Genomic DNA, 72,089 nt, shown 5'->3' with positions numbered 1-72,089 from the left:
GCATATATATATTCACATATATATATATATATATATATATATATGCATATATGCACGCATATATATATGCATATATGCACGCATATATATATGCATATATTACGGCGGACCGGCTATTTGGAGTGGAACGAAGCCCATCCACGGCAGACAGGCCAAACAGTATTCGAATGCGCCACTTCCGACTGATTTCGGGGAGCCCCCCCCCCCTCTCCAGCAATAGATTGATCTGATTGGCAGATTCAAATCTGCGTTGCTGCCTCTGTCTGTTGATTCTGTCGCTGAGTGTCTGTCAAAGAGAAAGCATTCATCAGGTGCTTCGAAACGGAAAATTAAAAAGAAACGAGAGGAAAATACAGCACCGGAGTCAGGTATGTGTGTGAGCATTTAAAACTATTTTAAATTGAAATAATTCTGCATGTACACTACAAGTAGTCTAGTTGCTTAATCCGTATGTCCCGTCTCTCGGCACTACACCAGCTACTTTAGCTAACGTTAGTTAAATTAGCTATGTTAGTTCCCTCGTGTATGAGTGTATAACCGGTCCGCAGCTTTGTGAACATTCAATTTCGAAGATTTTCGATGTTACAGTCAACTGAAGTCGACCCAAAACAGCCAAAAATAGCGGACCTTTAGATCGCTAACATTTTAGCATAAGTCAATGGAGTTTAACATAGCGAAAACTAGCCCCACGGCTAACGGACATTTTCTGACTGGTGACGATGATGAGCTAGTTAAGTAATGTAACCACAGTTAGTCTATGTGTTGTAAATTCCCCTTGTTCTCCTTGATCTGCATTATATCGTTCGTGTTTTAGTCAGGCACATTTAGGGACAGCTAAAGTAGTGGAGCTACGGGTCCTCGAGCTGGTTACACATGTGTGTTCATGACAGGACATTATTGCGGTGGCATCATCACATGCATAATTACCATCGTCACAGAGAGAATGCGTTCGTGAAGAATGTGAGCATATATGCAGATCTTTAGTGTTGGTAATGTTATAAGATTGTATGCATAGTGTCCTGCTGAGTCAGTGTGTTAATGAGTCTTGATGTCCCGTTTTTAGTTGCTATGTTGTTCAGGAATTGAGCTAATGCTAGCTAGTTAGCTAAGTTAAGCTATTCAGTGATAGTGTGAATGAGATGCTAACTTAGCTTTTATTAGCCGTGTGTTTGCAACGTGTCTAATGTGTTTTAGCAACAATTAGTATTGCTGTTGCTTATTATTAATAACCATAGTCTGGTTAGTTATTGTAATTTGAACCTTATTTCTATTTCTGTGTATTTTGCAGAAACCATTCATTCATTCTCTACTCTACGTTATCATTATCATCATACTCATCAACCCATTCAACATCCTGTATGTGATTCCACATCAAGCATGATGTATTCTGTGTTGATGATCAGAACCAAGCTAATATAAAGTCCAAAGACTGTACTTCCTGTCTCCGTGTCAACTCTCTAACCGGAGTGCTGTTTTGAATAAAACGGCTCCAGCACAAACATCACAAAACACATAAGATTCCCCAATACTATGTGTTCTGATGTTAGTAACTATGTAGGCTAACATTAGTTAGGCTATGTGTTGTGGACTAATGCATTCAAGTTAGTTCACATTTTAGTTGTTATTGCCCCTGCTGACAATTGTGTGGATAATATGTAGCCTACAGTCAATGGCATTTCACATTTTGCTCTCCAGTGTATGTTATTTTAATGTTGACCCATAATACTATATATCTATATATTTTACAGGAGCATTGTTGAAATTCATAGGTCGAACTAAGCCTGCAGAACCACAAGTCAAGAGGACAGAGGAGCCAGATAGCAGTGGTGACTGAGACAGAATAAATAAGGAGAGAGGGCCCATGCAGAGGCAGACATCAGTAGTGAGGAATCAGACCCAAAAGACACGAGGACAGAGGAGCCAGATCGCAGTGGTGAGGAACGCACTGTCATTTAATTTCACTGTAATTTTACTTTTCACATATCACTTTATTCACTATTCAGCTTAGTTATCCTTGCCATGAAGGAATGAATGATTGAATGGATGAATGTTCTATATTATTTTAATGACAGATTGAACCACAGCAATATTGTTTTAGAGATTGTATATGTTTAACTGCTATGCCTGTCATCTCTGCTCTGTGTCATTGTGTTGTCTCCTGGGTTCTGTAGTGCCCGGAGTCTGTCTTTTTATTTTTTTCCTCCCAAACCCCATCCCCTCAGGACGCCTTTTGCCTCCTGTCAGGTCATCATTGTAATAAGAAGTTGTTCTTAATTGATTTTCCTGGCTAAATAAAGGTTCTACTACTATTTATTCAGTTATTTTATTACTGTTACTGCTAATTGCATTATGCGTATTGTTGTATATTGTATATACGTATGTATTTACTACTACTACTTACAAAATCGAGGGTTGTAGCTTTGTGTCAGTACATATTTCAGGGTTTTTCTATGCCTTTGTTAATCTAAATTCTAATACTCATAGGCGACTACCACTCCTGCCGATGCCGATGCCGAGGCCCAGTTCTCCCTTCACACCACCCCAGGCTCATTGTGCTAGGTAAAACTCTCATTCAATAAAAGTAGTCTTTTAAAGGTGGGGTAGGTCATTTTGGAGAAACCAGCTCGAGTGCGCTAGAATTTGAAAATACGCACATGACCAATGAGGGCACGAGATAAGTTTGTGCACAGATGGAAGGCTGACAGGCAGGTAGGCCATCCAGTTATTTTAGCCGGGCCGGCTCAGATGATTGGTCGTGCTTTTTACAGTACTACGGCTTCCACAGATGATATTTTTTTATGGATTTTTTGTCAAAGCACTTCAGATATTCATTGCTATCGGGATGTTAAGAGCATTCCATGGAATATAACAAAAAGTGTATCTCGAGCCGGTTTCTCAAACTTACCTACCCCACCTTTAAAGATGAATGCAATTACATTTAAAAAAGTTTTAAACAGAACTGTTACAGATGCAGATGCTTGGTCCAAATTCCATAAAATATACCAACCAGTAGCGCCACACTCAGACGAAAATGTACAAAGCCTATTCTTCCACTATTTGTATTCCCACATTATTCACCAAGCCAGCCCATGCTTTAATATAGATATTATGGATATTGTTATAATTCCTGCTGTCTTTTGTGAACTTCTAATTATTTGTAATTGTTCTGTTCCACAGATGCTGTAGTAAACCACCATCCAGGGACCAAGACATCAGATATAAGAACATCCATTAACACAAGAATTTGTGAGTAAAGGCACGAAAAAAACAAGATTGACGATCAAATAGGGTACAAGACTGTTTTTTTGGCCCTGTTCCGGACCTTATTTAATGAGTGATCAGCTCATGTTTAAAGTTGTCACCAGGTGAAACAAAAAACAAGATTGTTAAATAGGATAACAGACTGCTCTTTTTGGCCCTGTATGAAATAACAATGCATCATTTATTAACTATACCTATACAAAATGTAATACATTTTCCCTTCATTATGTAATAACACCTCCTTTTGTAATAATTTGCCCATTATGTAGTAAACAAGTTCAATGCAAATATGTAATACATGTCGCCACATTTTGAAATATATTATTACATATTGCTGTGGTTATTACAAAATGAGTTGCAAACAATAACATTACAACTGTTTATTTATTTATTCAACCATGAATCATCCTTACTCATAATTTAAAAATACTTCAGTAGAATATCTTTCATTGGCCAAAACTAGATCAAGTGTTACCATATTCATTAGCCAACATGTATATCAACATCAATTTTGGGATATATTTACAGTTTGGTTATGGTTACATAATGAATATTACAGTTTTTTAAAAGGGCAACTCACGCATTTTGTAATAACCATTGCAAAATGTAATAATTTATTACAAAATGCAGGGACATTTATTTTATATTGCGTTCAGGCTGTTACAGAATGCAGCAGATTATTACAAAATGTGGGTTTTATTACATAATTACATAAAAATGTTCTTGAGTCATTACATAATGTGTTGTTTAGGCCTTTTCTTTTATTCTTTCCTTGTCCTTCTTTTAATGAGTATTTTGATAACTGTTACACATTGATAGAAAAAACAAATTAAGCTTCTCATTATTCAGACTCAGCTCTCAGCGCTTAAGCTTCTTTTAAATGTTGATAATTTCTCACTTGAGGCCAGAAAAAGGCTAGTCACTGTGACCTTTTGACCTGTGCTGGACTATGGTGATCTGATCTATATGAATGCACCTGCCAATTGCCTGGTCAAGTTAGATGCCGCCTATCACAGTGCACTGAGATTTGTGACAAACTGTAAAGTATTAACCCATCACTGTACCCTGTATGCAAGGGCAGGTTTGCCTTCACTCCCTTACGCAAAGAAAATATATTTCCCCATATATTAACTGTCAATATATTGCATTATTTTGTTTTCTGATTTACTGGTTAATTGAAAAGATTTAATAAAGGAAATCTTGCTGTTGGCTACACCAAGTGATACTGATTAATAATCAACATGAAAAACATATTTATTCATATCTACAAAATATATTGAAAATATATTGAAGATATATAGAATAATATATTGTGTTAATATATTACAATATATATATATTGAATAATATATTGTGATAATATATTGTAATATATGGGATAATACATCAGTAATTGCCGCTTTCCATATATTGAGTAATATATGTAAATATATATAATATATTGGTTGTGTATATATGTGAACATACATTTACTATATATTAACATTTATATGGGGACATGTACTATATATATTCACAAATATATGGGGACATGTATGCGCTATATATTCAGATTTATATGGGGACATGTATGTAGAATATATTCACAATTATATGGGGACATGTACTATATATATTCACAAATATATGGGGACATGTATGCGCTATATATTCAGATTTATATGGGGACATGTATGCAGAATATATTCACAATTATATGGGGACATGTATGCGCTATATATTCACAATTATATGGGGACATGTATGCACTATATATATATTCAGATTTATAAAAGACCATGTACGTACCATATATTCTGAACATGAGTGCAATATATGTTCACAATGAGGAGAAATGCATGTTCTGATAAAAAAAATCTTTCATTTAATTTCAAACCTTTATTTATGCAGGTGAATCCCATTGAGATCATTGATCTCTTTTTCAAGGGTGACCTGCTGCAAGTAGGTTCCACATGAATACATATAAACATAACAGAAAAAACAAAAAAGGACATCATACAGCATATTTACAGTGACTACAGTTTACATAGCTAGTAACATTTACAGGTTCCAACAGTTTCCGATTGGATAGCATCTATCCTTGCTTTAAAAACATTTAGTGGAACCAAATTGCTCAGACTGTTCCAAGTTAGCGGAGCTGCGCATCTAAATGCTATCTTCCCTAAGACAGTCCTAGCAGTTGGCACATTTAATAAAACCACAGCATTCGATCTCAGGCAGTAGCCACTTACAATTCGCCGTGAGATCAGGGAGCAGATGTAGGAAGGAAGTTTCCCTAACATGGCTTTGTATATAAAAATGTACCAGTGACTGAGCCTCCGTACAGTTAGTGAAGGCAAACCTGCCCTTGCATACAGGGTACAGTGATGGGTTAATACTTTACAGTTTGTCACAAATCTCAGTGCACTGTGATAGGCGGCATCTAACTTGACCAGGCAATTGGCAGGTGCATTCATATAGATCAGATCACCATAGTCCAGCACAGGTCAAAAGGTCACAGTGACTAGCCTTTTTCTGGCCTCAAGTGAGAAACAGGACTTGTTCCTGGAAAAGAAACCTAGTCTAACCCTCAGTTTTTTAAGCAGGTTATTGACATGAAGTTTAAAAGTGAGACAATCATCAAGCCAGATACCAAGGTATTTGTAACAGGCAACCACTTCAAGTTTTATTCCTTGCGTAGTTAAAATATCTAAAACAGGCTCTGGTGTCTTTTTTAGTTTTTGAAAAGAGCATTACCTTGGTTTTATCAACATTTAAAAGAAGCTTAAGCGCTGAGAGCTGAGTCTGAATAATGAGAAGCTTAATTTGTTTTTTTCTATCAATGTGTAACAGTTATCAAAATACTCATTAAAAGAAGGACAAGGAAAGAATAAAAGAAAAGGCCTAAACAACACATTATGTAATGACTCAAGAACATTTTTATGTAATTATGTAATAAAACCCACATTTTGTAATAATCTGCTGCATTCTGTAACAGCCTGAACGCAATATAAAATAAATGTCCCTGCATTTTGTAATAAATTATTACATTTTGCAATGGTTATTACAAAATGCGTGAGTTGCCCTTTTAAAAAACTGTAATATTCATTATGTAACCATAACCAAACTGTAAATATATCCCAAAATGTATGTTGATATACATGTTGGCTAATGAATATGGTAACACTTGATCTAGTTTTGGCCAATGAAAGATATTCTACTGAAATATTTTTAAATTATGATTAAGGATGATTCATGGTTGAATAAATAAATAAACAGTTGTAATGTTATTGTTTGCAACTCATTTTGTAATAACCACAGCAATATGTAATAATATATTTCAAAATGTGGCGACATGTATTACATATTTGCATTGAACTTGTTTACTACATAATGGGCAAATTATTACAAAAGGAGGTGTTATTACATAATGAAGGGAAAATGTATTACATTTTGTATAGGTATAGTTAATAAATGATGCATTGTTATTTCATACAGGGCCAAAAAGAGCAGTCTGTTATCCTATTTAACAATCTTGTTTTTTGTTTCACCTGGTGACAACTTTAAACATGAGCTGATCACTCATTAAAACAAGGTCCGGAACAGGGCCAAAAAAACAGTCTTGTACCCTATTTAATCGTCCATCTTGTTTTTTTCGTGCCTTTACTCACAAATTCTTGTGTTAATGGATGTTCTTATATCTGATGTCTTGGTCCCTGGATGGTGGTTTACTACAGCATCTGTGGAACAGAACAATTACAAATAATTAGAAGTTCACAAAAGACAGCAGGAATTATAACAATATCCATAATATCTATATTAAAGCATGGGCTGGCTTGGTGAATAATGTGGGAATACAAATAGTGGAAGAATAGGCTTTGTACATTTTCGTCTGAGTGTGGCGCTACTGGTTGGAATATTTTATGGAATTTGGACCAAGCATCTGCATCTGTGACGGTTCTGTTTAAAACTTTTTTAAATGTAATTGCATTCATCTTTAAAGGTGGGGTAGGTAAGTTTGAGAAACCGGCTCGAGATACACTTTTTGTTATATTCCATGGAATGCTCTTAACATCCTGATAGCAATGAATATCTGAAGTGCTTTGACAAAAAATCCATAAAAAAATATCATCTGTGGAAGCCGTGGTACTGTAAAAAGCACAACCAATCATTTTAGCCGGCCCGGTTGAAATGACTGGATGGCCTACCTGCCTGTCAGCCTTCCATCTGTGCACAAACTTATCTCGTGCCCTCATTGGTCATGTGCGCGTTCGTGTGTGTTGGAGGAGGGGCTCTGTAAGGAAGTGGCACATTTTTTCCGGCTGTGTATTTTCAAATTCTAGCGATCTCGAGCTGGTTTCTCCAAAATTACCTACCCCACCTTTAAAAGACTACTTTTATTGAATGAGAGTTTTACCTAGCACAATGAGCCTGGGGTGGTGGGAAGGGAGAACTGGGCCTCGGCATCGGCAGGAGTGGTAGTCGCCTATGAGTATTAGAATTTAGATGAACAAAGGCATAGAAAAACCCTGAAATATGTACTGACACAAAGCTACAACCCTTGATTTTGTAAGTAGTAGTAGTAAATACATACGTATATACAATATACAACAATACGCATAATGCAATTAGCAGTACCAGTAATAAAATAACTGAATAAATAGTAGTAGAACCTTTATTTAGCCAGGAAAATCAATTAAGAACAAATTCTTATTACAATGATGACCTGACAGGAGGCAAAAGGCATCCTGAGGGGATGGGGTTTGGGAGGAAAAAAATAAAAAGACAGACTCCAGGCACTACAGAACCCAGGAGACAACACAATGACACAGAGCAGAGATGACAGGCATAGCAGTTAAACATATAAAATCTCTAAAACAATATTGCTGTGGTTCAATCTGTCATTAAAATAATATAGAACATTCATCCATTCAATCCTTCATGGCAAGGATAACTAAGCTGAATAGTGAATAAAGTGATATGTGAAAAGTAAAATAACAGTGAAATTAAATGACAGTGCGTTCCTTACCACTGCGATCTGGCTCCTCTGTCCTCGTATCTTTTGGGTCTGATTCCTCACTACTGATGTCTGCCAGCCTTGCCATAACCTGATGTGCCTCATATCGGGAGAACTCAGGGTGGTCATGTGTTACATGAGGGTCCAGTCTCTTCCTAGCATACGAACAGCCTGCAATGGGACAGGGTTTGGTCCGAACATTTATCCTGCCACTGGCCATTTTCAGGAGGATTCCCCTCTCCTCCAAGTTCCGCACTGCATGTTTGTGCTTAAGGTGTTTGTTCAACGCCAGATAGAAGACTCTGCACACCGGGCATTCGGACGACATCCTTACTGAAACAGACATAATGAATTTGATCAAAATGCTGTTCTATTTCTCCGTTAACATGCGTTAGCGTGACCGGTGATTTCAACACTGGGTCCGATGCATCAATTCATGGTGCACAGACCAAGGGAGGGCTTGGGTTACCACCGGGTTGGATGGTCCCACCTCCGCACCAACGCGGGGCTGGTGATGGCAACATTGGGTCCGATGCATCAATTCATTGTGCCCCGACCATGAGAGGGTTTGGGGTGCCCCGGAACCAGGCACCACTCCAGCAGGAAACGGGTTGTATGGTCAAAGGAGGAAAGAGTGATAGAACCGGGGTAAAGCAAAGAAAGTGTCCGACAATAGTGACTTGTGAGGCGGCCAGAGAGTCTGTCATCTCTCGGTCCTATCCTCCAGGCAATGCGGTGGCAAGAACTGGGTGAAACAGACCAAAAAGTAAAAAAATGACTTCAAATTCATCCATGAAAAAATGCATGAAAATAGTGCCTCATGACCCTGCAAGAGTCCCCTGTCGACTCCCCTTACATTCCTCCAGATGCACATTTGTCAGACTCAACTTTTGTGAGAACCGGCCAAAAGGGGTGAAAAAGTAAAAAAAGTATCCGAAAATAGTGCCTCATGACCCCGCAAGAGTCCCCTGTCGACTCCCCTGTCATTCCTCCAGTGGCAAAATAATCAGAGTGAACTTTTTTGAGAACCAGGCAAAAGGGGGGGAAATGAGAAAAATGTATCCCAAAATAGTGTCTCATGAGCCCGCAAGAGAGTCTGTCATCTCTCTGTCCTATCCTCCAGGGTTACATATTTATTAGAACCAGGGTGTGGGGTCCGAGCCATCTCCAGTCCGTGTTTAAATTGAAAAGTATGGATGAATCTTTTTGACGGATGAGGGAATGCTCTGGTTTTTGGACAAAATTAACATGGGATCACTCCCGTCACCGAACGTACTTCGTCTCACTGGAATATTAACGGCCATAGTGAATATAAAATCGTCCCCATGTATCCGGCCAATGGCGGGAGAGTTTTGAAAGAGACAAAACACTGTTCCATACATTTAAAAACACTTAAACAATTAAACAATGTTTACCCCAGGATTCAGGCACCTTCCCTGGCTTGTAAAGTGCAGTTATGCGCCCTGGAGGTATTGCACTATTTACAAAATGTATACCCAGGATTGAGGCACCTTCCCTGGCTTGTAAAGTGCAGTTATGCGCCATGGAGGTATTCTGCTATTTACAAAATGTAGCACTCTGTTTATTTCACACCTCCAGGGCGGAGACCGGGAAAATCACCTCTCTTTGCCCGCTCACAGAGCCCCGAAGGACGGACTAGAGACCTCCAGCATGGCCCCTTAACAGTGGGACTCTGTTTATTTCACAGCTCCAGGAGAGACCAGGGGAAAATCACCTCTCTTTGCCCGCTCACAGAGCCCCGAAGGACGGACTAGAGACCTCCAGCATGGCCCCTTAACAGTGGGACTCTATTTATTTCACAGCTCCAGGAGAGACCAGGGGAAAATCACCTCTCTTTGCCCGCACACAGACCCCCAAAGTACGGACTAATGACTTCCAGCATGGCCCCCTAACAGTGGGACTCTGTTTATTTCACAGCTCCAGGAGAGACCAGGGGAAAATCACCTCTCTTTGCCCGCTCACAGACCCCAAAGTACGGAGTAATGACTTCCAGCATGGCCCCCTAACAGTGGGACTCTGGTTATTTCACAGCTCCAGGAGAGACCAGGGGAAAATCACCTCTCTTTGCCCACTCACAGACCCCCAAAGTACGGACTAATGACTTCCAGCATGGCCCCCTAACAGTGGGACTCTGTTTATTTCACAGCTCCAGGAGAGACCAGGGGAAAATCACCTCTCTTTGACCGCTCACAGATCCCCAAAGTACGGACTAATGACTTCCAGCATGGCCCCCTAACAGTGGGACTCTGTTTATTTCACAGCTCCAGGAGAGACCAGGGGAAAATCACCTCTCTTTGCCCGCTCACAGACCCCCAAAGTACGGACTAATGACTTCCAGCATGGCCCCCTAACAGTGGGACTCTGTTTATTTCACAGCTCCAGGAGAGACCAGGGGAAAATCACCTCTCTTTGCCCACTCACAGACCCCCAAAGTACGGACTAATGACTTCCAGCATGGCCCCCTAACAGTGGGACTCTGTTTATTTCACAGCTCCAGGAGAGACCAGGGGAAAATCACCTCTCTTTGCCCGCTCACAGACCCCAAAGTACGGACTAATGACTTCCAGCATGGCCCCTTAACAGTGGGACTCTGTTTATTTCACAGCTCCAGGAGAGACCAGGGGAAAATCACCTCTCTTTGCCCGCTCACAGACCCCCAAAGTACGGACTAATGACTTCCAGCATGGCCCCCTAACAGTGGGACTCTGTTTATTTCACAGCTCCAGGAGAGACCAGGGGAAAATCACCTCTCTTTGCCCGCTCACAGACCCCCAAAGTACGGACTAATGACTTCCAGCATGGCCCCCTAACAGTGGGACTCTGTTTATTTCACAGCTCCAGGAGAGACCAGGGGAAAATCACCTCTCTTTGCCCGCTCACAGACCCCCAAAGTACGGACTAATGACTTCCAGCATGGCCCCCTAACAGTGGGACTCTGTTTATTTCACAGCTCCAGGAGAGACCAGGGGAAAATCACCTCTCTTTGCCCGCTCACAGACCCCCAAAGTACGGACTAATGACTTGCAGCATGGCCCCCTAACAGTGGGACTCTGTTTATTTCACAGCTCCAGGAGAGACCAGGGGAAAATCACCTCTCTTTGACCGCTCCCAGACCCCCGAAGGACGGACTCATGACCACCAGCATGTCCCCATAACAGTGGCACCTCCATAACCTTGCACACCGTGAGTCCCCGGGCCCCCGCAGTTAAGCACTCCCCCCACGGACTAAACACAGGTATTCACACCCACCAGAACCTCGTGCCCCTGGTGACCCTACAAGGGGGGTGGTTTTTATGGTGCTTCTATGTCCGCCCATCAGCATCCATATTCGTCCTTCTTTACGGCACCACCACCCCCCTTCTGGGCTGGAGGTTCAAACACTTTAACTTTTTTTCACCCTCCTCTGGCTTACACCTCCTCCGCCAACACTTGAGCGCTCATCACAGGGTTCAGCACCAAGGAGAGTGCCTCCCCGGTGCTGATGGTAAGTGGCACTTTATCTGCCCCTGGGAACCGTCAAGGTTATTGTTTTTTATTTTTAATTATTTTATTTGAACAAAAACCACAGTACACACAGCCTAAAACATCAACTATTTACACGTTGCAGTAACAAAAACCACAGTACACACAGCCTAAAACATCAACTATTTACACGTTGCACTACTGCTGCTACTACTACAACAACAGTACTACTAAATGTTTTAACCTACGTTGTGTTTCACTTTTTCAAACTTTCTGTTTGTTTTTATTTTCTGTTTGTTTTTATTTTCTGTTTTTATGTGTAACTAATGTACCGCAGGTCTCCCTTGAAAAAGAGATCATTGATCTCAATGGGATTTTTTAACCTGGTTAAATAAAGGCTACAAACAAACAAACAAACTCTGTTTATTTCACACCTCCAGGAGAGACGAGGGGAAAATCACCTCTCTTTGCCCGCTCACAGACCCCAAAAGTACGGACTAATGACTTCCAGCATGGCCCCCCTAACAGTGGGACTCTGTTTATTTATAGTTTATTATGCCCACGGAGGTCATGGAGCAACTGCAGTGCCACACTATGCTTCAGCCTTGCCATGACCTGATGTGCCTCATGTCGGGACAACTCAGGGTGGTCATGTTTTACATGACGGTCCAGTCTCTTCCCAGCGTACGAACACCCAGCGATGGGACAGGGTTTGGTCCGAACATTTATCCTTCCACTGGCTATTTTCAGGAGGATTCCCCTCTCCTCCAAGTTCCGCACTGCATGCTTGTGCTTAAGGTGTTTGTACAATGCCAGATAGAAGAGTCTGCACACCGGGCATTCAGACGACATCCTTACTGAAACACACACAATGAATTTGATCAAAATGATGTTATAGTTCTCCGTTTATATGCGTTAGCGTGATCGGTGGTTGCGACACTGGGTCCGATGCATCAATTGGATGCATGGACCAAGGGAGGTATTGGGTTACCACCGGGTCAGATGGTCCCACCTCCGCACCAACGCGGGGCTGGTGATGGCAACATTGGGTCCGATGCATCAATTCATGGTGCACAGACCAAGGGAGGGCTTGGGTTACCACCGGGTTGGATGGTCCCACCTCCGCACCAATGCGGTGCTGGTGATGGCAACATTGGGTCCGATGCATCAATACATGGTGCCCCGACCATGAGAGGGTTTGGGGTACCCCGGAACCAGGCACCACCCCAGCAGGAAACGGGTTGTATGGTCAAAGGAGGAAAGAGTGATAGAACCGGGGTAAAGCAAAGAAAGTGTCCGACAATAGTGACTTGTGAGGCGGCCAGAGAGTCTGTCATATCTCGGTCCTATCCTCCAGGCAACGCTGTGGCCAAAACTGGGCTAAAAACAAAAAAAATATATATATATTTCATCCAGGGAAATTTGGGTGAAAATGAAAAAAAGTACCCCGGAAATAGTGCCTCATGACCCCGCAGGAGTCCCCTGTCGACTCCCATGGCTTTCCTCCATGGGCAAAATGATCAAACTCAACTTTTGTGAGAACCAGGAAAAGGGGTCAAAATGGGAAAATTGTACCCCAAAATAGTGCTTCAAAATCGGGTAGAGTCCCCTGTCGACTGCCCTTGCATTCCTCCAGGGTCACAATAATCCAACTCAACTTTTGTGAGAACCAGGCAAAGGGGTCAAAATGTAAAAATGATGCCCCAAAATAGTGCTTCAAAATCGGGTAGAGTCCCCTGTCGACTGCCCTTGCATTCCTCCAGGGTCACAATAATCCAACTCAACTTTTGTGAGAACCAGGCAAAGGGGTCAAAATGTAAAAATTATGCCCCAAAATAGTGCTTCAAAATCGGGTAGAGTCCCCTGTCGACTGCCCTTGCATTCCTCCAGGGTCACAATAATCCAACTCAACTTTTGTGAGAACCAGGCAAAGGGGTCAAAATGTAAAAATTATGCCCCAAAATAGTGCTTCAAAATCGGGTAGAGTCACCTGCAAAGTGCCTTTGCATTCCTCCATGGCTCAAAATGTCAAACTTAAAGTATTTGGAGAACCAGGGAATAGGGTGAAAATGTAAAAATTGTACCCCAAAATAGTGCCTCATGACCCAGCAAGAGAGTCTGTCATCTCTCGGTCATATTCTCCAGGGTCACTAGAAGGGTCCAAGCCATCACCAGTCCGTGTTTAAATTGAGAAAATGTATCCCAAAATAGTGCCTCAAATGCGGGTAGAGTCCCCTGTCGACTGCCCTTGCATTCCTCCAGGGTCACAATAATCCAACTCAACTTTTGTGAGAACCAGGCAAAGGGGTCAAAATGAAAAAAGGGTGTCCCAAAATAGTGCCTCAAATGCGGGTAGAGTCCCCTGTCGACTGCCCTTGCATTCCTCCAGGGTCACAATAATCCAACTCAACTTTTGTGAGAACCAGGCAAAGGGGTCAAAATGTAAAAATTATGCCCCAAAATAGTGCTTCAAAATCGGGTAGAGTCCCCTGTCGACTGCCCTTGCATTCCTCCAGGGTCAAAATGTCGAACTTAAAGTATTTGGAGAACCAGGCAAAAGGGGTCAAAATGAAAAAATTGTGTCCCAAAATAGTGCCTTAAATGCGGGTAGAGTCCCCTGTCGACTGCCCTTGCATTCCTCCAGGGTCACAATAATCCAACTCAACTTTTGTGAGAACCAGGCAAAGGGGTCAAAATGTAAAAATGATGCCCCAAAATAGTGCCTCAAATGCGGGTAGAGTCCCCTGTCGACTGCCCTTGCATTCCTCCAGGGTCAAAATGTCGAACTTAAAGTATTTGGAGAACCAGGCAAAAGGGGTCAAAATGAAAAAATTGTGTCCCAAAATAGTGCCTCAAATGCGGGTAGAGTCCCCTGTCGACTGCCCTTGCATTCCTCCATGGCTCAAAATGTCCAACTTAAAGTATTTGGAGAACCAGGAAAATGTAAAAATTATGCCCCAAAATAGTCCTTCAAAATCGGGTAGAGTCACCTGCAAAGTGCCCTCGCATTCCTCCATGTCGAACTTAAAGTATTTGGAGAACCAGGCTGGGGGGTCTTGAGGCACAAAATTAGGCCCACTCAGAGTGCTTGGTGAGCGGATACATTCTTCCATGATTTGCAACAGCCTTTTTTTTTCTGAGTGCACCCGAAAACTGGGTTTCCGATTTCGTGCAGACGGTAGTCTGAAAAGTATGGATGAATCTTTTTCACAGGGTAGGGGAAATGAAGCCCAAGGACCTTTTCCCCTTCTCCGTTGCACCAACCATCGGATAAGGGAATGCTCTGGTTTTTGGACAAAATTAACATGGGATCACTCCCGTCACCGGACGTACTTCGTCTCACTGGAATAGTAACGGTCATAGTGAATATAAAATCGTCCCCATGTATCCGGCCAATGACGGGAGAGTTTTGAAAGAGACAAAACACTGTTCCATACATTTAAAAACACTTAAACAATTAAACAATGTTTACCTGCCAACAAGCAGCAGTGTGCTGTCATTTCAAACATGTTACCCCACTGTTTAACACAGTTTTACCTGTGTTTTGAAGACTCTTTCCTGGGTCATTCTGTGCTCCAATGTGTCCTCTTTCTCCCCCCCTGGGTGTGTGTGAGACAAGTCAAGTGAGTCAGGCTGCCAACAAGCAGCAGTGTGCTGTCATTTCAAACATGTTACCCCACTGTTTAACACAGTTTTACCTGTGTTTTGAAGACTCTTTCCTGGGTCAATGTGTCCTCTTTCTCCCCCCCTGGGTGTGTGTGAGACAAGTCAAGTGAGTCAGGCCTGCCAACAAGCAGCAGTGTGCTGTCATTTCAAACATGTTACCCCACTGTTTAACACAGTTTTACCTGTGTTTTGAAGACTCTTTCCTGGGTCATTGTGTGCTCACCAGGGGCACGAGAATACCCTCCACAGAAGGGGTCGTGGTTCCGTGAAGAAGGCCGAATTTGGGTGCTCATAGGCAGCCTGCTGCAGAGTCATTTTCAGGCTCCTCTCCACAATTGTCCCCCTAAAATGATTTAAAATCATTATTTTTGCATTTAAATGCATTTATTCTATCATTTATATGGTTCCCCAACACAATGCACATAGTCTGGAGCTCACTGGGGTCCTGCATATAATTTAATCAGGCGTTTTAACACTTTTTCCCATGAAAATGATTTTTAATCACTATCATGGGGCTATGAAAATAAAATTCCGGGTAATGCAGAGCACAAGTGCACCTTTTACTATTTAAATGTATTTGTATTATATATATTTGGGCTAGAAAGGTGACCTCTCTGGGTGATTTAGTCAGTTTATGGAGCTTAGCCCACAAATCCTGGATGATCCAGGCCGAATTTGGGTGCTCATAGGCGGCCTGCCAGGCGCCCCCACCCGTGGAAAGCAAAAAAAATTGAAGAAAACGCTTAATTATAACTTAAAATAATCAAAAATGAAGTTTTGAAAAATTGTCAAAAAAATGACAGAGTGCCAACGGGAGAAGGGGCCAGACTATTGGCGCTTCAGGCCGATTTTTCCCCTTCTCCGATGGTTGGTACAACGGAGAAGGGGAAAAAGTCCCTGGGCTTCATTTCCACTTCTCTGTTAAAAAGATTCATCCATACTTTTCAAACTACCGTCTGCACGAAATCGGAAACCCAGTTTTTGGGTGCACTCAGAAAAATAACGGCTGTTGCAAATCATGGAAGAATGTATCCGCTCACCAAGCACTTTGAGTGGGCCTAATTTTGTGGCGCAAGGACCCCCCAGCCTGGTTCTCTCAATACTTAAAGTTTGACATGGAGGAATGCGAGGGCACTTTGCAGGTGACTCTACCCGATTATGAGACACTATTTTGGGACGTATTTTTTACATTTCTCTGGTTCTCCAAATAGTTTAAGTTCGACATTTTGAGCCATGGAGGAATGCGAGGGCACTTTGCAGGTGACTCTACCCGATTTTGAGACACTATTTTGGGGCGTATTTTTTACATTTCTCTGGTTCTCCAAATAGTTTAAGTTCGACATTTTGAGCCATGGAGGAATGCGAGGGCACTTTCCAGGTGACTCTACCCGATTTTGAGGCACTATTTTGGGGTATAATTTTTACATTTTGACCCCTTTGCCCGGTTATCACCAAAGTTGAGTTGGATGATTTCGACCATGGAGGAATGTCAGGGGAGTCCGCGGGGGACTCCTGCGGGGTCATGAGGCACTATTTTGGGGTACAATTTTTACATTTTGACCCCTTTTCCCGGTTCTCACCAAAGTTGAGTTGGATGATTTCGACCATGGAGGAATGTCAGGGGAGTCCGCGGGGGACTCCTGCGGGGTCATGAGGCACTATTTTCGGACACTTTTTTCCCATTTTCCCCCCTTTTGCCTGGTTCTTTTTATTTTTATTTTTTTTCCTGTTTTGGCCCGTTTGACCCGGTTCCTTCTGCCGGGGGCACTGCCCGGTCCCGGGTGCCCCCCCCAGGGCTCGCGTACAGCCGTTTCACCCCCCACATTGACGGATTTTGACCCCTTTGCCCGGTTCTCACCAAAGTTGAGTGTGATGATTGCTGAGTCATGATGCACTATTTTGGGGTACATTTCCCCCATTATCAACACGGACTAGAGATGTCTCGGAGATGGCTCGGAGCCCACACCCTGGTTCTATGTAACCCTGGAGGAATGTCACATGAGTCGACAGGGGACTGCTGCTGGCTAATGAAGGACTATTTTGGGGTACATTTCCCCCATTATCAACACGGACTAGAGATGTCTCGGAGATGGCTTGGAGCCCACACCCTGGTTCTATGTAACCCTGGAGGAATGTCACATGAGTCGACAGGGGACTGCTGCTGGCTAATGAAGGACTATTTTGGGGTACATTTCCCCCATTATCAACACGGACTAGAGATGTCTCGGAGATGGCTCGGAGCCCACACCCTGGTTCTATGTAACCCTGGAGGAATGTCACATGAGTCGACAGGGGACTGCTGCTGGCTAATGAAGGACTATTTTGGGGTACATTTCCCCCATTATCAACACGGACTAGAGATGTCTCGGAGATGGCTCGGAGCCCACACCCTGGTTCTATGTAACCCTGGAGGAATGTCACATGAGTCGACAGGGGACTGCTGCTGGCTAATGAAGGACTATTTTGGGGTACATTTCCCCCATTATCAACACGGACTAGAGATGTCTCGGAGATGGCTCGGAGCCCACACCCTGGTTCTATGTAACCCTGGAGGAATGTCACATGAGTCGACAGGGGACTGCTGCTGGCTAATGAAGGACTATTTTGGGGTACATTTCCCCCATTATCAACACGGACTAGAGATGTCTCGGAGATGGCTCGGAGCCCACACCCTGGTTCTATGTAACCCTGGAGGAATGTCACATGAGTCGACAGGGGACTGCTGCTGGCTAATGAAGGACTATTTTGGGGTACTTTTTTTTCATTTTCACCCAAATTTCCCTGGATGAAATATTTTTTAGTTTTTTTAGTTTTTAGCCCAGTTTTGGCCACAGCGTTGCCTGGAGGATAGGACCGAGATATGACAGACTCTCTGGCCGCCTCACAAGTCACTATTGTCGGACACTTTCTTTGCTTTACCCCGGTTCTATCACTCTTTCCTCCTTTGACCATACAACCCGTTTCCTGCTGGGGTGGTGCCTGGTTCCGGGGTACCCCAAACCCTCTCATGGTCGGGGCACCATGTATTGATGCATCGGACCCAATGTTGCCATCACCAGCCCCGCGTTGGTGCGGAAGTGGGACCATCTGACCCGGTGGTAACCCAATACTTCCCTTCGTCCATGCACCATGAATTGATGCATCGGACCCAGTGTCGCAACCACCGCTCACGCTAACGCATATAAACGGAGAACTATAACATAATTTTGATCAAAATCATTATGTGTGTTTCAGGAAGGATGTCATCTGAATGCCCGGTGTGCAGACTCTTCTATCTGGCATTGAACAAACACCTTAAGCACAAGCATGCAGTGCGGAACTTGGAGGAGAGGGGAATCCTCCTGAAAATAGCCAGTGGAAGGATAAATGTTCGGACCAAACCCTGTCCCATCGCTGGGTGTTCGTACGCTGGGAAGAGACTGGACCGTCATGTAAAACATGACCACCCTGAGTTGTCCCGACATAAGGCACATCAGGTCATGGCAAGGCTGAAGCATAGTGTGGCACTGCAGTTGCTCCATGACCTCCGTGAGACTAACCCCATCATTGGAATGGCTACATCATTGGATATAGACAATGAGGAGGAATACCCCGGGCACCCTCCACCCTTCTCCCCACATACCGAGTGTGACAACGAGGACTGCAGGCAGGTGATGCTGGAAAATGTGGCATTGAGGGCTCAGAAGGATGCCCTCAATGATGAGGTGAAGACCCTGCGCTCCAGGCTGAAAAAGGAGCTAAAACCCAGGAAGCAGAGTGCTGCTGTTCTTGAGGAAGAGGACGAATGTATACGATTTAAGGGCCTGGCAATCCCAAATACCTCCGGCATAAACACAGTAGCCTCAGGCAGCAATACCCCTGTGAAGAGCCCGGTGAAGACTGTCATGCAGTCCCCAGTAACCTCCGGTAGCGAGACCCCTGTGAGGAGCCCGGTGAAGACTGTCATGCTTGCAGTAGCCTCCGGTGGGAAGAGACCGGTCAAGAACCCTGTGAAGAGCCCAATGAAGACTGTCATGCTTGCAGTAGCCTCCGGTGGAAAGAGACCGGTCAAGAACCCTGTGAAGAGCCCAGTGAAGACTGTCATATTACCAGTTTCCTCCGGTAGCGAGACCCCTGAGAAGAGCCCGGTGAAGACTGTCATGTTTGCAGTAGCCTCCAGTAGCGAGACCCCTGTGAAGACCCCGGTGAAGACTGTCATGTTTGCAGTAGCCTCCGGTAGCGAGACCCCTGTGAAGACCCCGGTGGAAACTGTCATGTTTGCAGTAGCCTCCGGTAGCGAGACCCCTGTGAAGACCCCGGTGGAAACTGTCATGTTTGCAGTAGCCTCCGGTAGCGAGACCCCTGTGAAGACCCCGGTGGAAACTGTCATGTTTGCAGTAGCCTCCGGTAGCGAGACCCCTGTGAAGACCCCGGTGGAAACTGTCATGTTTGCAGTAGCCTCCGGTAGCGAGACCCCTGTGAAGACCCCGGTGGAAACTGTCATGTTTGCAGTAGCCTCCGGTAGCGAGACCCCTGTGAAGACCCCGGTGGAAACTGTCATGTTTGCAGTAGCCTCCGGTAGCGAGACCCCTGTATGCCGGAAGACCCGTGCCTCTAAGCTGGCTAATGACTTGCCCTCTCCCTCAAATTACTGGTCCACTGGGTGTGGACGGGGGAATACCATGCGTGAAATCACGTTGCCTAGAAGCATGGAGGCGTACCTTCAGACATACTTGGATCACTGTTTGGGTGTCGCTCCGACAGTAAAACAGAAAGACAATGTTGTGTCGAAGATCAGCCGGATAAAGAACTTCATAGTATACATGGCCCATGGTGTTAACCGCCTGTCAGACTGGCTGTTCCTAAGAAACATGAAGATGATCCGTGGCTGGAGCGAGTATATTGTAAAGCCGGGCCGGGCAGTCACAACATCAGAGTTCTTCCTGAAGAATGTGCACCAGTTCATGGGGTACATGTCTGAGTCAAAGCCCCGGGGGTGCAAGCTCACCCAGTCTGATATGACCCACATAATGAGAGAGGTGAAAGCCAACATGAAACACTTGAATAAGGCAGTCACTCTACATCAGTTTAAGGTGAAGAGGAACAAACTGGATCGTCTGCCGAGCCAGGCGGAGCTTCTCGCCGCCATGGCGGCCGCTGAGAAGCGCATCCCGGAGCTCCTCGACCTGATGGCCGGCACGCCGACCTCAACCACCCAGAAGCTTCTCTATGGCTATCTCACCCTCCATTGGAGCCTCCTGTATGGCCACCGTACGGGCGTGTACGCAAACATGAAAAACAGTGAGGTCTTAGAGGCAGCCATAAGGGGAACTGCTGAGGGCTACATCATCCATGTGCAGGATCACAAGACGGCCAAGACATATGGCGAAGCACAGCTGGCGCTTACAGTAGAGGAGTTTAGCTGGGTCATGCGGTGGATGGGGATTAAAGAGGCATTGCTGGGTCCTCAGAATGAATTCTTCCTTTTCACAAGGGGGAATCGGGCCTCCAAGAACCTGAACGCTCACTTGAAGAGGGCATGGGCTGATGCTGGGCTAGAAACAGCCGTCACCTTCACAATCCTGCGCACTGCCCTGGCTGACAATATCAAGCATCACCAAGATCCAGAAAGCCGGTCGATTCTCGCCAGGTTTATGTGTCACGACGTAACCACGGCGGACCGGTTCTACGCGAATGCGCCAGGTATAAAGGAGGCATTGAGAATCCGCTCCATGTTCAGGGCGTCATCAGATGCGGCAGCAGCTGCATCATCATCAGAAGGATGTCTACCGCTGTCAGATGGGGAGACCTCCGAAGAGGGCTGCTATAACAGTACAGCTCTATCATCTTCACCTGATGGGTCATTGGAGCGGCAGCAGCAGCGGAAGCGGAAGCGGGAGGGAAAGAGGCCAATGAAGTCGGGACCGGGGCTGGTTGACACTCCTGATGATGGGGCAGGGGCCGTGGACTCAACCTGTTTGCCCTGGTGCACCGTAAGAATTAGACGCCTAATTTGGTCCCCTGAATCCCGCTAAACATTGTGAATATGTATACCGTGTATATAATTATTATTATAATCCTGTGTATACATTTTGTAAATAGTACAATATCTCCAGGGCGCATAACTGCACTTTACAAGCCAGGAAAGGTGCCAGAATCCTGGGCATACATTTTGTTAATAGTGCAACACCTCCAGGGCGCATAACTGCACTTTAAAACGTAGGTTAAGAAATTTAGTAGTACTGTTATAGTAGCAGTAGTACGTGTAAATAGTTTATGTTTTAGCCTCTCTGTACTGTCAACTGTGTTTTTTGTTCAAATAAAATAAAAAAAAAAAAAAAAACAATAACCTTGATGGTTACCAGGGGCAGAAAAAGTGCCACTTTCCATCAGCACCGGGGAGGCACTCTCCTTGGTGCTGAACCCTGTGATGAGCGCTCAAGTGTTGGCGGAGGAGGTGTAAGCCAGAGGAGGGTGAACAAAAGTTAAAGTGTTTGAACCTCCAGCCCAGAAGGGGGGGTGATGCCGTGAAGAAAGCCGAATATGGATGCTGATGGGCGGACACAGAAGCACCATAAAACCACCCCCTTGTAAGGTCACCAGGGGCACGAGAATACCCTCCAGCCCAGAAGGGGGGGTGATGCCGTGAAGAAGGCCGAATATGGATGCTGATGGGCGGACACAGAAGCACCATAAAACCACCCCCTTGTAAGGTCACCAGGGGCACGAGAATACCCTCCACAGAAGGGGGGGTGATGCCGTGAAGAAGGCCGAATATGGATGCTGATGGGCGGACACAGAAGCACCATAAAACCACCCCCTTGTAAGGTCACCAGGGGCACGAGGTTCTGGTGGGTGTGAATACCTGTGTTTAGTCCGTGGGGGAGTGCTTAACTGTGGGGGCCCGGGGACTCAGGGTGTGCAAGGTTATGGAGGTCCCACTGTTAGGGGCCCATGCTGGAGGTAATTAGTCCGTCCTTGGGGCTCTGTGAGCGGGCAAAAAGAGGTGATTTCCCCCTGGTCTCTGCTGGAGGTGCAGAGTCCCACTGTTAGGGGCCCATGCTGGAGGTAATTAGTCCGTCCTTCGGGGCTCTGTGAGCGGGCAATGAGAGGTGATTTTCCCGGTCTCCGCCCTGGAGGTGTGAAATAAACAGAGTCCCCCTGTTAGGGACTGGTGCTGGAGGTCTCTAGTCCGTCCTTCGGTGCTCTGTGAGCGGGCAAAAAGAGGTGATTTCCCCCTGGTCTCTGCTGGAGGTGCAGAGTCCCACTGTTAGGGGCCCATGCTGGAGGTAATTAGTCCGTCCTTGGGGCTCTGTGAGCGGGCAGAGAGAGGTGATTTCCCCCTGGTCTCTGCTGGAGCTGTGAAAGAAACAGAGTCCCACTGTTATGGGGACATGCTGGAGGTAATTAGTCCGTCCTTGGGGCTCTGTGAGGGGGCAGAGAGAGGTGATTTTCCCCTGGTCTCTGCTGGAGCTGTGAAAGAAACAGAGTCCCACTGTTATGGGGACATGCTGGAGGTAATTAGTCCGTCCTTGGGGCTCTGTGAGGGGGCAGAGAGAGGTGATTTCCCCCTGGTCTCTGCTGGAGGTGCAGAGTCCCACTGTTAGGGGCCCATGCTGGAGGTAATTAGTCCGTCCTTGGGGCTCTGTGAGCGGGCAGAGAGAGGTGATTTTCCCGGTCTCCGCCCTGGAGGTGTGAAATAAACAGAGTCCCCCTGTTAGGGACTGGTGCTGGAGGTCTCTAGTCCGTCCTTCGGTGCTCTGTGAGCGGGCAAAAAGAGGTGATTTCCCCCTGGTCTCTGCTGGAGGTGCAGAGTCCCACTGTTAGGGGCCCATGCTGGAGGTAATTAGTCCGTCCTTGGGGCTCTGTGAGCGGGCAGAGAGAGGTGATTTCCCCCTGGTCTCTGCTGGAGCTGTGAAAGAAACAGAGTCCCACTGTTATGGGGACATGCTGGAGGTAATTAGTCCGTCCTTGGGGCTCTGTGAGGGGGCAGAGAGAGGTGATTTCCCCCTGGTCTCTCCTGGAGGTGTGAAATAAACAGAGTGCTACATTTTGTAAATAGTGCAATATCTCCAGGGCGCATAACTGCACTTTACAAGCCAGAAATAATGTTTAAATGGTCGGGGAAAGTATTTTTAAATGTCTGGAAGAGAGTTTTAGACAGTCATTTTGCACGAAATCATTTAACATAGACGCTCTCCTGAAAATGCACAGAATATGTGCTTTTTCAGGAGACCGTCAATGTTAAATGATTTCGTGCAAAATGACTGGCTAAAACCTCGGAATAAGTGTTTGAAAAGCGGGGAAAAGTTGTTTAAAATAGTCTGATACCTCCAGGGCGCATCACCAAAAATGTACAAGCCAGGGAAGATGCCTGAATCCCGGATACTTTAGGTCTGTCACTTAGGGTGACCGCACCACTCCGACGCTCCCGAGAGTGGACGTCCATTGTTTGTAAGGCACCTAAGAGGGAGAAGGGGAAAAATCGGCCCGAAGCGCCAAACACCTGGCCCCTTCTCCCGTTGGCACTCTGTCATTTTTTTGACAATTTTTCAAAACTTCATTTTTGATTATTTTAAGATATAATTAAGCGTTTTCTTCACTTTTTTTTGCTTTCCACGGGTGGGGGCGCCTGGCAGGCCGCCTATGAGCACCCAAATTTGGCCTGGATCATCCAGGATTTGTGGGTTAAGCTCCATAAACTGACTAAATCACCCAGAGAGGTCACCTTTCTAGCCCAAATATATATAATACAAATACATTTAAATAGTAAAATGTGCACTTGTGCTTTGCATTACCCGGAATTTGATTTTCATAGCCCCATGATAGTGATTAAAAATCATTTTCATGGGAAAAAGTGTTAAAACGCCTGATTAAATTATATGCAGGACCCCAGTGAGCTCCAGACTATGTGCATTGTGTTGGGGAACCATATAAATGATAGAATACATGCATTTAAATGCAAAAATAATGATTTAAAATCATTTTAGGGGGACAATTGTGGAGAGGAGCCTGAAAATGACTCTGCAGCACCCCGGATAACTACCAGTTCATCTGGTTTAAATGTGGTGGTGATAGTGGCATTAACTAGTACCCAGTACTGGGAGAGAACCAGGCTACAGCATATGTCTTTTCAACCCAGGAAAGAGTGCTCAAAACGTGGGTAAAGGTGTGTTAAACAGTGGGGTAACATGTTTCAAATGACAGCAGAATGATGCTTGTTGGCAGGCTGACTCAGTTCACTTGTCTCACACACACCCAGGGGGGGGCGAAAGAGGACACATTGACCCAGCAGTAAGTGCTCAAAACGTGGGTAAAGGTGTGTTAAACAGTGGGGTAACATGTTTCAAATGACAGCACACTGCTGCTTGTTGGCAGGCTGACTCAGTTCACTTGTCTCACACACACCCAGGGGGGGGCGAAAGAGGACACATTGACCCAGCAGTAAGTGCTCAAAACGTGGGTAAAGGTGTGTTAAACAGTGGGGTAACATGTTTCAAATGACAGCATGGTGCTGCTTGTTGGCAGGCTGACTCACTTCACTTGTCTCACACACACCCAGGGGGGGGGGGGGCGAAAGAGGACACATTGACCCAGCAGTAAGTGCTCAAAACGTGGGTAAAGGTGTGTCGAACAGTGGGGTAACATGTTTCAAATGACAGCAGAATGATGCTTGTTGGCAGGCTGACTCAGTTCACTTGTCTCACACACACCCAGGGGGGGGCGAAAGAGGACACATTGACCCAGCAGTAAGTGCTCAAAACGTGGGTAAAGGTGTGTCGAACAGTGGGGTAACATGTTTCAAATGACAGCAGAATGATGCTTGTTGGCAGACTGACTCAGTTCACTTGTCTCACACACACCCAGGGGGGCGAAAGAGGACACATTGACCCAGCAGTAAGTGCTCAAAACGTGGGTAAAGGTGTGTTAAACAGTGGGGTAACATGTTTCAAATGACAGCATGGTGCTGCTTGTTGGCAGGCTGACTCAGTTCACTTGTCTCACACACACCCAGGGGGGGAAAGATAACACTTGTACCAAGGAATAAGTGTTTGAAAGGCGGGGAAAAGTAGTTTGAAATAGTATAATACCTCCAGGGCGCATAACTGCACTTTACAAGCCAGAAATAATGTTTAAATGGTCGGGGAAAGTATTTTTAAATGTCTGGAAGAGAGTTTTAGCCAGTCATTTTGCACGATATCATTTAACATTGACGCTCTCCTGAAAATGCACAGAATATGTGCATTTTCAGGAGAGCGTCAATGTTAAATGATATCGTGCAAAATGACTGACTAAAACCCCGGAATAAGTGTTTGAAAGGCGGGGAAAAGTTGTTTAAAATAGTCTGATACCTCCAGGGCGCATCACCAAAAATGTACAAGCCAGGGAAGGTGCCTCAATCCCAGATACTTTAGGTCTGTCACTTAGGGTGACCGCACCACTCCGACGCTCCCGAGAGTGGACGTCCATTATTTGTAAGGCACCTAAGACAGAGAAGGGGAAAAAACGGCCCAAAGCCCCGAACAGTTGAGCTTTTCAGAGCCCCTAACCCGTTGGCACTCAGTCGTTTTTTCGACAATTTTTCAAAACTTCATTTTTGATTATTTTAAGATATAATTAACCGTTTTCTTCACTTTTTCTTTCTTTCCACGGGTGGGGGCGCATGGAAGGCCGCCTATGAGCACCCAAATTTGGCCTGGGACCTCCAGGATTTGTGGGCTAAGCTCCATAAACTGACAAAATCCCCCAGAAATGTCACTTTTCTAGCCCAAAGATATATAATACAAATACATTTAAATAGTAAAAAGTACAATTGTGCTCCGCATTACCCGAAATTTGATTTTCATAGCCCCATGATAGTGATTAAAAATCCTTTTCATGGAAAAAAGTGTTAAAACGCCTGATTAAAGCATATGCAGGGCCCCAGTGAGCTGAAGACTATGTGCATTGTGTTAGGGAACCATATTAATGATAAGATAAATCATTTAAATGCAAAAAATAATGATTTAAAATCCTTTTAGGGGAAAATGTGTGGAGAGAACCTCACTTTCCAAGGCAGAAATAGTGATTACAATGCGGCAAAACTGTCTTAAATTTGGACTGAGAGTACCCAGAGAACCAGCCTGCTGCATATAACATTTTACCCAGGAATAAGTGTTGCAAACGTGGGTAGAGAGATCCATGCAGCACCTCACTTTCCACCCAGGAATAAGTGTTGCAAACGTGAGCAAAAGTGGTGTAGATAGAGACAGAGTGTACCGAGAGAGCAGGCTGTGCAACACCTGACTTTTTAAGGCAGGAATAAGTGTTTGAAAGGCGGGGAAAAGTTGTTTGAAATAGTCTAATACCTCCAGGGCACATAACTGCACTTTACAAGCCAGAAATAATGTTTAAATGGTCGGGAAAAGTATTTTTAAACGTCTGGAGGAGAGTTTTAGCCTGTCATTTTGCATGATATCATTTAACATTGAACCTCTCCTGGAAATGCAGAGAATATGTACATTTTCAGGAGAGCGTCAATGTTAAATGATATCGTGCAAAATGACGGGCTAAAACCCAGGAATAAGTGTTTGAAAGGCGGGGAAAAGTTATTTAAAATAGTCTGATACCTCCAGGGTGCATCACCGCACTTTACAAGCCAGGGAAGGTGCCTGAATCCTGGGTAAACATTGTTTAATTGTTTAAGTGTTTTTAAATGTATGGAACAGTGTTTTGTCTCTTTCAAAACTCTCCCGTCATTGGCCAGAGAAATGGGGTCGATTTTATATTCAATCTGACCGTTAATATTCCAGTGAGACGAAGTACGTCCAATGACCGGAGGGATCCCATGTTAATTTTGTCCGAAAACCGGAGCATTCCCTTACTTTCAGAAGAACGTTCTGGGAACCAAAAGAAAACTTCCCGCTGAAAACATTCCTAGAAAAATGAATGTAACATTCTCAGAATGTTTTTAGAACCAAACATTTCTAGCTGGGGAGGAGGAGGTCGTTTGTGATTTTCAGAAGAGTTGTTTCGATGCTGTGTTTTGATCGGAAACCGGATTGAAATGGCTCATGGCTCATGGCTCATGGCTATGACCCATGTGAGATTGACCTTTGGCAGGAACACTTTCAGATGATCAATCTCACTGAGATTATGTGTCAGAAGGATGATGTTGCCTTTGCAGATATGTTGAACCGGATCCGTGTGAAAGTGAAATCAGCAGCAGACAGAGCTTTGCTGTCACAGACTGTCACTGAACCTGCACTTTGTCCATCTGATATCCTGCTCATTTGTGCAACTAATAAACAAGTTGATTCCCACAACTCCGCAACATTAGCTTGTCTCTATTCCCACATCACCAAGATTGATGCAGATGACTTCAGAAAGTATCGACAAACTGGAACAATGGCAATACAGGCCAAACCATTTAAAGGAGGCAGAAGTGAGTTACCAGATTCAACCACCGTTGCTGAGGTTGCTCATGTCATGCTTACCAGAAACACAGACGTGTCTCAAGGATTGGTGAATGGTTTGTTCGCTACACTGGCCAGGGTACTTACCTCTGAAGAACGTGGTTCTGCACATGTCACTATGCTTGGGCTCAAGATGGATGATGAAACAGCTGGAAGGAATTACCGCAATCGAGCGCCGGGAGAACCTGATGATCTTGTGTACATTGAGAGAGCAGAGGAGAATCTGCAACAGAGAGGAGTGGTACGCAGACAGTTTCCACTTAAACTGGCCTTTGCTTGTACAATTCACAAGGTTCAATGTATGCCAAGGACATCAGCTGTAGTCTCATTAAAAAACATCTTTGAACCTGGCATGGCTTATGTAGCTCTCAGTAGAGTGACCTCTCTCAGTGGACTGCACCTGCTGGATATGGATGTGAGTCAAATGTATGCTAACCCAGAGATCACTGGAGCCATAGAGACCATGAGACAAGTGAACCTGGACAATATGATGCCTCTTCTTCACATCAAACAAACATTGAGCAGACCTGACACTCTGACCATTGTTCACCATAATACAGAGGGATTGCCATCTCATGTGAATGACATCAAGAGCCATCATGAACTGTGTTTTGCTGATGTTTTGTATCTTACAGAAGCTCACCTGCAAGGCTCCTTTGTTGCAGACAGTCTTCATTTGGTAGGTTACAATATGTTTAAACGCAACAGACACCTGTCCTACACAAATTCTCCACAAATTGCTAACAGAGGTGTTGGTGGAGTTGCTGTATATGTGATGAACCACATTCAAGTGTGTGAAAAACAGTATGTGCATAATGTGACGGACCTTGAGTTTCTGGCTCTGAAGGTACAAGGTGAGCGCACTGATTGCAGCTGTTTACAGACCTCCAGACTACAGCGTGAGATTGCTCCTCTCAAACCTGGGCAGCCTTTTGGACTCCTTGGAGATCATGGATTGTCACCCCATCATTGTCTGTGGCGATTTCAATGAGAACCTCTTATCCAGCGCAGGTAAGCCAATTCTTGAGATGTTTCAGTCCAGGGGATATGCACAGCTCATCACTGCTGCCACCACAGAGAAGAACACACTGCTTGACCCTCATCTTCATCTCTCAACCACAGCGCTGTCTCCACTCAGTTGTGATAAATACAGTTATCACAATCCTGTGTTCTGTGTCGTGTCCTCTAAAGGCCCTGACACACCAGGCCGATATCGGCCGTCTTCGGTTGTCTGGCGACAACGCGTTCCTTATCGCCCAAAGTCAATTTGGTGTGTCCCGAACCCTCGGCCGTGACACGCCTTATTTGGCCTTTCACGGTCGACACATGGCCGATTCAACATGTTGAATCGGCCATTTGTCGGACACAAGCTATCGGGCCAAGAAACCACTCTGATCAGCTGTTCAGCTAGCAAATGAGAAGCGAAACGGAAATGAGGGATGTAAACAAACGATTTAAGAAGGCACAGGACAGCAGCTAAACCCCAGCAGGTGATACTTAAAAGACATCAAACATAGCCCTTAAATGTCCTCTCTTACCTCCCACACATAGCAGGGACATCTCTGATATCGGCGGGAGCGTCCCCGGCTGTCCTCTGCTGAGAGCTCCGTGATTTGTTTGGTCAAGTCCGGTTTTTCATCTCATCGGTTTATTTGTCAGTATAAAGTTGCAGGATTAGTCTCAAGTACCTCAACATTGTCCTTAAGTACAGTGTCTAAGTAAATGAGATACTGTCTACTGCTGTTCATTTACCTATTGTGAGTCGCCTCGGATAAAAGTATGTAAGGTAAACATGTTTTATAAGCTATATTTCCAGCATAACTTTGCCTGTGCATTTATCAGGGTGGGTTGGGCTCAGGGTTGATAAATGCACGGGCCAAAATGGTGTCAGCAGCTATAAACATCATGCTGACACAAATAGCTGGTGACACAATTTTGCTCAAATGTATTTACATAAAAAGTATATGTTCCATGTAAGCCATATGATGTGTGTTATTGAGTTGGGTCACACAGAGTTAGAGAGACAATGGTCGTTTTGAATTATCAATAGATGTATTCATTTTAAGTGAGCTGATGCCGAGGTCATAGGAAGAGCGAGAGGCTACTCAGAGATAATACACTTAAGTCTTTGTTAGTTAATTACTCCTAAAGACGTCATGAGATCATGACTTTTCAACATATACAAGTATAACTTTCAAAAAGAAAAACATTCAACGTTCGTGTGGTAGGCTGCATAATAAAATGTGTGTGTGTTCATTACAGTGGCTATATATACTGTGTAATTATTGCTACTGGTGGGGGGCATTTCCACGATTGACTGCTGTGGCAGGTGATGTTGTGCTACAAGATTATTATTGTTGTTTTGCGCAACTGAATAATAATTAATCTCAACTATGTCTGTGTTTGTGTTTTATTGATCTCTCTTTGTGTTAACATTTAAGGTTGGTGAGCCAAGATACATTGCACTAACAGCTGCACCCCCTGCGATCTCAGATGCACCCCAAGTCATCATTTTTTTCTGGAACCGGGCCTAAGAGACTGAGTTACTAGCTCTATTGGATGAAATCCAAAAAATGCCTGTTGTCCACACCATATTTGGCAAGGGCCCATATTTAACCTCAATGTGTAAGCAAGCCAGATCGTATATAAGGGGGCCCCAACAGGACAGAGGACGGTGTGGTGGAAAGCCTTTGGAGACTTCAGCTTGTGGTAGGCTTATCTTCTGCTGTATAGCAATTCAATGTATTCAGTATTTGCTCAATTTTCTAAACTATAAATTCATTGTAAAGAATATCATGAACAATTTTGTTGATTTAAAACCAATATGATATCTTCTCAACAGGATTGTGGAATATTTCTGACTTTTCAATAAGAGTGGAACAGGTATGAACATATTTCAACTACATTACATTTGTAAATATATTTTATTCCATCAATCTAAGTTAGAAAAACGTTTTAATGAGCTAATTACTTTTAACTCCATACTGGAATGTGTTCTGGTAGCGGTACACAGGAAAATAATTGAAGTGTGGACTGTTACCAATCCACATTTCAGTTGACTTCCTACCTCTGAGAGCAAAGCAGCTGACCCCCACACTGCTTCCTGGGCCCTGTATAGTAGCTGCCCACTGCTTCTAATACTAGGATGGGTTCAATTCAAAGACTACATTTCACTGAGTGTGGTGCTGTGCACATTTGTGTGACGATTTAACGAGAATTTGATTTGAATCCTTCCATTTCAATTTCAAGGAGAATTCAATTTAATGGGGATATGTTTATTTTTTTTTGATGACAGACATTCTGGGCTGTAGAATCAAATTGATTGAAAACATTAAAATAAGTAAGATTAATAAGATGTATCTTACTTGTGTGTACTTCACAGAAATAAACTGCCACCATGAGTACCGATGCGGAGATGGCCTTGTATGGCAAGGCTTCCATTTACCTTCGTAAGCCAGAGAAGGAAAGACTTGAGGCTCAAAGCGCACCATTTGATGCCAAGAGTGCTTGCTTTGTGTCTGATGTCAAGGAGCTGTACGTGAAGGCAACACTCATCAAGAAAGATGGTGGCAAAGCCACTGTCAAAATACTGGGAACTGAGGAGGTTCGTATCATTAAATCAGTGTACAAGGAATTCAATTTGATCATTTCTCATTGTAACACATTTCCTGTTCTAGGAGAGGGTAGTGAAAGAAGAGGAGGTCTTCCCATTGAACCCTCCCAAGTATGACAAGATTGAGGACATGGCCATGATGACCCATCTCAATGAAGCCTCTGTGCTGTATAACCTCAAAGAGCGTTATGCAGCATGGATGATCTACGTAAGACTAATTGCCTAATGAGACTGAAAAATGTTTGCTGGAAACATGAAGTTACATTTAAATTCTCTATGATATATTTTAGACCTACTCTGGGTTGTTCTGTGCCACTGTGAACCCCTACAAGTGGCTCCCAGTATACGATGCTGAATGTGTAAGTGCCTACAGAGGCAAGAAGCGTATGGAGGCTCCACCCCACATCTTCTCTGTCTCTGACAACGCTTATCAGTTCATGGCTACTGGTAAGTCATTACCACTCATTTAAAACGCATCAGTATAGGGTTTCTGTTTTTAACATGTACTTGATTGGTTTATGTTTTTTTTACTTTTACAGATAGGGAAAACCAGTCTGTCTTGATCACGTAAGTTTGTAACATTTACAATTGTACCAATTGTTTTTTAATTAAGATGAATCAAACATATTGGTCAAGTTCTTAATAATCTCTGTCTCTACCTAGTGGAGAATCTGGTGCTGGAAAGACTGTGAACACCAAGCGTGTCATCCAGTACTTTGCAACAATCTCAGTTTCTGGACCCAAGAGAGACGCATCAAAGGTATGTTACTCTATGATGATGACGATTCAGGATTCTTTATCTTTAGAAGTTTTTTCAGGGATGAACAAATGAAGTCGTTTCCTGACAGCTATTCTTAACCTGGATTTTAGGGGTCACTTGAGGATCAGATTATTGCAGCCAATCCATTGCTTGAGTCTTATGGTAACGCCAAAACTGTGAGGAATGACAACTCTTCTCGTTTTGTAAGTATGGAACAGTTTCTACATACGAGAGAAGCATTGTTACATTGCACATGTGGAGGGACATTAATGATTATGTTATTCCAAACAGGGTAAATTCATCAGAATCCATTTCAACACAGCTGGCAAACTGGCTAGTGCTGATATTGAGACTTGTAAGTAACAATCCTTATAGTGTATACAAACTACTGTAAGTAAGATTTAGCCTGGCACTGACATGATCAAAACTTGTAGATCTGCTGGAGAAGTCTAGAGTGACATTCCAGCTTGAGCAAGAGAGAGGCTACCATATCTTCTACCAGATGATGACCGGCCACAAGCCAGAGCTCCTTGGTAAGGAGAATTAGATATTGCAATTGTTTCAACCTTATTAGAGTTTTTTTTTTTAAATATCTACTGACATGTTTATTTTTTTTGGATTCTAGAACTGGCACTCCTCACAACCAACCCCTACGACTTCCCCATGTGTAGCATGGGTAAGATCGTTGTGGCCAGCATTGATGACAAAGTGGAGCTGGATGCCACGGATGTGAGTAATTTTCAATTCAACATATTTAAATAGACTTTGTGAAACAAATGCAACATCATTACAACTCTTTTAAGAACTTTTGCTTGAACAATTATGTTTTTTGTGTCTTTTGACATCAGAATGCTATTGATATCCTGGGCTTCACTAATGAAGAGAAGATGAGCATTTACAAGATGACCGGTGCTGTGCTTCACCATGGTAACATGAAGTTCAAGCAAAAGCAGCGTGAGGAGCAGGCTGAGAATGATGGCACAGAGGGTGAGTATTTAATCTTAGCTCAAAGCTTAGAGCTTGGCAACAACATTGATACATTTCTTGATAACATTGTGTTCTTCACAAATTATGATGGACATTTCTGAATTATTTTCAGATGCTGACAAGGTTGCTTATTTGCTGGGTCTGAACTCCGCTGACATGCTGAAGGGTCTGTGCTATCCTAGAGTGAAGGTCGGAAATGAGTATGTCACCAAGGGACAGACTGTACCTCAGGTAAACAATGATGATCAATATCGAACATTCTGCTGTTTATAAATAAAAAATGTAGTACAGATTTCATTAGATTCAATTTTAGTTTTGGAATTTTAGTCGCATGTATCTTGAAAATAATATAATATAACAGTTGTATATGTCAAAAATGAAATCACATCACTTTTTTTCTTTAAGGTCAACAACTCAGTGCCTGCCCTGGCCAAGTCTATCTATGAGAGGATGTTCTTGTGGATGGTCATCCGTATCAACAATATGTTGGACACCAAACAAGCTAGACAATTCTACATTGGTGTGCTGGATATTGCTGGCTTTGAAATCTTTGATGTAAGCCAGAGTTTGAACAATTTAGCAGTTGATACTTTTCAATAAATAATAGTTCTTATTGCCTTGTAAGAGATTATGAAGATGATATGTTCTTTTGCAGTTCAATACATTGGAGCAGCTGTGCATCAACTTCACAAATGAGAAACTGCAACAGTTCTTCAACCACACCATGTTCGTCCTGGAGCAAGAGGAGTACAAGAAGGAGGGTATTATCTGGGAGTTCATTGACTTTGGTATGGACTTGGCTGCCTGCATTGAGCTGATTGAAAGGGTAATCACTTCATTTATTATATCATACATCATATGTAACAGTTTTTTTATTTGTTATAATGTATCACTAAATGATATACCTCTTTCAACCTTTTCAAGCCCATGGGCATCTTCTCCATCCTTGAAGAGGAGTGCATGTTCCCCAAGGCCTCAGACACATCCTTCAAGAACAAGCTGTATGACCAGCATCTTGGCAAAAACAAAGCATTTGAGAAGCCAAAGCCCGCAAAGGGCAAGGCTGAGGCCCACTTCTCCCTGGTGCACTATGCTGGTACCGTGGACTACAACATCACTGGCTGGCTGGACAAGAACAAGGATCCCCTGAACGACTCTGTCATTCAGCTGTACATGAAATCCTCAGTGAAACTGCTGGTTTCGCTGTATCCTCCAGTAGTTGAGGGTAAGATAGTAACTACAGTAAAAACATTTAAGACCAGAGATAATATATACTTTTTACTGATCAAATATATATTTGTAATTTTATTTTAAATCATCAACTATTACTTGTTTATGCTAATTTCATGACATTCTAACAAAACATCAACAGATGCTACTAAGAAGGGAGGCAAGAAGAAGGGTGGTTCTATGCAGACTGTGTCCTCGCAGTTCAGGGTAAGTTTTCTCAAAGCAAACATAACTAATAGATCTCTGTTTAAACTAAAACTCCCAATTGTGGCATTTCATGACATGAGACACCATTATGGATTACAGGAGAACTTGGGCAAGCTGATGACTAACTTGAGGGCCACCCATCCTCACTTTGTGCGCTGTCTGATTCCCAATGAGTCAAAGACTCCAGGTACATATACAACAGTATTGATGACTGGTTTGGTTTTTAATGCTGTGCTGCATCAACTAAAATACCTACTATTTATTCAAATAATTAAATATATAATATTTGTTTGTTCAGGTCTTATGGAGAACTTCCTGGTTATCCACCAGCTCAGGTGTAATGGTGTCCTGGAGGGTATTAGAATCTGCAGAAAAGGTTTCCCCAGCAGGATCCTCTATGCTGATTTCAAGCAGAGGTATAATGTTTTTATACATAGAATTTGAACCTCTCATTATTACAATGTAATGCTCTTACTGACAATAAACTCTTTCATATAGATACAAGGTGCTGAATGCCGCTGTCATCCCTGACGGTCAGTTCATGGACAACAAGAAGGCTTCAGAGAAGCTGCTTGGGTCAATTGATGTTCCTCATGATGAATATAAATTTGGACACACCAAGGTAAGTACTTTACATTTACTTCATAACTGAGCAAATGAATATTTACCAAAGACGCTGTACAGTGTATTTGTTATATGTTACTGTGACTACGGTAGTATGTATTTTACATGTAATTAATGAAACTACCTCAGGAGGTCAACTCTGGTAGCCTCTCTTTTTCCATCCCGGCAAATAATAAAAAATAAAAATTGTGATGATTATGATGAAACAAGTGATTAAGACTTGGCCTTAAAACCATTCCATCCGACCAAAAACCATCATGTAAATAGGAGTCACATATTTCATTGTGTTTGTTTGCTTGCTTGTTATACAGTGTTTCAAGTGTTCATTACTTGAATTCATCATTTATTTGCTGAAAGACATTTATATTTCCACTCCTCGAAAAAAGGTATTCTGATTCTGAAATAATTTGTTGTTTCTGTTTGTTCAGGTGTTCTTCAAGGCTGGCCTGCTGGGTACCCTTGAGGAGATGAGAGACGAAAAACTGGCAACTCTGGTCAGAATTACTCAGGCTTTGTGTCGTGGTTATCTCATGAGAACGGAGTTTGTGAAGATGACAGCAAGGAGGCACGTTGAAAACTGCTAATTCTGATCAATGGTGTAAAAATAAATATATTGTCTAAAACCAATTTTTCTGTGCAGGGAAGCCATATACACCATCCAGTACAACGTGCGCTCCTTCATGAATGTCAAACACTGGCCATGGATGAAGGTCTACTACAAGATTAAGCCTCTGCTGCAGAGTGCTGAAACTGAGAAGGAGCTGGCAAATATGAAGGAGAACTATGAAAAAATGAAAACTGACCTGGCTGCTGCCCTGGCCAAGAAGAAGGAACTGGAGGAGAAGATGGTTTCCCTTCTGCGGGAGAAGACTGATCTGGCTCTGCAAATAGCATCTGTAAGTACACGTCAACAGACAAATACGCTTTTTCATGTTTGTGAATAAATAAGAGCTAACATGTATTTGTATGAAAATGGTCTAGGAAGGAGACAATCTCACTGATGCTGAGGAGAGATGTGAGGGACTCATCAAGAGTAAGATTCAGATGGAGGCCAAACTCAAAGAGACAACTGAGAGACTGGAAGATGAAGAGGAAATTAATGCTGAGCTCACTGCCAAGAAGAGAAAGCTGGAGGATGAATGCTCTGAGCTCAAGAAGGATATTGATGACCTGGAGCTTACTTTGGCCAAAGTGGAAAAGGAGAAACATGCCACTGAGAACAAGGTTTGTAATCAATGATCTGTCCATTACGTAGTGAGATTATAATTATTTATTTGTATTAACAAAATCTTTCTTGCACACTTAGGTGAAGAACCTGACCGAGGAGATGGCCTCTCAGGATGAGAGCGTTGCTAAGCTGACCAAGGAAAAGAAAGCCCTTCAGGAGTCTCATCAGCAGACTCTTGATGACCTGCAGGCAGAGGAAGACAAAGTCAACACTCTGACCAAGGCCAAGACCAAGCTTGAGCAGCAAGTGGATGATGTAGGTTTACAGTCACTTGATTTGGCAAAGCAAGATTATTCTTGAACATGATAATTAAAAATGTATACCTTTGTTTAGCTTGAGGGTTCTCTGGAGCAAGAGAAGAAGCTGCGTATGGACCTGGAGAGAGCCAAGAGAAAGCTTGAGGGTGATCTCAAACTGGCCCAGGAATCCGTCATGGATCTTGAGAATGACAAGCAGCAGTCTGATGAGAAAATCAAAAAGTAACTTAGTTTTTCTGTTTGCACAACATACATTTTTTTAAAGAAGTGTTCAATTGCATGAACTCAATGCACTTTATCATTTTTTTTCACAGGAAGGACTTTGAATGCAGTCAGCTCCTTAGCAAGATTGAAGATGAGCAGTCTCTGGGTGCTCAGCTCCAGAAGAAGATCAAGGAGCTCCAGGTGAGATATTGTGTTACACTTAACAATACTGCATACATTTACTATTATGTGTAATAAAGTGAATGATTGCTAAAAGAGAAAACATCTACATTCAACAGGCTCGTATTGAGGAACTGGAAGAGGAGATTGAGGCTGAGCGTGCAGCTCGTGCCAAGGTTGAGAAGCAGAGAGCTGACCTCTCCAGGGAACTTGAGGAGATCAGTGAGAGGCTAGAGGAGGCTGGAGGTGCCACCTCTGCTCAGATTGAGATGAACAAGAAGCGTGAGGCTGAGTTCCAGAAGCTCCGTCGTGATCTTGAGGAGTCCACTCTGCAGCATGAAGCAACTGCTTCTGCCCTTCGCAAGAAGCAGGCTGACAGTGTTGCTGAGCTGGGAGAGCAGATTGACAACCTCCAGCGTGTCAAGCAGAAGCTTGAGAAGGAAAAGAGTGAATACAAGATGGAGATTGATGACCTCTCTAGCAACATGGAGAATGTTGCTAAGGCAAAGGTACACTAGCATTACATGCTTTTTTAAATTATATTATATGTTACCAATATGAATGTAGTACAACATGTAAATTATTTTGTGAATAAAATCTGATCACTGATTTTGTTTATTTTTTCCTCATTAGGGAAATCTTGAAAAGATGTGCCGTACTCTTGAGGACCAACTTGGCGAACTGAAGACCAAGAATGATGAAAACGTCCGCCAAATCAATGACACAAGTTCACAGAAAGCACGTCTCCTGACAGAAAATGGTATCTACATGTTTTTGGTGAATCATCTGTGGAGTATATGATTGAGAAACGTAACACAAACTAACGTATTATAATATTTTTCACACAAGGTGAGTTCAGCCGTCAAGTTGAAGAGAAGGAAGCTCTTGTCTCTCAGTTGACCAGAGGCAAGCAGGCCTCCACACAGCAGATTGATGAATTGAAGAGACAGATTGAGGAGGAGGTTAAGGTAAGAAACCATAAAGATAGTATATATGTGTATGATTTGTTTGTGATTTAGAAATTGTGTAAAGGTTAATAATATTTCTTACAACAGGCCAAGAATGCTCTTGCCCATGGCCTGCAATCAGCCCGCCATGACTGTGATCTGCTGAGGGAGCAGTTTGAAGAGGAGCAGGAGGCCAAGGCTGAGCTGCAGCGTGGAATGTCCAAGGCCAACAGTGAGGTGGCTCAGTGGAGATCGAAGTATGAAACTGATGCTATCCAGCGCACTGAGGAGCTTGAGGAATCCAAGTGAGTGACATTCAAACTGTTAAATGGCCAGAAGTGTAGCATTTTAGCAAAAACTCTACTGATTCCTGAATTGCTGGTAATAACATTAGTATTTAAAAATGTGTATAGCTCCTTACTTTGAGGCCAATCATTTAGATGAATTAATATGGTAATTAGTTGTTTCATATATGCAAATGTAACTCGAAAATAACTTGTAACTTTATGAGTTTAACTGAGCCACAAATACCTCCATTTTTGGTAACAGGAAAAAGCTTGCCCAGCGCCTTCAGGAGGCTGAGGAACAGATTGAGGCAGTGAATTCCAAGTGTGCTTCTCTTGAGAAAACCAAACAGAGGCTCCAGAGTGAGGTGGAGGACCTCATGATTGATGTGGAGAGGGCCAATGGCCTTGCTGCCAACCTGGACAAAAAGCAGAGGAACTTTGACAAGGTAACACAATTTACTGTGTTTGGTCAAAACACACAAACAATGACATGAATATTTATTTTGCCCTGAGACTTTAACATAACCAAATAAACTGCATGAATTGTATTATTCAGGTGTTGGCAGAGTGGAAGCAGAAGTACGAGGAGGGTCAGGCAGAGCTTGAGGGAGCACAGAAGGAGGCTCGTTCTCTCAGCACTGAACTGTTCAAGATGAAGAACTCTTATGAGGAGGCTCTTGATCATCTGGAGACCATGAAGCGTGAAAACAAGAATCTGCAACGTGAGTTCTACATAATGTCACAGACTTCAACATGAGTTGGACATTTTTTGTTGTTGATATTTTACCATTTGAGGCTCAACAATATGATATGTATCTTTCTGCAGAGGAGATCTCAGATCTGACTGAACAGATTGGTGAGACTGGCAAGAGCATCCATGAGCTGGAGAAGACCAAGAAGCAGGTGGAGACAGAGAAGACTGAGATCCAGACAGCTCTTGAAGAGGCTGAGGTATTTCTTTCCTGGGAGTTCATAACATTAAAAATCATTGACAAATATATCAGTGTTTGAAGGCAAAGATGAGTGTTTAATTGTTTGATTTCATTAGGGAACTCTGGAACATGAAGAGTCTAAGATCCTGCGTGTCCAGCTGGAGCTCAACCAGATTAAGGGTGAGGTGGACAGGAAGCTGGCAGAGAAAGATGAAGAGATGGAACAGATCAAGAGGAACAGCCAGAGAGTGACTGACTCCATGCAGAGCACTCTGGATTCTGAGGTCAGGAGCAGAAACGATGCCCTGAGAATCAAGAAGAAGATGGAGGGAGATCTGAATGAGATGGAGATTCAGCTCAGCCATGCCAACCGCCAGGCTGCTGAGTCCACGAAGCAGCTCAGGAATGTGCAGGCACAGCTGAAGGTATAGAAAAGGAACAGTTTATTTTCCAACTATGGTAGATTGGGCTACATTTTGGCATTCATGTATATATGTCTGATCTTTTTCTCACTAGGATGCACAACTGCACCTTGATGATGCTGTCAGAGCCCAGGAGGACTTCAAGGAGCAGGCTGCTATGGTGGATCGTAGAAACGGTCTTATGGTGGCTGAAATTGAGGAACTTAGAGCTGCTCTGGAACAGACAGAGAGAAGTCGCAAAATTGCTGAGCAAGAGCTGGTTGATGCCAGTGAGCGTGTTGGACTTCTGCACTCTCAGGTGAACAAACCTAATCATTTAAATAATTCAAGAATCAAATACAATTTCAACTAACATGAATATTAGGCATGTGATGACTTAAGAGGCTAAATAGTTTTACCTTTTAGAACACAAGCCTTGTGAACTCCAAGAAGAAGCTTGAGACAGACCTGGTCCAGGTCCAGGGTGAAGTGGATGACACTGTGCAGGAAGCAAGGAATGCAGAGGAGAAGGCCAAGAAGGCCATCACTGATGTAGGTTTCAATGTCTTACTTTTAACGGCCATTTTTTTTGTTGATATTTCTAATTAACATTTTTTGATGTCTCCTGTAGGCTGCTATGATGGCTGAGGAGCTGAAGAAGGAGCAAGATACTAGTGCTCATCTGGAGAGGATGAAGAAGAACCTGGAGGTTGCTGTTAAGGACCTGCAGCACCGTCTGGATGAGGCTGAGAACCTGGCCATGAAGGGTGGCAAGAAGCAGCTCCAGAAACTGGAGTCTAGGGTAAAAAAAGTCATACTAAGATTTATATAGCTGAAAGAAACCTTTGAAAACAAGCTGGATACTTAATGTTGTAATGTTATTCAAAAGGTGCGTGAGCTGGAAGCAGAGGTTGAGGCTGAACAGAGACGTGGAGTAGATGCTGTTAAAGGTGTCCGCAAATATGAGAGGAGAGTTAAGGAGCTCACCTATCAGGTATGGTTACTTTCATAGTTAAAATGTACAGTACCAATTCATCTAATATACTAACCTTTTACAATATTTAAACATGCAAATCTAAATTGGCACAGACTGAGGAGGACAAGAAAAATGTTGCCAGGCTGCAGGATCTGGTTGACAAATTGCAGCTGAAGGTGAAGGCCTACAAGAGGCAGGCTGAGGAGGCGGTAAGGACAATATATACATTGTTTTGTAGATATGTCAGATTTATTTTTAACAGCAAATCTTGCTGATTGTTAAGATTACCATCACATTCTTATATTATATTTGAAAGTCTTTGAAGGTTTCTGTACCTTAAACTATGTATCTCTTATTCCAGGAGGAACAAGCCAATACTCATCTGTCCAAGTGCAGGAAGGTTCAAAATGAGCTGGAGGAGGCTGAGGAGCGTGCTGACATTGCAGAGACCCAGGTCAACAAACTGAGAGCAAAGAGCCGTGACTCTGGCAAGGTAACTATAAAGACATTTCAGCTTTTATAAATGAAAATTAAATTGAATATCTCTTAATGCAATACTTAAGTCTTGAGATAACAAATATAGCCCAAATCTTTATGAAATGAACGACAGAGAAAACATTCAGATGTATGCAGAGTATGATGTGTATGCTTACACTGTATGTATTTATATTTTGTTTGTTTTTTTACAGGGAAAAGAAGCAGCTGAATAAAGCACTTAAGTTGATTGGCTGTTTCTAATCATATAATATGATGTGAAGTATACCACAATAAACGTTTTTGATCTTCAATGGAATTGTCTTTCTTATTATTGTGAATGCTGTGCAACACAGCTCGTTAAGGCTAGAGTGCTTAGATCTCAAAACAGAGTGGAGGAGAACTTGAAATTCGCCCCAAAAAATGTTTTAAACCTGCCATAATTCCCAAACCCTACACTCCTTGGACATCATTTTTCATGACACACACACACACACGCCTATGAGCACCCAAATTCGGCCTGGAAGCTCCAGGATTTGTGGGCTAAGCTCCATAAACTGACAAAATCCCCCAGAAATGTCACTTTTCTAGCCCAAAAATATATAATACAAATACATTTAAATAGTAAAAGGTACAATTGTGCTCGGCATTACCCGGAATTTGATTTTCATAGCCCCATGATAGTGATTAAAAATCATTTTCATGGAAAAAAGTGTTAAAACGCCTGATTAAAGCATATGCAGGGCCCCAGTGAGCTCCAGACTATGTGCATTGTGTTAGGGAACCATATTAATGATAAAATAAATCATTTAAATGCAAAAAATAATGATTTAAAATCCTTTTAGGGGAAAATGTGTGGAGAGAACCTCACTTTCCAAGGCAGAAATAGTGATTACAATGCGGGGAAACTGTCTTAAATTTGGACTGAGAGTACCCAGAGAACCAGCCTGCTGCATATAACATTTTACCCAGGAATAAGTGTTGCAAACGTGGGTAGAGAGATCCATGCAGCACCTCACTTTCCACCCAGGAATAAGTGTTGCAAACGTGGGCAAAAGTGGTGTAGATAGAGACAGAGTGTACCGAGAGAGCAGACTGTGCAACACCTGACTTTTTAAGGCAGGAATAAGTGTTTGAAAGGCGGGGAAAAGTTGTTTGAAATAGTCTAATACCTCCAGGGCGCATAACTGCACTTTACAAGCCAGAAATAATGTTTAAATGGTTGGGGAAAGTATTTTTAAACGTCTGGAAGAGAGTTTTAGCCTGTCATTTTGCACAATATCATTTAACATTGAACCTCTCCTGGAAATGCAGAGAATATGTACATGTTCAGGAGAGCGTCAATGTTAAATGATATTGTGCAAAATGACTGGCTAAAACCCAGGAATAAGTGTTTGAAAGGCGGGGGAAAGTTGTTTAAAATAGTCTGATACTACCAGGGCTCATCACTGCACTTTACAAGCCAGGAAACGTGATTGAATCGTGGGTATACATTTTTTAAATAGTCTGATACCTCCAGGATGCATCATCGCACTTTACAAGCCAGGGAAGGTGCCTGAACCCTGGGTAAACATTGTTTAATTGTTTCAGTGTTTTTAAATGTATGGAACAGTGTTTTGTCTCTTTCAAAACTCTCCCGTCATTGGCCGGAGAAATGGGGTCGATTTTATATTCAATCTGACCGTTAATATTCCAGTGAGACGAAGTACGTCCAATGACCGGAGGGATCCCATGTTAATTTTGTCCGAAAACCGGAGCATTCCCTTACTTTCAGAAGAACATTCTGGGAACCAAACAAAAACTTCCCGCTAAAAACGTTTTAAGAATAGGAGGGCATAATGTTCTAACAATGTTATCACCAAACATTTTAAGAATGTTTTTAGAGAATGTTATCCTACCTTTCAGAAGAACGTTCTGGGAACCAAAAGAAAACTTCCCGCTGAAAACATTCCTAGAACAATGAATGTAACATTCTCAGAATGTTTTTAGAACCAAACATTTCTAGCTGGGGAGGAGGAGGTCGTTTGTGATTTTCAGAAGAGCTGTTTCGGTGCTGTGTTTTGATCGGAAACCGGATTGAAATGGCTCATGGCTCATGGCTATGACCCATGTGAGATTGACCTTTGGCAGGAACACTTTCAGATGATCAATCTCACTGAGATTATGTGTCAGAGGGATGATGTTGCCTTTGCAGATATGTTGAACCGGATCCGTGTGAAAGTGAAATCAGCAGCAGACAGAGCTTTGCTGTCACAGACTGTCACTGAACCTGCACTTTGTCCATCTGATATCCTGCTCATTTGTGCAACTAATAAACAAGTTGATTCCCACAACTCCGCAACATTAGCTTGTCTCTATTCCCACATCACCAAGATTGATGCAGATGACTTCAGAAAGGACCGACAAACTGGAACAATGGCAATACAGGCCAAACCATTTAAAGGAGGCAGAAGTGAGTTACCAGATTCAACCACCGTTGCTGAGGTTGCTCATGTCATGCTTACCAGAAACACAGACGTGTCTCAAGGATTGGTGAATGGTTTGTTCGCTACACTGGCCAGGGTACTTACCTCTGAAGAACGTGGTTCTGCACATGTCACTATGCTTGGGCTCAAGATGGATGATGAAACAGCTTGAAGGAATTACCGCAATCGAGCGCCGGGAGAACCTGATGATCTTGTGTACATTGAGAGAGCAGAGGAGAATCTGCAACAGAGAGGAGTGGTACGCAAACAGTTTCCACTTAAACTGGCCTTTGATTGTACAATTCACAAGGTTCAAGGTATGACAAGGACATCAGCTGTAGTCTCATTAAAAAACATCTTTGAACCTGGCATGGCTTATGTAGCTCTCAGTAGAGTGACCTCTCTCAGTGGACTGCACCTACTGGATATGGATGTGAGTAAAATGTATGCTAACCCAGAGATCACTGGAGCCATAGAGACCATGAGACAAGTGAACCTGGACAATATGATGCCTCTTCTTCACATCAAACAAACATTGAGCAGACCTGACACTCTGACCATTGTTCACCATAATACAGAGGATTGAATTGAACTGTGTCTTGCTGATGTTTTGTATCTTACAGAAGCTCACCTGCAAGGCTCCTTTGTTGCAGACAGTCTTCATTTAGTAGGTTACAATATGTTTAAACGCAACAGACACCTGTCCTACACAAATTCTCCACAGATTGCTAACAGAGGTGTTGGTGGAGTTGCTGTATATGTGAAGAACCACATTCAAGTGTGTGAAAAACAGTATGTGCATAATGTGACGGACCTTGAGTTTCTGGCTCTGAAGGTACAAGCCCCAGTGAGCGCACTGATTGCAGCTGTTTACAGACCTCCAGACTACAGCGTGAGATCGCTCCTCTCAAACCTGGGCAGCCTTTTGGACTCCTTGGAGATCATGGATTGTCACCCCATCATTGTCTGTGGCGATTTCAATGAGAACCTCTTATCCAATGCAGGTAAGCCAAGATGTTTCAGTCCAGGGGATATGCACAGCTCATCACTGCTGCCACCACAGAGAAGAACACACTGCTGGACCTCATCTTCATCTCTCAACCACAGCGCTGTCTCCACTCAGGTGTGATAAATACAGTTATCACAATCCTGTGTTCTGTGTCGTGTCCTCTAACAGTGTTTAATGATGTCAGGTGAGTTCTAGCTGGAATCTTTGGTAGGTAGAAACTATTTGAAGTATTGTAAAATATTATAGCCCATCTATTTTTTAGGTCATGTTTTTATAAGCTATAACATATTTGTTGCAATCTAAACTTTTCAGAGCACTGGACAATGTTATGGGTCATATCATTTTTAGGTCATCATGTTTTAGTAAGCTATAAAATGTTTTGGGCAGTCTTAACTTTCACAGTATTGGACAATATTATGGGTAATATCTTTTAAAGGTAAACATGTTTTATAAGCTATATTTCCAGCATAACTTTGCCTGTGCATTTATCAGGGTGGGTTAGGCTCAGGGTTGATAAATGCACGGGCCAAAATGGTGTCAGCAGCTATAAACATCATGCTGACACAAATAGCTGGTGACACAATTTTGCTCAAATGTATTTACATAAAAAGTATATGTTCCATGTAAGCCATATGATGTGTGTTATTGAGTTGGGTCACACAGAGTTAGAGAGACAATGGTCGTTTTGAATTATCAATAGATGTATTTGTCATCTCTCGCAAATTATGTTAGTTTAGTTTAGTGTTTTTGTCTTTGTCTAGTGATTTTCCCCTTTATTTTTGAATAGTAACCCTTCCCTCTCGTTTCAGATACTCTGACCTCCCTTCCTTGTGTGTCAACCACACCTGTGATTGTCGACCCCGCCCCTGATTGTTTCCACCTGTTCCCCATTACCTGGTGTATTTATTGTCCTCGTCTCCCTTTGTCCTGTGCCAGTTTGTTTCGTTTCTTGTGACAAACTACCAGTGTATCATGCCAGGAATAATTCCAAGCAGAGCTTTGAGCCACATCTTGTTGTCTGAGTATTTAGTTATTCATGCTCCTAGTGTTTTTCCTCGTTGAAGTGATTTTGTTTTGTTAGTGTTTTTCCTCATTAAGAGTGACTTTGTTTTTAAACTATTTTTCCTCGTTAAGAGTAATTTAGTTTTTGACCACTGTAGTAGAGCTTTGGTTTGAATAAACCTTTTTTTTGTTAAAACCTGTGTGAGTCGTGCATTTAAGTTCAAACCCGTTTATTCAGTCGTAACAGTATTCATTTTAAGTGAGCTGATGCCGAGGTCATAGGAAGAGCGAGAGGCTACTCAGAGATAATACACTTAAGTCTTTGTTAGTTAATTACTCCTAAAGACGTCATGAGATAATGACTTTTCAACATATACAAGTATAGCTTTCAGAAGAAAAACATTCGATGTTCGTGTGGTAGGCTGCATAATAAAATGTGTGTGTGTTCATTACAGTGGCTATATATACTGTGTGATTATTGCTACTGGTGGGGGGCATTTCCACGATTGACTGCTGTGGCAGGTGATGTTGTGCTACAAGATTATTATTGTTGTTTTGCGCAACTGAATAATAATTAATCTCAACTATGTCTGTGTTTGTGTTTTATTGATCTCTCTTTGTGTTAACATTTAAGGTTGGTGAGCCATACATTGCACAAACAGCTGCACCCCCTGCGATCTCAGATGCACCCCAAGTCATCATTTTTTTCTGGAACCGGGCCTAAGAGACTGAGTTACTAGCTCTATTGGATGAAATCCAAAAAATGCCTGTTGTCCACACCATATTTGGCAAGGGCCCATATTTAACCTCAATGTGTAAGCAAGCCAGATCGTATATAAGGGGGCCCCAACAGGACAGAGGACGGTGTGGTGGAAGGCCTTTGGAGACTTCAGCTTGTGGTAGGCTTATCTTCTGCTGTATAGCAATTCAATGTATTCAGTATTTGCTCAATTTTCCAAAATATAAATTCATTGTAAAAAATATCATGAACCATTTTTGTTGATTTAAGACCAATATGATATCTTCTCAACAGGATTGTGGAATATTTCTGACTTTTCAATAAGAGTGGAACAGGTATGAACATATTTCAACTACATTACATTTGAAAATATATTTTATTCCATCAATCTAAGTTAGAAAAACGTTTTAATGAGCTAATTACTTTTAACTCCATACTGGAATGTGTTCTGGTAGCGGTATACAGGAAAATAATTTAAGTGTGGACTGTTACCAATCCACATTTCAGTTTACTTCCTACCTCTGAGAGCAAAGCAGCTGACACTGCTTCCTGGGCCCTGTATAGTAGCTGCCCACTGCTTCTAATACTAGGATGGGTTACATTCAAAGACAACATTTCACTGAGTGTGGTGCTGTGCACATTTGTGTGACGATTTAACGAGAATTTGATTTGAATCCTTCCATTTGAATTTCAAGGAGAATTCAATTTAATGGGGATATGTTTTTTTTTTTTTGATGACAGACATTCTGGGCTGTAGAATCAAATTGATTGAAAACATTAAAATAAGTAAGATTAATAAGATGTATCTTACTTGTGTGTACTTCACAGAAATAAACTGCCACCATGAGTACCGACGCGGAGATGGCCTTGTATGGCAAGGCTGCCATTTACCTTCGTAAGCCAGAGAAGGAAAGACTTGAGGCTCAAAGCGCACCATTTGATGCCAAGAGTGCTTGCTTTGTGTCTGATGTCAAGGAGCTGTACTTGAAGGCAACACTCATCAAGAAAGATGGTGGCAAAGCCACTGTCAAAATACTGGGAACTGAGGAGGTTCGTATCATTAAATCAGTTTGTACAAGGAATTCAATTTGATCATTTCTCATTGTAACACATTTCCTGTTCTAGGAGAGGGTAGTGAAAGAAGAGGAGGTCTTCCCATTGAACCCTCCCAAGTATGACAAGATTGAGGACATGGCCATGATGACCCATCTCAATGAAGCCTCTGTGCTGTATAACCTCAAAGAGCGTTATGCAGCATGGATGATCTACGTAAGACTAATTGCCTAATGAGACTGAAAAATGTTTGCTGGAAACATGAAGTTACATTTAAATTCTCTATGATATATTTTAGACCTACTCTGGGTTGTTCTGTGCCACTGTGAACCCCTACAAGTGGCTCCCAGTATACGATGCTGAATGTGTAAGTGCCTACAGAGGCAAGAAGCGTATGGAGGCTCCACCCCACATCTTCTCTGTCTCTGACAACGCTTATCAGTTCATGGCTACTGGTAAGTCATTACCACTCATTTAAAACGCATCAGTATAGGGTTTCTGTTTTTAACATGTACTTAATTGGTTTATGTTTTTTTTACTTTTACAGATAGGGAAAACCAGTCTGTCTTGATCACGTAAGTTTGTAACATTTACAATTGTACCAATTGTTTTTTAATTAAGGTGAATCAAACATATTGGTCAAGTTCTTAATAATCTCTGTCTCTACCTAGTGGAGAATCTGGTGCTGGAAAGACTGTGAACACCAAGCGTGTCATCCAGTACTTTGCAACAATCTCAGTTTCTGGACCCAAGAGAGACGCATCAAAGGTATGTTACTCTATGATGATGACGATTCAAGATTCTTTATCTTTAGAAGTTTTTTCAGGGATGTACAAATGAAGTCGTTTCCTGACAGCTATTCTTAACCTTGATTTTAGGGGTCACTTGAGGATCAGATTATTGCAGCCAATCCATTGCTTGAGTCTTATGGTAACGCCAAAACTGTGAGGAATGACAACTCTTCTCGTTTTGTAAGTATGGAACAGTTTCTACACACGAGAGAAGCATTGTTACATTGCACATGTGGAGGGACATTAATGATTATGTTATTCCAAACAGGGTAAATTCATCAGAATCCATTTCAACACAGCTGGCAAACTGGCTAGTGCTGATATTGAGACTTGTAAGTAACAATCCTTATAGTGTATACAAACTACTGTTAGTAAGATTTAGCCTGGCACTGACATGTTTAAAACTTGTAGATCTGCTGGAGAAGTCTAGAGTGACATTCCAGCTTGAGGAAGAGAGAGGCTACCACATCTTCTACCAGATGATGACCGGCCACAAGCCAGAGCTCCTTGGTAAGGAGAATTAGATATTGCAATTGTTTCAACCTTATTAGAGTTTTACTTTTTTTTTTAAATATCTACTGACATGTTTATTTCTTTTGGATTCTAGAACTGGCACTCCTCACAACCAACCCCTACGACTTCCCCATGTGTAGCATGGGTAAGATCGTTGTGGCCAGCATTGATGACAAAGTGGAGCTGGATGCCACGGATGTGAGTAATTTTCAATTCAACATATTTAAATAGACTTTGTGAAACAAATGCAACATCATAGAGTGGCGAAGTCCCTCCCACTTACTTCCGGGGTATGGGACCTTATTTCGGAAAAATTATGCATTGAAGTCAATGGGGAGAGAAAACTTATCTTTCGATCCCGTTTGAATTGTGCCATGAATTACACATATGATGTTTGTCAAACTTAAAAAATCATTTCCATGTCAAAAAAGTCACAGTTTGTCGTAAAACTGTTGAAATATAAGACTATGAAAAATACGTAACTAGAAAGACTACAAATCCCAGAGTCGCGTAAGTGATGTCACAATTGTTTACCTCCACCATTCAGATACCTAAGATCAGCGCAATATAGATATAATCTATCTATATGGCGCTGGCTAAGATAAGATAACTTTAACAAGATGCCTGTGTGCTTAGTACCAGGTTGTTATTATACCAGCAATGGGTCTTGCTCGTTCTTTTGCTTCCCGTCTGATGAAACGACCAGGAGTGGCTTGATCAAGTTAGCTACCTAGCTAGTAGCTAGCACGTTAGTTAGCATTACAGCCTTGTCATTTTTATTAGCCTTAACATGAAGTAACATTAAGTAACCCAAAATGTTAAACAGTAAGAGTAGTAGTCATATTTCGTGAACCCTTTGAATAGTACTGTCACCGGTGTGATCATTCTATAATACACCATTTAATTCCGGGGGAGAAATGCTAACGCTAACGTTAGCATCGGCGATCTTTTCTACTTCATGCTATCTGCACAAATGGTTGACATTAAACATTAAAACGACCAGGCAGTTCAGAGAGAATCAAAGGAAGGCAGGCAGGCAGCTTTGCATGACATTCTTCAGGACGTGTTTCATTGTGGTGATAGTCAATCGTTTGTTGACAAGACAGTAGTGACGGCCATCTTGGTGACGTGTGTGGTTGACCAGAGATGTAGTTCATTTAGCGTTTCGCACAAACAAATGTGTTACTTCACAGTTTTACGGCACATTTTTTTTTTTTTGACTTGCAAAATTATCTTTTAAATTGACAAACATCATATGTGTAATTCGTGGCACAATTCAAACGGGATCGAAAGATAATCTTTCTCTCTCCATTGACTTCAATGCATAACTTTTCCGAAATAAGGTCCCATGGGGCTCAACCGGAAGGGGAGGGACTTTGCCACTCTATTACAACTCTTTTAAGAACTTTAGCTTGAACAATTGTGTTTTTTGTGTCTTTTGACATCAGAATGCTATTGATATCCTGGGCTTCACTAATGAAGAGAAGATGAGCATTTACAAGATGACCGGTGCTGTGCTTCACCATGGCAACATGAAGTTCAAGCAAAAGCAGCGTGAGGAGCAGGCTGAGAATGATGGCACAGAGGGTGAGTATTTAATCTTAGCTCAAAGCTTAGAACTTGGCAACAACATTGATATATTTCTTGATAACATTGTGTTCTTCACAAATTATGATGGACATTTCTGAATTATTTTCAGATGCTGACAAGGTTGCTTATTTGCTGGGTCTGAACTCCGCTGACATGCTGAAGGGTCTGTGCTATCCTAGAGTGAAGGTCGGAAATGAGTATGTCACCAAGGGACAGACTGTACCTCAGGTAAACAATGAAGATCAATATCGAACATTCTACTGTTTATAAATAAAAAATGTAGTACAGATTTCATTTGGAAAAATATATGCGATGTCAGTTGGCATTTTTTGTACTTCTGTCAATGAGTTCTAATTTAATTCTAAATTCAAGGGCGATCTTTGATTCAATTTTAGTTTTGGAATTTTAGTGGCATGTATCTTGAAAATAATATAATATACCAGTTGTATATGTCAAAAATGAAATCACATCACTTTTTTTCTTTAAGGTCATGAACTCAGTGCCTGCCCTGGCCAAGTCTATCTATGAGAGGATGTTCTTGTGGATGGTCATCCGTATCAACAATATGTTGGACACCAAACAAGCTAGACAGTTCTACATTGGTGTGCTGGATATTGCTGGCTTTGAAATCTTTGATGTAAGCCAGAGTTTGAACAATTTAGCAGTTGATACTTTTCAATAAATAATAGTTCTTATTGCCTTGTAAGAGATTATGAAGATGATATGTTCTTTTGCAGTTCAATACATTGGAGCAGCTGTGCATCAACTTCACAAATGAGAAACTGCAACAGTTCTTCAACCACACCATGTTCGTCCTGGAGCAAGAGGAGTACAAGAAGGAGGGTATTATCTGGGAGTTCATTGACTTTGGTATGGACTTGGCTGCCTGCATTGAGCTGATTGAAAGGGTAACCACTTCAATTATTATATCATACATCATATGTAACTGTTTTTTTATTTGTTATAATGTATCACTAAATGATATACCTCTTTCAACCTTTTCAAGCCCATGGGCATCTTCTCCATCCTTGAAGAGGAGTGCATGTTCCCCAAGGCCTCAGACACATCCTTCAAGAACAAGCTGTATGACCAGCATCTTGGCAAAAACAAAGCATTTGAGAAGCCAAAGCCCGCAAAGGGCAAGGCTGAGGCCCACTTCTCCCTGGTGCACTATGCTGGTACCGTGGACTACAACATCACTGGCTGGCTGGACAAGAACAAGGATCCCCTGAATGACTCTGTCATTCAGCTGTACATGAAATCCTCAGTGAAACTGCTGGTTTCGCTGTATCCTCCAATAGTTGAGGGTAAGATAGTAACTACAGTAAACACATTTAAGACCAGAGATAATATATACTTTTTACTGATCAAATATATATTTGTAATATTATTTTATTTTAAATCATCAACTATTACTTGTTTATGCTAATTTCATGACATTCTAACAAAACATAAACAGATGCTACTAAGAAGGGAGGCAAGAAGAAGGGTGGTTCTATGCAGACTGTGTCCTCGCAGTTCAGGGTAAGTTTTCTCAAAGCAAACATATAGATCTCTGTTTAAACTAAAACTCCCAATTGTGGCATTTCATGACATGAGACACCATTATGGATTACAGGAGAACTTGGGCAAGCTGATGACTAACTTGAGGGCCACCCATCCTCACTTTGTGCGCTGTCTGATTCCCAATGAGTCAAAGACTCCAGGTACATATACAACAGTATTGATGACTGGTTTGGTTTTTAATGCTGTGCTGCATCAACTAAAATACCTACTATTTATTCAAATAATTAAATATATAATATTTGTTTGTTCAGGTCTTATGGAGAACTTCCTGGTTATCCACCAGCTCAGGTGTAATGGTGTCCTGGAGGGTATTAGAATCTGCAGAAAAGGTTTCCCCAGCAGGATCCTCTATGCTGATTTCAAGCAGAGGTATAATGTTTTTATACATAGAATTTGAACCTCTCATTATTACAATGTAATGCTCCTCCTGACAATAAACTCTTTCATATAGATACAAGGTGCTGAATGCCGCTGTCATCCCTGACGGTCAGTTCATGGACAACAAGAAAGCTTCAGAGAAGCTGCTTGGGTCAATTGATGTTCCTCATGATGAATATAAATTTGGACACACCAAGGTAAGTACTTTACATTTACTTCATAACTGAGCTAATGAATATTTACCAAAGACGCTGTGCAGTGTATTTGTTATATGTTACTGTGACTACGGTAGTATGTATTATACATGTAATTAATGAAACTACCTCAGGAGGTCAACTCTGGTAGCCTCTCTTTTTCCATCCCGGCAAATAATAAAAAATAAAAATTGTGATGATTATGATGAAACATGTGATTAAGACTTGGCCTTAAAACCATTCCATCCGACCAAAAACCATCATGTAAATAGGAGTCACATATTTCATTTTGTTTGTTTGCTTGCTTGTTATACAGTGTTTCAAGTGTTCATTACTTGAATTCATCATTTATTTGCTGAAAGAAATGTATATTTCCCCTCCTCGAAAAAAGGTATTCTGATTCTGAAATAATTTGTTGTTTCTGTTTGTTCAGGTGTTCTTCAAGGCTGGCCTGCTGGGTACCCTTGAGGAGATGAGAGACGAAAAACTGGCAACTCTGGTCAGAATTACTCAGGCTTTGTGTCGTGGTTATCTCATGAGAAAGGAGTTTGTGAAGATGACAGAAAGGAGGCACGTTGAAAACTACTAATTCTGATCAATGGTGTAAAAAAAATTATATATTTTCTAAAACCAATTTTTCTATGCAGGGAAGCCATATACACCATCCAGTACAACGTGCGCTCCTTCATGAATGTCAAACACTGGCCATGGATGAAGGTCTACTACAAGATTAAGCCTCTGCTGCAGAGTGCTGAAACTGAGAAGGAGCTGGCAAATATGAAGGAGAACTATGAAAAAATGAAAACTGACCTGGCTGCTGCCCTGGCCAAGAAGAAGGAACTGGAGGAGAAGATGGTTTCCCTTCTGCGGGAGAAGACTGATCTGGCTCTGCAAATAGCATCTGTAAGTACACGTCAACAGACAAATACGCTTTTTCATGTTTGTGAATATACAAGAGCTAACATGTATTTGTATGAAAATGGTCTAGGAAGGAGACAATCTCACTGATGCTGAGGAGAGATGTGAGGGACTCATCAAGGGTAAGATTCAGATGGAGGCCAAACTCAAAGAGACAACTGAGAGACTGGAGGATGAAGAGGAAATGAATGCTGAGCTCACTGCCAAGAAGAGAAAGCTGGAGGATGAATGCTCTGAGCTCAAGAAGGATATTGATGACCTGGAGCTTACCTTGGCCAAAGTGGAAAAGGAGAAACATGCCACTGAGAACAAGGTTTGTAATCAATGATCTGTCCATTAGGTAGTGAGATTATAATAATTTATTTGTATTAACAAAATCTTTCTTGCACACTTAGGTGAAGAACCTGACCGAGGAGATGGCCTCTCAGGATGAGAGCGTTGCTAAGCTGACCAAGGAAAAGAAAGCCCTTCAGGAGTCTCATCAGCAGACTCTTGATGACCTGCAGGCAGAGGAAGACAAAGTCAACACTCTGACCAAGGCCAAGACCAAGCTTGAGCAGCAAGTGGATGATGTAAGTTTACAGTCACTTGATTTGGCAAAGCAAGATTATTCTTGAACATGATAATTAAAAATGTATACCTTTGTTTAGCTTGAGGGTTCTCTGGAGCAAGAGAAGAAGCTGCGTATGGACCTGGAGAGAACCAAGAGAAAGTTTGAGGGTGATCTCAAACTGGCCCAGGAATCCGTCATGGATCTTGAGAATGACAAGCAGCAGTCTGATGAGAAAATCAAAAAGTAACTTAGTTTTTCTGTTTGCACAACATACATTTTTTTAAAGAAGTGTTCAATTGCATGAACTCAATGCACTTTATCAATTTTTTTCACAGGAAGGAGTTTGAATGCAGTCAGCTCCTTAGCAAGATTGAAGATGAGCAGTCTCTGGGTGCTCAGCTCCAGAAGAAGATCAAGGAGCTCCAGGTGAGATATTGTGTTACACTTAACAATACTGCATACATTTGCTATTATGTGTAATAAAGTGAATGATAGCTAAAAGAGAAAACATCTACATTCAACAGGCTCGTATTGAGGAACTGGAAGAGGAGATTGAGGCTGAGCGTGCAGCTCGTGCCAAGGTTGAGAAGCAGAGAGCTGACCTCTCCAGGGAACTTGAGGAGATCAGTGAGAGGCTGGAGGAGGCTGGAGGTGCCACCTCTGCTCAGATTGAGATGAACAAGAAGCGTGAGGCTGAGTTCCAGAAGCTCCGTCGTGATCTTGAGGAGTCCACTCTGCAGCATGAAGCAACTGCTTCTGCCCTTCGCAAGAAGCAGGCTGACAGTGTTGCTGAGCTGGGAGAGCAGATTGACAACCTCCAGCGTGTCAAGCAGAAGCTTGAGAAGGAAAAGAGTGAATACAAGATGGAGATTGATGACCTCTCTAGCAACATGGAGAATGTTGCTAAGGCAAAGGTACACTAGCATTACATGCTTTTTTAAATGATATTTGTTACCAATATGAATGTAGTACAACATGTGAATTATTTTGTGAATAAAATCTGATCACTGATTTTGTTTATTTTTTCCTCATTAGGGAAATCTTGAAAAGATGTGCCGTACTCTTGAGGACCAACTTAGCGAACTGAAGACCAAGAATGATGAAAACGTCCGCCAAATCAATGACACAAGTTCACAGAAAGCACGTCTCCTGACAGAAAATGGTATCTACATGTTTTTGGTGAACCATCTGTGGAGTATATGATTGAGAAACGTAACACAAACTAACGTATTATAATATTTTTCACACAAGGTGAGTTCAGCCGTCAAGTTGAAGAGAAGGAAGCTCTTGTCTCTCAGTTGACCAGAGGCAAGCAGGCCTCCACACAGCAGATTGATGAATTGAAGAGACAGATTGAGGAGGAGGTTAAGGTAAGAAACCATTAAGATAGTATATATTTGTATGATTTGTTTGTGATTTAGAAATTGTGTAAAGGTTAATAATATTTCTTACAACAGGCCAAGAATGCTCTTGCCCATGGCCTGCAATCAGCCCGCCATGACTGTGATCTGCTGAGGGAGCAGTTTGAAGAGGAGCAGGAGGCCAAGGCTGAGCTGCAGCGTGGAATGTCCAAGGCCAACAGTGAGGTGGCTCAGTGGAGATCGAAGTATGAAACTGATGCTATCCAGCGCACTGAGGAGCTTGAGGAATCCAAGTGAGTGACATTCAAACTGTTAAATGGCCAGAAGTGTAGCATTTTAGCAAAAACTCTACTGATTCCTGAATTGCTGGTAATAACATTAGTATTTTAAAATGTGTATATCTTCTTACTTTGAGGCCAATCATTTAGATGAATTAATATGGTAATTAGTTGTTTCATATATGCAAATGTCACTAGAAAATAACTTGTAACTTTATGAGTTTAACTGAGCCACAAATACCTCAATTTTCAAACAGGAAAAAGCTTGCCCAGCGCCTTCAGGAGGCTGAGGAACAGATTGAGGCAGTGAATTCCAAGTGTGCTTCTCTTGAGAAAACCAAACAGAGGCTCCAGAGTGAGGTGGAGGACCTCATGATTGATGTGGAGAGGGCCAATGGCCTTGCTGCCAACCTGGACAAAAAGCAGAGGAACTTTGACAAGGTAACACAATTTACTGTGTTTGGTCAAAACACACAAACAATGACATGAATATTTATTTTGCCCTGATACTTTAACATAACCAAATAAACTGCATGAATTGTATTATTCAGGTGTTGGCAGAGTGGAAGCAGAAGTACGAGGAGGGTCAGGCAGAGCTTGAGGGAGCACAGAAGGAGGCTCGTTCTCTCAGCACTGAACTGTTCAAGATGAAGAACTCTTATGAGGAGGCTCTTGATCATCTGGAGACCATGAAGCGTGAAAACAAGAATCTGCAACGTGAGTTCTACATAATGTCACAGAGTTCAACATGAGTTGGACATTTTTTGTTGTTGATATTTTACCATTTGAGGCTCAACAATATGATATGTATCTTTCTGCAGAGGAGATCTCAGATCTGACTGAACAGATAGGTGAGACTGGCAAGAGCATACATGAGCTGGAGAAGACCAAGAAGCAGGTGGAGACAGAGAAGACTGAGATCCAGACAGCTCTTGAAGAGGCTGAGGTATTTCTTTCCTGGGAGTTCATAACATTACAAATCATTGACAAATATATCAGTGTTTGAAGGCAAAGATGAGTGTTTAATTGTTTGATTTCATTAGGGAACTCTGGAACATGAAGAGTCTAAGATCCTGCGTGTCCAGCTGGAGCTCAACCAGATTAAGGGTGAGGTGGACAGGAAGCTGGCAGAGAAAGATGAAGAGATGGAACAGATCAAGAGGAACAGCCAGAGAGTGACTGACTCCATGCAGAGCACTCTGGATTCTGAGGTCAGGAGCAGAAACGATGCCCTGAGAATCAAGAAGAAGATGGAGGGAGATCTGAATGAGATGGAGATTCAGCTCAGCCATGCCAACCGCCAGGCTGCTGAGTCCACGAAGCAGCTCAGGAATGTGCAGGCACAGCTGAAGGTATAGAAAAGGAACAGTTTATTTTCCAACTATGGTAGATTGGGCTACATTTTGGCAGTCATGTATATACGTCTGATCTTTTTCTCACTAGGATGCACAACTGCACCTTGATGATGCTGTCAGAGCCCAGGAGGACTTCAAAGAGCAGGCTGCTATGGTGGATCGTAGAAACGGTCTTATGGTGGCTGAAATTGAGGAACTTAGAGCTGCTCTGGAACAGACAGAGAGAAGTCGCAAAATTGCTGAGCAAGAGCTGGTTGATGCCAGTGAGCGTGTTGGACTTCTGCACTCTCAGGTGAACAAACCTAATCATTTAAATAATTCAAGAATCAAATACAATTTCAACTAACATGAATATTAGGCATGTGATGACTTAAGAGGCTAAATATTTTTACCTTTTAGAACACAAGCCTTGTGAACAGCAAGAAGAAGCTTGAGACAGACCTGGTCCAGGTCCAGGGTGAAGTGGATGACACTGTGCAGGAAGCAAGGAATGCAGAGGAGAAGGCCAAGAAGGCCATCACTGATGTAGGTTTCAATGTCTTACTTTTAACGGCCATTTTGTTTTGTTGATATTTCTAATTAACATGTTTTGATGTCTCCTGTAGGCTGCTATGATGGCTGAGGAGCTGAAGAAGGAGCAAGATACTAGTGCTCATCTGGAGAGGATGAAGAAGAACCTGGAGGTTGCTGTTAAGGACCTGCAGCACCGTCTGGATGAGGCTGAGAACCTGGCCATGAAGGGTGGCAAGAAGCAGCTCCAGAAACTGGAGTCTAGGGTAAAAAAAAGTCATACTAAGATTTATATAGCTGAAAGAAACCTTTGAAAACAAGCTGGATACTTAATGTTTTAATGTTATTCAAAAGGTGCGTGAGCTGGAAGCAGAGGTTGAGGCTGAACAGAGACGTGGAGTAGATGCTGTTAAAGGTGTCCGCAAATATGAGAGGAGAGTTAAGGAGCTCACCTATCAGGTATGGTTACTTTCATAGTTAAAATGTACATTACCAATTCATCTAATATACTAACCTTTTACAATATTTAAACATGCAAATCTAAATTGGCACAGACTGAGGAGGACAAGAAAAATGTTGCCAGGCTGCAGGATCTGGTTGACAAATTGCAGCTGAAGGTGAAGGCCTACAAGAGGCAGGCTGAGGAGGCGGTAAGGACAATATATACATTGTTTTGTAGATATGTCAGATTTATTTTTACCAGCAAATCTTGCTGATTGTTAAGATTACCATCACATTGTTATATTATATTTTAAAGTGTTTGAAGGTTTCTATACCTTAAACTATGTATCTCTTATTCCAGGAGGAACAAGCCAATACTCATCTGTCCAAGTGCAGGAAGGTTCAAAATGAGCTGGAGGAGGCTGAGGAGCGTGCTGACATTGCAGAGTCCCAGGTCAACAAACTGAGAGCAAAGAGCCGTGACTCTGGCAAGGTAACTATAAAGACATTTCAGCTTTTATGAATGAAAATTAAATTAAATATCTCTTAATGCAATACTTAAGTCTTGAGAGAACAAATATAGCCCAAATCTTTATGAAATGAACGACAGAGAAAACATTCAGATGTATGCAGAGTATGATGTTTATGCTTGTGCATATACACTGTACTGTATGTATTTATATTTTGTTTGTTTTTTTACAGGGAAAAGAAGCAGCTGAATAAAGCACTTGAGTTGATTGGCTGTTTCTAATCATATAATATGATGTGAAGTATACCACAATAAAGTTTTTGATCTTCAATGGAATTGTCTTTCTTATTAGTGTGAATGCTGTGCAACACAGCTCGTTAAGGCTAGAGTGCTTAGATCTCAAAACAGAGTGCAGGAGAGCTTGAAATTCGCCCCAAATTTTTTTTTAAAACTGCCATAATTCCCAAACCCTACAGATGGAGCCTCTTATTTTGGACCCCAGCATACAGCTTCCTGCCTACTGCCAGCCAGTTACCTGCCTAAGACCTGCCAAAGACCAGTATTCAGGAATGTTAGGCCCTCCCACTATTCTCCAATTTCAGGGTTTAACCAGGAGATGGCGCTATATATTAAATAACTATGGCCAAACTAAGACTTAGTTTTTCACAAGAGACAATGCAGATATTATATAAAAAACTAAAGTTAAAATCTTGTTTTTATTGCCCCAAGAGCAATAACATCTTGTCACAAGCTTTTTGGAAGAAAAAGACTTCAAGAGACCTGTAGTTGACTAATTACAGGCCTCAATAAAGTTCTGCCATTGGTTGTGAAAAACAACGGTGGACATAGTGGAAAGTGAAATTGAGATTGTCAAATTTAATAAAAATACAAAATAATGTATCTGTGTACGTGTTTTACTATATGTGATCTGCATGCACTTATCAAACATCTAATTAAAGAATGGGGAGGAGCAAAAAACACACACTTCAAGTCAGATCATCACCCTTAGCTATTTCAATTACCTCTCAAACAACCTAAACTAGTTATAAATGTTTATTTTAAATAAAGTCTTTATGACTCGGAATATGAATAAAATGGGTCCGTTACAGTTTGTTTTCATCTGATTTCAAATAAACAAAGTCTTGGCTTTCAGAATATTAAACTTGTTTCGGCAAATTTAGATGATAAATACAACTATGAAGCCGACCCCCCTCTGAGTGAATACCTGTTAACTTAATTGTTAACACAATAAAAATGATAACAAGAAAAGTTCATGTTTTATCAAGATGATGGGTTTCCCTAACGCTCAGAGTCGCAACGACTAATTACAGGCCTCAATAAAGTTCTGCCATTGGTTGTGAAAAACAACGGTGGACATAGTGGAAAGTGAAATTGACATTGTCGAATTTAATAAAAATACAAAATAATGTATCTGTGTACGTGTTTTATGTGATCTGCATGCACTTATCAAACATCTAATTAAAGAATGGTAGCTGTACCTCTCAAACAACCTAAACTAGTTATAAATGTTTATTTTAAATAAAGTCTTTATGACTCGGAATATGAATAAAATGGGTTCGTTACAGTTTGTTTTCATCTGATTTCAAATAAACAAAGTCTTGGCTTTCAGAATATTAAACTTGTTTCGGCAAATTTAGATGATAAACTTTAAACTTTCACACACGTTGACCGGCGAAAAACTCTGCCCGGTTCACCGACCCCCCTCTGAGTGAATACCCAAGATATCTTGGTTTGATTTGGTTTGATTTGGAGAATTTATTTAGCTACTTGGCACTAAGAGTACAGATATGTCTACCCTTTCTTTTCAGAGTGTAATATCTGCATTTTCTCTTTTGGTTTGAATAGGAGAAGGGCAATGGTTATCGACGGTGCTTTTAATGCCTATTGTATACGAACTGTGTGATTTATATTGCTTTTCAAATGCATATAAGCCCCCCATTTACACTGCACTTCCCCGTCAAGAAAATGAATAGCACTTAGTTAGATCACTTTACAGATCAGGTTGGACCAGCCCTGTCGCTACTCTCTGCATTTCCTACTGCAGATAAAAAAAAAGCTACAAATATGTATTTCTTAATAAACTAAATAGGCCACCATTGGTAGCAGTTCTCATTATATACTTCTCAGTATACTTCCCCCACCCGCCCACTGTTTGTTGCTTTTTGACATGTAAATGGGTAACTACCCCCCTCTGAGTGAATACCTGTTGTACCTGTCCGGGGCTAAGCCCATAGGACGATGCTCTGATGTCATCACCCTCGCACATTGGTCATATGTTTATGAGATCACTGTGATTCACTTCTCCGCGGCTCCTCCGTGCAGAGAGGCCCCCCCCCGTTGACAATTCACGAGCGTCTAACTCTCTCCCCCCTCCCCCGTCGCACCTTCTAACAGAACCCCCCCCCCCCATATCTGGATTTGGCCCACAGACCTAGAGAGTAGCAAAATACAGTGAGTCCTAAACACAAGTAGTCAGGGTTAATTTATAACGCTTATTTTGATTTATTTTTCTCAAATGATGCTGTATGTTTCACTTTCTGAAAGCGTTAGAATCGCACATGAAAAATATTGAAAGCTGCCAGCTGCCCTTGGCCATGTCTTTGGCGGTGATCCAAGCTTCGGTACCACAGTGGATAAAGTTAGTAATACATTTATAGGCTACTGATCAAATGTCAATACATTACATAAGTCTTATTCTCATTCATACTTAATTTATTTCTTCTTCTGTCAGTATGAACACAAAAAACTAACCGGTATTACATTTCATTCTAAAGTTTACGGTCTAAAAAGGTATTTAAAACAGATAATTTGTCGTTGCTTTTGGCATAAGCTGTCAGAGGAAACATAACGTTCTCAGTAAGATTCCTTGAAGAACTAGAGCACAAGAACCAAAGTAAGCTTTACTTTCAATGAACCTTCAAGACCTAACATGTGAAGAAACATACTTTATTTAAAATAAACATTTATAACTAGTTTAGGTTGTTTGACAGGTAATTGAAATAGCTAAGGGTGATGATCTGCGAACACAAACTACAGACTGCTGGAGAAGAGATATCACAGGGGGGGGGGGGGTTGGGACACACACATTCCGATGGCCAATTCGTTTTAAACAAAGAGTAGGCTATACTCAACATAGTGGGGTGGGGGCTGGTGAACGGTATGGTCAATGTTTGTAAACACTGTGACATTTTGACTTTATTTGATCATTTCAGTTAAAAACTAACGTTCATATTTCATATTACTGTTTTGCCTGGCTGGACCTGTAATTTACAGGAAAGGAGTGCACGCTACTAAAGAGACACGCTACCATGGAAACCAAACAATGGTGTTGCTGTATTGAAGTCCGAGTGGAAACAGTCATATTTGGAGCGTTATGTTAGAATGAAACAGCGAGGTCGTGACTCACAAAAAAAAAGTGTTACTTCACTAACTGTAAGCTTGTCACTCAGAGTAACCTACAGTTAACTTAACTGTTGGAAAAGAAAGATTAGGGGGGGAGAGAGCTGTGATGGGCCATTAGGAGTGTGAACACACAGCTGAGAGCTGCCGTTTCATTCTGACTGTTTAAAAAACGGTAACAACGGACTATTTTTCTTAGCGGATGCATGTAAATTTAAATCAATACATACAACTATTTTTTCAAACAATAAAAATATTTTCTAAATCCATAAAAGCATTTTAATTAATATTGGGAGTCATGTCGTTACTTTGTGGCCATGTAATAAGCGGGATAATTTGCTAACTTGGTCATTATGGGGAAAAATAACACCCAGGGATCAAGATCCCTCCGCGACGCGACGCGGAGGGATCAGTAATTTTTAGTGAATTACTGAGTTTAGGCACGTTAATAACATTTTAATGAAGTTGAATACAGTATATTCATATTTGTCAGTGATTTCATGTCAATTCGGCGAACATAAACGATTAAATCAGGATTAAAAATCGAGAGCCGGCTGCTGTTCGTTACGGCAACCCAACTAGGACACTTGACACAGTGGCTTTTGGCAAAGCACACAAAGAAAACAAAAAAAACCGAGAGATGAGTTATTGTTATTACAACGTGACTTCACTATTATTTAACAACTATTTTTATTGGGTTCTTTTATTTGGGGTTAAGTACATTTTCAGAATAAGTGAGAAATGGATTTAACTTCTGTTAGACAGCTATCATACTGAATAAATATTTATGCAAAAATGTATGGCATTAATAATGTATATCTAATTACATTTAAAAATGTATGGCATTAATAATGTATATCTAATTACATTAACTGTGAATGTCTTTCATTTTATTTAAAATGAAATAAAATTACATAAAACATTTTCCATAAAAAAGTTGATTCAAGAACAAATCCAGAACAAATCAGTACTTTTCTTATATGACTATTATTGCTAAATTTGAAAGGTCTTTACCAGCTTTGGAATTATATATATATATATAGCACCTTCTGCCATCCCATCTCTACTGACAATCATTAACACTTAGATTTTATGATATCGTAAGCATCTTCAGTGATTGACTTAAACATTGAGAATGTATTTATTAACTTCTGACATTTTCATATACAAATGTGATCATACACCAACACACTTTTTTTAATTGAGTTGTGCAACATGGCGGACCATCTCGCACATGCGCACATGCATAACATCTCGCACATGCGCATAACAACATGGTGATGTTTTGTAAATGATTACATGTCTTATTTAGCACAGACTATGATCCTATCCGTGACATATGGATCTTAACAAAGATCCGCTATACATTAGTACCAGATATACTGTACACGGACATTTTAGTGAACCAGACCAGCTGTTTCCGCCGGGTCTTCGCTTCCCGGGCATCACGTTGTTTACAAGTGTGTTCAGATGCTAAATAAAAGTTTAGCTTGTACTTTTGATACCCCGCCTCTCGGCACCACAACATCCAGTTTACTGTATTTCACATGAGCGATGTCGAACATTGAAAAGTCCTTATAAAATCTCTGTTATTAGATCAGTACTTTTCTTATATGACTATTATTGACTTGAACACTGAGAATGTATTTATTAACTTCAGACATTTGAAATATTTGAAATCAGATGAAAACAAACTGTAACGGACCCTGCCGTGTTATCTATGATTACTATGCCTTACTGTACATTCATAATTTCAGCCGGAGGTAGGTGGTAGGCGTTGCGGAGGAGCAGATTGCGAGTGAGGTGCCTGTTCTAAACGAACTATTCCAGCTGTTATAAAGCATTAAATAAAAAGTAAGCAAGGAATACAGAATGTTTCGTTACGTAACTTTGTTGAGAATGTGGCCATGTACATGTAATACATGGGATCATTTGCAGCGACTTGGTCATTGTGGGGAAAAATAACACCCATCCTGATCGTTTCAATGAAGTTGAATACAGAATATTCATATTTGTCAGTGATTTCATGTCAATTCGGCGAACATAAACATCAATGATGATGATTAAATTAGGATTAAAAATCGGGAGAGCCGGCTCGTTCGTTTTTTCCGACTAAACAACATTATTTAAATGATTACATGTCTTATTTAGCACAGACTATGATCCTATCCGTGACATATGGATCTTAACAACAAAGAAGTTGATTTCACATGACTCCAGTGTGGAACCCCACTGCACCCCCTGGTGGATCAATGATCCATTGCAGCTGGCTTCACAATAATTAAATGTATTTATCACGGGGGCGGTATCAAGTCAGACTGGGGGCCGGCCATCACGGAACGTGCACGAACCGATCACGACCCTCGCATTTTAAACTGTCCAAAATAAGACGCTTCATCTGTACACTCCTTGGACATCATTTTTCATGAAAAACGTAGGAAAATCTCTCTCTTGAAATAATAAACGAAAGGCCTCTTGAGGGCATGAAGAGACAAAAACTTGTCAAAAAGTCCACCGATACCCCCCAAAAAACCATATATCAGTTCATTGGGGTTCCCTAATGCTCACAGTCTGGTAATTCTTTTGTAGGAGCCCATAGTTTTTGAACAGGTGGCAAAATTGTCAGATATAATCCTCAATGATTCTTAATGGGACCCAGTTCTGCAGTTGGTTACCATGGTGTTGCTGGGCAGATTGGGGCCACACACCTGAGTGACATCATCTAATCAGAGCAGACACGCCCACAGACAGACTGGTACACGCACACACACACACACTCTGGATATTTATACTATATATGTTCACACACACACACACACACACACATTGCACATCTATACCACACACACAAACACACACACACACACACACACACACACTTAATTATGCTCTGGTGCTTTTATGACTTCTTAACATGTGGGTTCATTGATCATTGTACGCCTCCTATGTGGATGTGTTATTGTTTTGTCAAGCACTTTGTGACTTTGTCTGTGAAAAGCGCTTTATAAATAAACTTTACTCACACACACACACACACACACACACACACACACACACTGTTGGAGCAGAACACCTATCTGGTGGCTGATAGCCCCCCCTCCGCGCCGTTCGTTGAATGAGGCTGATCTCTATTTAATTAAGAAAGGAATTGAAAACACCGGAATCAAAAGTTATAACAATTATCTGAGTTTACTGGTAGGGAATAGAACACGTATACAAGTTATACAGAGTACTCCGGACTTCAGGCTTGTGATACGGTTTACAGGTAGACAGACCAGCTTTCAGAAAACCAGAAGCATTTTACATTAAAAAACAACAGTATTTATATTTTGGGGCGGAGATGTGTTAACTTTTCCCTTCCCCTTTTACTCCAAAGCGAATTAGAGAGTCCGTGGGGAGGAGCTGTGTGAGCTGCTCACATCCCCCAGGTGTTTTTACTGGTTGGATTCACTTCTGGTCGGGTTCAATACAGCGAATCAGAGTTCTGGCCAGAACGTGAGATTCTAAGGTTTCACAAGGTCAAAGTCAATCTTATCTCTGCCCCGATATTCACTCCCTTACTTTCCCATGGGATCTTTCACATAAACTATTCTTTCTCATACAATTAAACCTTGTACACAGATATAATGATGCCCATAAGGAACCTTGAAAAGAATATGTGTGTGCGCTCTGGTGAAAAGGAGCTGTGTGTGTGTGAAACAGGATCTCTGGGTCAGTGAGTTGTAAGTGAGAATATCATTTCTATATATGTGATTACTTAAAACAGTTCAAACAATACATGTTCACTGAAATACAATTCAAAATAATACATGTTTACTTCACTACAGTTTACAATCATATCTTTTTACTTCAACACACACACACCTCTACCACAATCACTGAACATCTATACCACACACACACACACACACACACACACACACACACACACACACACACACACACACACACACACACTGAACATCTCTACCACACACACACACACACACACACACACACACACAGACACACCTCTACCACACACACACACACACACACACACACACACACACACACACACACACACACACACACACACACACACACACACGTGGTTCCGCAGGTCTCCCTTGAAAAAGAGATCGTTGATCTCAATGGGATTTTTTAACCTGGTTAAATAAAGGCTACAAACAAACTAGTGTTAATTTTGTTGACTGAAACTATGATGAAATATGTTCGTCAACGACCTTTTTTTCCATGACTAAAACGAGACGATGACGAGAAGGCACCGACGGCAGTAAACACTAACTGTAACGAAATCAACATGCATTATCGTTGACGAAAAGTGACGAGACGAAAATGTAGTTCACTAAATAAAAACTATGCCAAAATCTCTCTTTACTTTCGTTGACGAAAAATGAGGAGACGAAATATCAAAGATAACGTTACATCTCTGATAGTCAGTTTTTCTCCCAGCAGTTCAATTTCCGGTGCTGCTGTGTGTCTGTGCTGCGCGCGGCGGCACATTTGAATTACACCGGGCCAGCGGCACACTGTGAACTGTCAGGAAGACTCGGGTCTAACTCATGGTCTAACTAACCTTATTTAACAGAAAATAAAATGGCAACAACAGGGCTTGGGAGCAGTGGTCGCGTTAACCGAATACCCCCCCCCCCCCCGTCAGCGCGAGTGAGTGACGAGTTGTGTACAGACTCGAGGGTAATAATGGATTATGACGGATATGTTACGATCCTGTCCGTCAAAATGACTGACAACGAAAAAGTCTAACGCCACCACTGCTTGGGAGAAAGAAACGATGTGATATTTGGGCCCATTTTCGCTACAATGAGCCGGAGAAAAAAAAGCGAATGCATTGTTTTATCAGAAGGGAAGCAATGTGGCCATAACACAGCTGGTAAAAACACCACAAACCTGACCAGATACTCTCTGCAAAGCTGCTTTCTTAATCATTCAACCTGTGTTTTTCATCAAATAAGGGCAAGATATAATCTTATTGTGAAATAAGTTTGACTAAAATGACAAATGATTGGTTATGGGACTAGTTTGACTGAAATGTTCTGTATAATCTGATGACTAAAAAAGACTCAACAGTTTTCATTGACAAAAAGTAAACTAAAATAATTCGTTTTCTTTGACTAAAATAAGACTAAAATGCTCAGACTTTTAGTCGACTAAAACTTGACTAGATAAAAACAGGATGAAGGTGACTAAATATGACTAAAACTAAAAAGGTAATTTAACACAGGACTAAGACTAAAACTAAATAAAAAAATAGCTGACGAAATTAACACTACCACACACACACACACACACACACACACACACACACACACACACACACACACACACACACACACACACACACACACACTAAACATCTCTACCACACACACACACACACACACACACACACACCACACACACACACACACACACACACACACAAACACTAAACATCTCTACCACACACACACACCACACCCACCACACACACACACCACCCACACACACACACACACACACACACACACACACACACACACACACACACACACACACACACACACACACACACACACACACACACACACACACACACACACACACACACCACACACACACACACACACACACACACACACACACACACACACACACACACACACCCAGTCTCACGGCATTTCGTGTTATAGTCACGACATTTAATCTATTGATTCGTGTTCACTATCGCGATTTTCCCCTTTTTTTCGTGTCACACAGAACGATTTTAAAAGCAATGTATTTCTATTGGTAGTATGTTTCGTGCCCGCAACACATCTTTTTGTCCGCTCGGGTCTTGGTAGACCGGAAGCTGTGTGGTTCAGAAAAACATGTTCTTACTCAATATCAAGCCACGATTATTGTTTTTATTTTAAATCGTATAATGTCAGACTTTTTTTGCCGTCTGTGAGGAAAATAAATGGGGCTCAGATCCTCAAAATACTGAAATCTGTATTTTTTAAATCTTTTTTTCCTTCTAATTTGTTATTCTTTTCTAAATAACACACTGTTATTTACTCAACAATAACACACAATTATCATTGTTTTTATTTATTCGTTTAATTCTATCATCTCTGGCCGTTCCTCAGGAACTACATTTCAAAATAAAGTCACCGGAAACAGACGTAGGCCTACAGATGTAGCACTCCAGATAGGACTCCAGCTTACAGCTTCCTGCCTAAGACCTGCCTAAGACCAGCGTCTGGGAATGTTAAGCCCTCCCACTATTTTCCAAGAGGGCGTTGCCAGATTTTCAATTTCAGGATTTAACCAGGAGATGGCGCTTCATTCACAAATACAGAAAGAAAACTTTTCATGGACTTTCAGTTGTGTTTTGAAGAGCATTTGAACACATCAATATTTTAGATCAAATAAAGTATATCTAATCTTGTAATTCAATAATATATAGTCTTTATATATTAAATAATCATAATAATAATGTAAATGTTTACATTACACTTCTTTATTTGTTATGCTCATACTTTTACCTTTACAATTGTTTGCTTTAATATGCAGTATATTTTTGGTATATTTTTGTGTTTGCTTCCTCCTGCTCCCTTTCGGACACATACTGCATGATTTATTATTATTATTAATATGAAGATATTATTAAGATAAGATAAGATGTTACTTTATTGATTGAACATTTTAGTTTAGAATGTGCTATCCCACGGTAATTCAGAAGGCTCACAGGTCACATTCCGACCATTATTTAAAACAATAGGCGCTTTCACACCGTCTACAGTTTGATTTGCATACAGTAGAGGGAGCTGTGGCTGAATGGCCGGCGATTAGGTGTGGCGCATTTATCATTAGGTGATCAGAGCTGCCTGCCTGCCGTCAGATTTCATTTAAAAACAGGTCTGATTTTAAAACTATTTCTGCGCTCATAAAGAATGATAAGAATAAGAATAATGCGTATTGAACTGGTTTCATTAGTGAGTTTATTTAAGGTAATTAGGTAGAAGCCCTTTTTTATCAGTAACGAATTTAGCAGTTGAACATAAAAGTCAACTAACTGAGTGTCACTTGCAATGACAGTGTTGTGTTTTTATTTTATGAACCTTTTACATTAAAAATGGTTGTTGAATACATAAATATTATTATGAATATGGATAAATACTAGGCTATTTATTATAAATGTTAGTCCTTAACATCTATCACTGTGTATATCACCATTCTTTAATTACATGTTTGATAAGTTTCTATGAAATAAGAAATGAATACAATTAAAATGTAATTATCATATCATATATTATAATGTATTGTATTATTAAGTAATATCATACATTAAAGGTAGGGTAGGTAAGTTTGAGAAACCGGCTCGAGATTGCTAGAATTTGAAAATGCACAACCGGAGAAAATCTGCCACTTCCTTATAGAGCCCCTCCTCCAACACACACGAACGCGCACATGACCAATGAGGGCACAAGATAAGTTTGTGCACAGATGGAAGGCTGACAGGCAGGTAGGCCATCCAGTTATTTTAGCCGGGCCGGCTAAAATGATTGGTCGTACTTTTTACAGTATTACGGCTTCCACAGATGACGTTTTTTTATGGATTTTTTGTCAAAGCACTTAAAATATTCATTGCTATCGGGATGTTAAGAGCATTCCATGGAATATAACAAAAAGTGTATCTCGAGCCGGTTTCTCAAACTTACCTACCCTACCTTTAACCCAATTATAGCAGATTCCACATTGAATGGAAGAACACATTTATGCATCAATAATTACAACGGAGTATTTCTAAATACAAGTTGTAAAAATACTTATATGTATTTAATACTAATAACATAATGATTCATTTTACTTTCAGATGATAATACTTTTCAGGGTTAGGGTTAGGTCCGGTCTGACAGTGCTTAGCTCTCTGCTGCAGAGAGGAAGAGAAGATCACTGCTCTAAACAAAGTCAAAAATCGTACATCCAAACGGAATAAATATAATTAATAGGGCTGTCAGTCGATTCAAATATTTAATCGCGATTAATCGCATGATTGTCCATAGTTAATTGCGATTAATCGCAAATTAATCGCACATTTTTTATCTGTTCTAAATGTACCTTAGAGGGATACGTTTTTAATACTCTTATCAACATATGAGTGGACAAATATGCTTTATATGTTTGTTTATTATCATTTGAACAATGACAAATATTCTCATGAATATTAAACACAACAACCTCTGAACATTACAAATATTCGCCTCAATTCAACCTGGAACCTCTCTCATACAATAATACAAAACAAAGTGTGTGTGTGTGTGTGTGTGTGTGTGTGTGTGTGTGTGTGTGTGTGTGTGTGTGTGTGTGTGTGTGTGTGTGTGTGTGTGTGTGTGTGTGTGTGTGTGTGTGTGTGTGTTGTGTGTGGAGACACTGTGATGGATCGTTGGAGCTCCAGGCATATATGCTCGAACGGGAGCTGCCTGGACGCTGCAATCATGTTGCGCGCACTATCCGTGCTGAGTGTGCTGACTTTTCGTACAATGTCCCACTGTCTGGCTACCTGCATAAAGTCAACTGCTCGGCGCAGTTGTCGGCAAAATGTCGCACATTTTATTAAATGTTTGATATTTCTGGCACAGACCCTTTCATACCGGCAATGCGCGATAGAAACAACAGAAACTGCGACAGCATAAATATGCGAACACAAAACTACAGACTGCTGGAGAAGAGAGATCACAGGGGGGGGTTGGGACACACACATTCCGATGGCCAATTAGTTTTAAACAAAGAGTATACTCAACATACAGTAGGCATAGGGGGGTGGGGGCTGGTGAACGGTATGGTCAATGTTTGTAAACACTGTGACATTTTGACTTTATTTGATCATTTCAGTTAAAAACTAACATTCATATATCTCTTTTTGAGAAGAGAAATATGAATATGTTAGTGGCTGACCCAGCCCCATGGTCTGTCACAGTAGTGCGGGAAAGAGAAGTGCACTGTTTTGCCTGGCTGGACCTGTAATTTACAGGAAAGGAGTGCGCGCTACTAAAGAGACGCGCTACCATGATAATGTGCAGCGACTTGGTCATTATGGGGAAAATAACACCCAGGGATCAAGATCCTGATCTGCCTGACGAGGCTCCATTAAAATATAAATATATTTTGTGAATTACTGAGTTTAGGCACGTTAAAAACGTATTCCAGGCATTCGCGTAGAACCGGTCAGCCGTGGTTACGTCGTGACACATAAACCTGGTGAGAATCGACCGGCTTTCTGGATCTTGGTGATGCTTGATATTGTCAGCCAGGGCAGTGCGCAGGATTGTGAAGGTGACGGCTGTTTCTAGCCCAGCATCAGCCCATGCCCTCTTCAAGTGAGCGTTCAGGTTCTTGGAGGCCAAAATCCCTGTTGTGAAAAGGAAGAATTCATTCTGAGGACCCAGCAATGCCTCTTTAATCCCCATCCACCGCATGACCCTAGCTAAACTCCTTTACTGTAAGCGCCAGCTGTGCTTCGCCAAATGTCTTGGCCGTCTTGTGATCCTGCACATGGATGATGTAGCCCTCAGCAGTTCCCCTTTTGTCCGCCTCTAAGACCTCAGCGTTGGTCATGTTTGCGTACACGCCCGGACGGTGGCCATACAGGAGGCTCCAATGGAGGGTGAGATAGCCATAGAGAAAGTACTGGGTGATTGAGGTCGGCTTGCTGGCCATCAGGTCGAGGAGCTCCCGGATGCGCTTCTCAGCGGCCGCCATGGCGGCGAGAAGCTCTGCCTGGCTCGGCAGACGATCCAGTTTGTTCCTCTTCACCTTAAACTGGTGGAGAGTGACTGCCTTATTCAAGTTTTTCATGTTGGCTTTCACCTCTCTGATTATGTGGGTGATATCAGACTGGGTGAGCCTGCACCCCCGGGGCTTTGACTCAGACATGTACCCCATGAAGTGGTTCACATTCTTCAGGAAGAACTCTGATGTTGTGAATGCCCGGCCCGACTTTGCAATATACTTGCTCCAGCCACGGATCATCTTCATGTTTTTTAGGAACTGCCAGTCTGACAGCCGGTTAACACCATGGGCCATGTATACTATGAAGTTCTTTATCCGGCTGACCTTCGACAGAACATTGTCTTTCTGTTTTACTGTCGGAGCGACACCCAAACAATGATCCCTGTATGTCTGAAGGTACGCTTCCATGCTTTTAGGCAACGTGATTTCACGCATGGTATTCCCCCGTCCATTCCCAGTGGACCAGTAATTTGAGGGAGAGGGCAAGTCCTTAGCCAGCTTAGCTTTCAGTTTATTGTAGACAGACGCACGGGTCTTCTGGCATACAGGGGTCTCGCTACCGG

General features: G+C 41.9%; 2 protein-coding genes across 2 annotated transcripts; both read left to right on the top strand.

The window, feature by feature from the left end:
* The first annotated feature begins 31,222 nt into the window (after positions 1-31,222).
* Positions 31,223-41,461, top strand: LOC117499628 (myosin heavy chain, fast skeletal muscle-like). The gene is made up of 39 exons (XM_034152151.1): positions 31,223-31,444; positions 31,518-31,661; positions 31,744-31,900; positions 31,993-32,020; positions 32,117-32,213; positions 32,324-32,416; positions 32,505-32,568; positions 32,648-32,746; positions 32,839-32,942; positions 33,062-33,200; positions 33,313-33,431; positions 33,606-33,755; positions 33,856-34,026; positions 34,125-34,425; positions 34,573-34,637; positions 34,737-34,824; positions 34,936-35,053; positions 35,136-35,259; positions 35,690-35,826; positions 35,902-36,157; positions 36,243-36,485; positions 36,568-36,744; positions 36,823-36,968; positions 37,061-37,151; positions 37,250-37,639; positions 37,764-37,890; positions 37,980-38,098; positions 38,186-38,382; positions 38,627-38,810; positions 38,921-39,086; positions 39,191-39,315; positions 39,413-39,721; positions 39,813-40,016; positions 40,124-40,249; positions 40,329-40,499; positions 40,587-40,691; positions 40,787-40,882; positions 41,035-41,166; positions 41,363-41,461. The coding sequence occupies exons 1-39, from the start codon at positions 31,238-31,240 to the stop codon at positions 41,381-41,383; spliced, it is 5,790 nt and encodes a 1,929-aa protein (XP_034008042.1). The 5' UTR covers positions 31,223-31,237; the 3' UTR covers positions 41,384-41,461.
* Positions 41,462-46,483: 5,022 nt separating this feature from the next.
* Positions 46,484-58,663, top strand: LOC117499626 (myosin heavy chain, fast skeletal muscle-like). Its single transcript, XM_034152149.1, has 41 exons — positions 46,484-46,522; positions 46,657-46,697; positions 47,191-47,412; positions 47,488-47,631; positions 47,714-47,870; positions 47,963-47,990; positions 48,087-48,183; positions 48,294-48,386; positions 48,475-48,538; positions 48,618-48,716; positions 48,814-48,917; positions 50,168-50,306; positions 50,419-50,537; positions 50,797-50,946; positions 51,047-51,217; positions 51,316-51,616; positions 51,769-51,833; positions 51,928-52,015; positions 52,127-52,244; positions 52,327-52,450; positions 52,881-53,017; positions 53,095-53,350; positions 53,436-53,678; positions 53,761-53,937; positions 54,016-54,161; positions 54,254-54,344; positions 54,443-54,832; positions 54,954-55,080; positions 55,170-55,288; positions 55,376-55,572; positions 55,815-55,998; positions 56,109-56,274; positions 56,379-56,503; positions 56,601-56,909; positions 57,001-57,204; positions 57,312-57,437; positions 57,518-57,688; positions 57,777-57,881; positions 57,977-58,072; positions 58,225-58,356; positions 58,566-58,663. The coding sequence occupies exons 3-41, from the start codon at positions 47,206-47,208 to the stop codon at positions 58,584-58,586; spliced, it is 5,790 nt and encodes a 1,929-aa protein (XP_034008040.1). The 5' UTR covers positions 46,484-46,522; positions 46,657-46,697; positions 47,191-47,205; the 3' UTR covers positions 58,587-58,663.
* The last annotated feature ends 13,426 nt before the right edge of the window (positions 58,664-72,089 follow it).

Source organism: Trematomus bernacchii, unplaced genomic scaffold, assembly GCF_902827165.1.
Source record: "Trematomus bernacchii unplaced genomic scaffold, fTreBer1.1, whole genome shotgun sequence".
Lineage (NCBI taxonomy): Eukaryota > Metazoa > Chordata > Actinopteri > Perciformes > Nototheniidae > Trematomus > Trematomus bernacchii.
The sequence above is the reverse complement of the archived record's forward strand: the minus strand, read 5'-3'. Positions and strand labels throughout refer to the sequence as shown.

Coding starts and splice junctions, on each gene's coding strand:
- LOC117499628 (XM_034152151.1), top strand. CDS start 31,238: ATGAGTACCGATGCGGAGATGGCCTTGTATGGCAAGGCTTCCATTTAC. Junction 33,432..33,605: donor AGGGACAGACTGTACCTCAG/GTAAACAATGAT, acceptor TTTTTCTTTAAG/GTCAACAACTCAGTGCCTGC. Junction 38,099..38,185: donor AGATTGAGGAGGAGGTTAAG/GTAAGAAACCAT, acceptor TTCTTACAACAG/GCCAAGAATGCTCTTGCCCA.
- LOC117499626 (XM_034152149.1), top strand. CDS start 47,206: ATGAGTACCGACGCGGAGATGGCCTTGTATGGCAAGGCTGCCATTTAC. Junction 47,413..47,487: donor AAATACTGGGAACTGAGGAG/GTTCGTATCATT, acceptor TTCCTGTTCTAG/GAGAGGGTAGTGAAAGAAGA. Junction 56,504..56,600: donor CAGCTCTTGAAGAGGCTGAG/GTATTTCTTTCC, acceptor TGATTTCATTAG/GGAACTCTGGAACATGAAGA.